Source organism: Populus trichocarpa, chromosome 15, assembly GCF_000002775.5.
Source record: "Populus trichocarpa isolate Nisqually-1 chromosome 15, P.trichocarpa_v4.1, whole genome shotgun sequence".
NCBI lineage: Eukaryota > Viridiplantae > Streptophyta > Magnoliopsida > Malpighiales > Salicaceae > Populus > Populus trichocarpa.
The window spans coordinates 7,609,554-7,680,666 of NC_037299.2; the positions used below are offsets into that span (position 1 = coordinate 7,609,554).

The window sequence follows — 71,113 nt, forward strand, 5'->3', positions numbered from 1 at the left end:
TCCAACATCCGATTTCGACGTGGTTTTTACCAGTGGCTTCGTCTCTTCCTCCTCTACACAGTGGTATGGTCAAAACACAATTTTGACAACTTTAATTTTTAAGCAAAAATCAAACATCACTTTAAACCATGTGCTCTGATACCAATTGTTAGGAGATTCCGGCTCCCCCTTAGTCGGACCGGTGGTGTTCTGATAGTTGCCCATTGGAGGCTAAGCACACTGACACAATATTTTACGTGGTTCGGCAAAACGCCTACATCCACGGGAGAGGTTCATTTTATTAGAGATAGAGAAAGGATACAATAAATACATGGAGGAGGAGGATCACATCCACTCAAACTCAACTCCCAGCTCACACACTCTGCTGCATATGGCAGCAGGGGGCAGCAGCTCCTCTTTCTCTTTTCTTCTCGTCACTTCACTCTCACACACTCTCACTTTGCTCTCAAAAACATGCCTCTTTTATAGGCAAACATGGTGAGCCCCTCCAGCACATTTGTCAACATGGAAGGGCCAATAAAGCCTTAAACCATGCCACCAAATGTGGCACTAATGTTGCTTCCACTTGCTTGGTGGGGTATTGCCACAAATGGCAATATCCTAACAAGCAATACATGAGAAAAATTTCATTACTTGATGATGTAAACAGGCACTTGGTTTCCATGAGAATCAACTACGAATCCCCAAACTTTGATTTTATAAAATTTTAGATTTAATTGAGCTGAAATTTGTTTAATTTCTAGAAAGCTTTTGTTTAGAGATCAAAGGTAGGCGAGACAGAAAAAGTGGGATAGGGTTGTATGTTTTGTTTGTTGTGTTTGTGAATATAATTTATATAAGGTTTGTTTGTCATTTCATGTGATGTGAAATTTTTTATTGAGCAATGATATTTTTCAGTAATTTATAAAAAAAAAACAATGTAAGGTGTAAAATAGGTAATTTTCCCTAATAAAAATCTTGCACCAGCAAACTTGTAAAATCTTGCAGAATAATCTCGGCTACAAGATCTTCCAAGCACAAAAGAGCAGAATTAACATCCATCATCCTTTGTCAGAATTGTTTTCTTCAAGTATTGGTCGTCAGCTGTCAGTTCTTCATGCGATAACTTGTGCCCGCATATCCATGGCATCAACACAAGTGAAGTAGGAGGAGGTATAGTGGTTACTGTAAGCAAACAAGAAGGGAGGTAGTATCAGAAAACGTGTAATATCAAGTAGCTGCAAGAGGTTGTTCTGTATCGTGTGGTTGACATGTTTCAGGTGAACTGCAAGTAAGCTTTTAAGGTTCTTCGTGCGTCTCTCTCTTTGTTACTTTTTGGAATCTTTTTGCACACCAAAGAAAAGAGTGCTTACTCAACTGGCCAGGCAAATCCTACACCTCGTATCTAACTGGCTCTCCGATGACAGTTAAGGTTTTTGTTTGCAGTTTAACATGGTGCAAAAGGGATGACTGTTTTACAATTTTCATCTTGCATATTATGGAATGACCTTCGAAGGTAATTATTCTCCTGGTAGAAAAAGCGCTGAGCTGCTGTCAGCTAGCTTCAACCTTCTTCTCTCTTACCGCATTCACTCTCTTTAGGTTGGTTCTGAAACTGACTTGGCTAGTGGGCTAGGAACTCATGATACAGCGGTCCGGTCCGGGTAGAAAAAACTAACCGAACCAGGAGTTGGTATTCTTTGAAAATATAACCTGGGTTGAACCGAAAACCTATTAAATGAACTTTAGCTGGTGGAGAAAAGGTGAAGAAAGTTGTCTTCAAGAAACTTCGATGGCTACATTAAAGAAAACCAACAGATCAATTTGCAAAGGTTTTATTCAAGTTATAATTTACAGGATAAAGGGTATTGTGTTCTTCGAAACTCTCTTCAAGAAAGGCTGGTTGCTCTTTAAAAAGCCTTAGTCTCTTCCTTGTCAAACCGTTCTCTTCATCATCACTTCCTCTTGAAGCCTCTATAACCTCCTTTTTGTGAATGAAAAAGACTACTCCCTTGCTGGCTGCTGCTTCCTAGCTTAGCCTGAGCAAAACCGATCAAGCCTTGAGATATCCCAAGATTTTGTTTTTGGTTTTTTTCAAGATGGTATCCCAAGAAAGATACGCTTTGTTGAATAGGCTTATATATATTTGATGATGATCTTGAAAGCCAGATAAGCTAGGATTTGTTTACTTCATCCATGCTCTGTCACCATTTATTATCCTTGAACTAAACCATTGAATATTTGTGAGCAACAGACAATCCAGTTCCGTAAATTACAGATTGTAAAACTAAATACAACTGTGACAACGATGTACTAAAATTAAGCCACTGCACAACTGACAAAACTATTGCCAAAAAAAGGAAATCATCTCTCTGTAACCGTTTGAACAAACTGCTGCTACTTTGTTCCGCTTCAGTATTTTGAACATCCACCATCGCGGGTGTATAGGAAGTTGCTGAGCTGCACAATCATCCGCTGCATTCCCAATGTAATATTTCTTTTGTTCTATATTATTATCTCAATTTGAAAACTTTGAGATCAGCTTGTCAACATGAATTATGATATCATCAATGCGAGGACGAACTGCTGCCTGAGGTTGAAGCATCCATGTCACAAACTGATGAAGAGCTTCTGGGTATGGAGGTTTGGGTCCAGCTGGCCACTTTATCTGTGCATTTACAATGGCCAATTGAAGGCTTCCTCCAGACTCTCCAAGTGCGTATTCAAATGGAGATACTCCATACCTGTGGAATCAGCCATAAGAAAAGTCAGAAACATGTAGCTGCAAGTTGAGACATAAATGAGATCTTGCTTCACCTTAGAGGGAGGCAACAGATTTTGAAATTATAAACAACAGTTAAAAGGAAATGTGAATGTACAAGAATATGAAGTTTCAGAAAACATGATGCACCCAGGAACATGCTTGCAGAAAACACATCGATACAACACAGACACGCGCACACGCACACAAAGCATGCATGTGCTCACACTCACACACATGATAACGCATCTATGAGTTATATATGCAACCATATAAACTAATTTCAATACCATTGTAAATAAGAATTAAGAGAGAGAAAAAAAAGTCAATAAATACTAAACCTAAAATTATACAAAACAGCAGATGGACTCCATGTTCCTCAATAGTGGGTAAGCACAGGCATATATAAAATCAAACAGTTTTCACTGCAGAAAGTAAGAAGTACACAACACAAAACTAGTTACAAATGATTTCTGATAATAGAATAAAAATTATGACTGAAGCAAACGATTCTTACATTATTGCATATAGTGTGCATCCTAGTGACCAAATATCAGTTCTCTCATCAATGTCTGCATGGCTGGGGCAATCCCACAACTCAGGAGCTCTGAAAGGTGCTGAACAATGCTCAGACGCCCATTCCTACATTATAGCCATCAAAATCTAGTCATGATACAGTGGTGGAAGCTAATATCTTACAGAAATCCACATATGCTAAACAAACTAAAAAGTAAAGGTAAAGGCTCCCTTGTGTGGTGATAAATTCATAATCAAATAAACTTCAAGAACATTTTAACTTTTATTATGAAAAATAGATGAAGAAATTGAACAAAACATTCAATCGAATGAAGCTTTAAAGATCACACAAGTATGCACCAAGAAAAAATTGTACAAGTACATAACAAAAACCCATAAAAATATATATTGGTACATGGATGCACTAAGAAGGCTGCTGATAATGATACTGATGAAGAATGAACATAGAAGAGTAAAAGATTACAGGTATTAGCATAAAAATGAGAATAAAAATGATTACCTGCAACTGTAGTGCCTCTGAGCGAGATCGAATTTGCCTTTTTGCAGGTCGAGCACTCCCAAAATCCATCAATATAGCAAGAGGTGATTTCCCTTGCCTATGTGTTAGGAGAACATTACCAGGTTTGACATCATTGTGTGCATATGAAGGGTCAAAATTGTGCATATGTTTCAGCCCTGCACAAAGCTGCAGCGGCATTTTTCATAAGTGGGCATAGGACACAATACATTTGATGCATATCGAAGTATGATATTAACCCACATGTAAAGATACTACTGCATAACAATCCTGCTTCGAGATCAGAATGTATTGAATTAACAAGAAAATTATATATCATTTCTATTCACCTGTCGAAATATTTGAAGAACATCTGTGGTAGAAAAGAATTCCTTTTTAGCTTTCATAGCAGTGGAGTTGTCCAGTAAGGTTCCATCCAAGTGAACCGGAAATAACAAATAGGCTTCATGGTTCCAAGATCCTTCTTGAGTAGCCTATCCAGTAAAACATAACAGGACAAAAGAATGTTTAAGTAAAAGGTATGAAAGAAAAGACTTGAAAATAAGTTATTTTCAAGTCTCCTTGTCACTAATTTTGAAGCACAGAATAAAAATCAACCCTAATCTGATCGAATGACACTAAAGGATCTTGGCCTCGTGTTTGGAAAATGGTTAGTGGCTGGAATTTCCCATTTGTTAAAGCAATATAGAAAGTCCAACCCGCATGACATTTGTACATAAATTATTTTCAATTCAACATACAAGTTCCTATTCTTCTGTTAAACAACGTGCTATTACTTCTACACATAGGTTACTAGCTATGAACATGAAGGGGATTCTGCAGTGATAGTTTCACAAATAGAGGGTTCTATGCCTCTGATTGGATAGGAAAACATTGTTGGATTAGAAATCCATGTAGGAGATGCGCACACAGATACAGACACATAGGCATTAAGAAACTTCAACAAAACCCAGAAGCGAAGAAGAGAACATGGGTCCAAGTTCCTTAAAAATCTGACTTGTTACCCAATGAATGCTCTACTCTCAAAAGCTTCCCAACCATGATGCAGATAGACAGAATATGTCCATCCAAGAGCCTCAGATGAATTAATGACAAACACAACATCAATTTTATAAGAAATCTATCTACAATAATTTGAAAAGGAAGAACTTGCAGTTATTACCTTGACTGCAATAATAGCATGATCAAGAAGCGGAAGCAGATTGGGGTGATTGAATAGTGAAGAAACATGAATCTCTTCCCGCACCAACTCCAACTGCTCATTATTCTGAATAAGAACTTTCTTCATAGCATAAGTTCCATCACCTGCACAGTATTTAAAGTCAGACCAATGGTGTAACTGAATTCATTTCTTTTCCCCAAATGCTAAAAAAAGTTATATGCGCGCGCACACATATTCATCATACACATATTCATCATTTTACAGCAAAAGGAGGAAAAAAGCTGAGATGGTACATTTTGAAAGTGTGATAGAGGTTGCTTTTCAAAGTGTTTTTTTTACTCTCGAACGCATCAAAATAATGTTTTTTTTTAATTTTTTAAAATTCATTTTTGACATTAGCACATTAAAACAATCCAAAAACACTCAAAAAAAATTTAAAAGCATGATTGAGCTGCAATGCCAAACAAGGTCTAATTTAAGAGATCTGATTGAGTTTCAAGATTCAATGTTTTTGCCCCAGATACAAGTAAACTGAAAACTTTTCAAGGTGCTTACCTCATACAAATTCAAAAACATCATAATTTTAGGATCAGCTAAATAACCTGACCAATGAAACACCGTAAGATTAAATTCAACAACAAAACATTCTAGCTTCCCTCATAAAATCAAGACCATATAATGCATATCCAAATGGCATAATTTACAACAGAAATGTTGTAGATCAGGGATCAATTACAAAACATTACAGCACTAATCACTCAAACACCAAATGATGATGTCCACATAAATGACATCCCATATGCTTTAAGATCCATATTTCAGCAACCACAAGAGAACACGTAAGGAAATATTTAAGAGAAAGGAAATAGATGTCAGTAATAAGATATCGAATCTTTTTTAATTAAGATTTGGGAATGAGAAGGTACCAGAGAGATGGGATTTGTCCTTGACTTTTTTAGAGAGGCCACCAGCAACAGCACCACCACCAGAAGCAGGAGCGGAGGCGTTGACCACCTCCTTGACCAAAAACACATAGGCAAATCCACCTTCACCAAGCTGCCTCACGATCCTGAATCTGTTCTCATTGATCCACACATCTCCCCCTCCGTTAACGGCGTCGTATAATGCATTCAGCCCCGAAAAAGAGCACCCCATCTATCTCTGAACTCTCTCTCTTTCTCTCTTCTGTCTTTCTGTGTGTGTGGAAGAGCGAAGGGGAGCGGATCTTGGACTCTCTCTCTCTCTCTCTCTCTGGTTTCTTGTTCCCTGTTTGGAGAACGAAATTAATTAATTTTACTTGCTTAAATGTCTATTTTTTATTTGATTTGATTTCCAAAAATATGAATTTGTCCTCAAACATTTTTTTTTAAAATTTCAACCAAGTTTTTTTTATCAATATTTTCTTCGAATTGACGTTATTTTATAATAATAATTATAAGAAGTACGCAAAGAAAATTTTTCTCCCAGGTTAAATAAGAACTTTTTATTAAAAAAATATATAAAATTTTCTAACATGTATTTTATAAAAAACAAAATTCTTAATTATAAACAATAATATTTATATATATTTAATTAAATAAATTAATATTTAATCAAGAAATAGCTAGTATTAAAATATTTGATCTCACAATACAGATCAAGTATTCAATTATATATATGGTAAAAAATAAATTCAATAAAATGATTATACCCAATAAAAAAATCCATCAATAAAAAAGAATTAAATAAATATATAAAGACCAATTATCAAGTAATCCAATATGGAATGACAAAACTTTAAAAAAAAACAAGTGGAAAAAAAAAAAGATATAGGTCAATTTGGTTAACCCACTAAACTTATTACCATGGGCATAAATTAACGTGGACTCATGGAGAGGAAAGTGAAGAAAAAAAACAAAGATCACTAACCAAAAAATTATATCTTGAATGATGAAATTAGAAAAAAAAAATGATCTAGAAAAGACCAAAGTTAACTAGTGTATACTTTCGAAACTCATGACCGTGGTAATGAGGCCGAGACCAACCGCATAGAAGGTAAACCCAAAAATAATGAAGAAAAATTATCAATAAAAAAATGGTTAGCAAAGAAACTAAAAAAATAAAAATAATGAAAAAAATCGAGTCAACTTGGGATTGAGATAACACCACATAAAGGAAAGTGAAAGAAAAAAAAAAGCATGAATAACAATTAAAAAAATTAATGTCGAATGATAAAATTAAAGATAAATTAATTTTATAAAAAAAAACCAAGGAAAAAACTAAATGTAACTCGAGTTAACTTTTGAAATTTGTGATCTTGACTATAAAGCTGTGAATAACCTCGTAAAAGAGGGAAATTAAAAAAAAATTATCAACTAAAAAAATGATAAGGGATTAAATTGTAAAGAAAAAAAAAGAAGAGAAAAGGCATTCAAAACAAAAACAAAACAAACAACAATAAAAAAGTAGAAACCAAATTCAACATAAAAATAAATTAAAATCAAATACTTAGGCATTAAATTGAAAACAAATTATAATTAATAAAAGGGTAAAATGAAATTAAAAGAATAAGGATCAAATTTGATATGAAAATCAAATTAAACTTAATGTTATGGATGAAATTGTAAAAAAAATCAATTTTAAAAATTATCTCAAACTAAACAAATAGCAATGAAAAGAATAAAGACCAAGTTTGAAAGATTAAAAAGTTGAAAAGGGTGAAATTGAAAAGGATTTCTAATTTTATAAATTATTGCAAATAAAATAAATAATAACCAAAACAACAGGGACCAAATCTGAAGGGATTAACAATTAAAGGGCCTCTTTAAAATCTTGAAGGTACATGCGTGTAAATTGAGTAGGAGAGAGAGAAGAAGGGGTGAAAGGTCGTTGATGTCAAACTAAATGACCTTTGGCCACATACACCTACTCCTCGTAGATGCGCGTCGAGAAGATTCAAATATCATTGTGGAAGGTGATGTTTGATCACCAAGTGTCCCCGCACACACTGTCCAAATAATGATGGGCTTCCCACGCACTAACAAGTCATCAACAACTTTTTTTAATAATATTTGTATATATTAAATTACATAGTTGCCCTAAACTAACCTGAACCAACCTGACAATTACAAAAAAGTCTAAGCACAAATTAAAAAATGCCCTTGAACATAAATTATAGAAAATCCAAACCCATGGGCATGCAAGCCATTTTACTATTCATTAAAAATAGCAAAGATAAAAACACCCTTAAACGTAAGCTTTAAATAATTTTGAATATATAGGCATAAAGATCATTTTTCTATGTATCATAAAATGAAAAGATGTCTTTACCCCATTTAAATTTTAGAATGACAAATAGACCATTGTGAAATTACTAAATTACCCCAATATCATCCTTTCTTGGTTATGTTTTCAATGGAAAAATAGGATTTTCACCCTAAAATTCTAAAAAGCCACCAGTTTCATCTATTTTTTTCACTTGAGTACCCTACCTTTTAATTTCATCCTCCCTAACAAATTAACCTAAATTGACCTATAATTTGGTCCAATAAAAACTAAATGAAAAAAAAAACATTGTGAATAGTGTGTCCGCAATGTTTTGTAAAGGGATCCACAATGCTTTTTGCACAGTTGATTTCGCATACCTTTTAATATTACTTATAATACTAGATTGGTTCACGTGCTATGTCACGGGCTTATCTGATTTTTATATATAAAAAAATATGTTTTGGTGTTGTTACTTGTAAAAAAGTAAGAAAAATCTGCAATTCGGATCATAAACCTGTTTTGATCCAATAAGTTGGTTTTATTTAATTGTATGATAAAAAAAAATACAACAATAATAAATGAACTAGATTAAAAAATAAAGTGATGATGATGATCTGCACACCAAAATATGCTTACCAAAATAAAATAAAATTATAAAGCTCATTTTTCAAGTAACTCAATGTTGAAGGACTGAATTAAAAAAATCAAGAAATGACAAAATAAAAGACTTGATTCAACTCAACTTAACATGTAAAACCTACAACCTGGGTCGCAAGTCCAGGATAAGCCAATAAAAAGCAAATAAAAAAAATTACAAAGTCAAGTTCCCAACAAACCCAATATAGAAAGATAAAATGAAAGGAAAAATCAATTAAAAAAATCATCAACAAACCACCCACCAAACCCTGTGGCATTAGACATCCAAATGGGATAGCCTAATAAAAGGCAAAATGAAAAAACAACATGAACCTTGATTCTAAAAAAACAAACTTAATGTTAAAAGACAAAACCAAAAAAATATGAGTCGATCCAAGCTAACACACTGAACTCGTGACCCAGGTCACGAGATCATAATAGCCTTGTAAAAAGAAAACTGAAGAAAATCATGAAACTCAATCTCTAACAAATTCAATGTTGATGGATGGAATTGAAAAAGAAAATCAGTGTTGAAAAAGGACCTAAGAAAGAAATATATTAACTCGGGTTAGTTTTTCAAACCTCTGACCTAGATCATGATATCCAAATTACCCCATAAAAGAATCATAAAGCCCAATACTCAACCAATTCAATGTTGAATGATTAATTCGATAGTAAAAATCAATTTTAAAAACGACCCACAACAAAAAAATAAAAAAAAGACCCAATCTAAAAAAAAATGAGAGGAGTACTTTGTTGATATAGCAATGTGAAGTTCAAGGATAATAGAGAGAAACTAGGGATGAGAAGGAAAAAAATAAAAATGGTCCTCCATGTAGAACCAATCGCCACACACGTAGCGCTGCTGGAAATGTCTTACCGAGATGAATTGAATGCCATCAAAGATGGCGGCGTTCTAACATCGAAAGAAGCCACACACACCGTCAGAGTGTGGAGGCTTTCTTTACTCACTAGTACGTGCAATGCACGACCAACCCATTTTCCATTACCTATCAACTTTAGTCCCTCCAATTATTTTCAGTCTCAAACTTGGTCCCTCAAGCCTTAGTTCTTTTAGATAAATAAAATTGAATTTTATTTTGCAAAATAAGCATCAACCAAGCATTGGAAGTTTTTCTTAATATCATAGAATCCTCATATTTAGGCAACTAATAAACTTTATTAAGTCCAATCCTAAAAAAAAATCATTTTAAAGGATCAAATAGAAAAAAAATAAAAATTAAGTGACCAAAATGTTTTTAGGGTTGATCTTTCCCTTGCCTATATGGATTTCAGTCCCTGATTCTTCCAAGAAAAAGGGCTTAATATTTTTGTATTGTTCAAATTTGGTCCTCATAGCTTAAATTATTTTATATTAATACAATTTCATTTAATTTAGCCAAACTAAACATCAATCGAGCGTTGTTTTCCCCCTGACATTGTGAGAACCTTACCCAAAGTCAACTAAATAAAAATATTAAGTCTAATACCAACCCAACCTGAATTGAAATGAATGAAATTGAAGAACAAAAAAAACTAAAGTGGTAAAAAAAATTGATACTATTGCAATCCATAATAATTTTGTGTCTGGGTGAACAATAATTTTCCTTAGCGTTTTATTTTTTTATACAACAAGCATAACAGATTTAAAATGTTAATAATATTCATTAATTTCTTCATCAAATTTTATTCATCATCAAATTTTATTCAAATATACATAGATAAGACTTATAATATTAATTGATAGAGAAAGAAAGGGGGGGAATTCTTGAAATATTGAGAACCTAATGGATATAATTTATAGATTTAGGATATAATTGATAAGAGATATAAATAGTTTTGGAACTAAATTGAGTGTTTCACTTTCTTTTCTTTTTCTTTTTTTGCTAATTTTATTTTTTTATGTCTTCTTGTTTATCTTAGTTTAAGTTTTGGTCTCTCATGCATCTCTCATAAACAGACAAATGACTTTTGTTATTTGTTGCTTCCAATGAGTATATTTAAAGACAAGAGTGGGAATAAATAATGCTTAGTTGTTCATCAGAAATTGATACTAATATTAATGATGATAACCATAACAAATTAGATTTTATAATATTAATCTACCAAAGAAACAAAAAAAAAATTCTATTATAATTATAATAACTATATGGTTAAAAAATAGTTTTATTTTAATTCAATTATAATTATGTTTAATTGTTTTTCTTGTGATATAAGAGTAAAATAGAATGTGAAACTCATAAACTCTTATATATAGAAATAGATTCTCATGATAGTGATAAGAAACATTAATATTTGAAGCAAGGAAGATTGAAAATAAGATTTTTAGTGGTTAAAAATCTCATGTTGATGCTTGAAAACCAATTCAAAAATACCTTAATTAATATAATTTAAAAAATTTATGATTAGAAGAAAATTATTTTAATATTATAGTATTATTAATGGAGGCTCAAACTTATAAATTTTGTCAATTTTACTTCAATGTTAAACAATGTCACTCTTAAGAAATTTCATCCAATTTACCCATGCTTAGTAAGTGTTTATATCCTATGTGTGAAATTAAATCATGATATGGCTCAAAACACAAATTTAATGTTAAATAATAACAAATTTCACTTTACTAGACTAGCTTGAATAAAAGAAAGGTTTACAAAATTTAGTATGATTATGTACTAAAATAATTTTTCAAGCATGTAAAGACAACATGCAAATTGGATAAATTCCTTCAACTATAACTAAGATTGAATGGAGCGAAGTATGACCATTTAAAACAAAATTTATAAAATTAAAAGATTTGTAAACATGCGATTAAGGGTTAAATTAATATTTTCTCAAAATAAATTTATGTTAATTTATAGTATAAATTGCTTGCAAAAGATCTCTCCAAAAATATATTTAAACATCTCTTACCATTGAAATAAAAACAAAAGATTTTGGATAAACCTCTATATATATATAAAAGATTTTGGGAAGGGAGAACTTCACGTCATATACACTCTCTTGGACATCATAAGTAAATAATAAATAAAAAGACAATGTGTCAGTTGTAAATGCTAATTTATAAAAAATTAAAATCCATCACGAAAACACTTTGAAATATAAGTGTTTTCACTGTTAACTTAAGCAATTTAACAATTTTTCAATTTGAGAAAATTCTTAATTCATTAAAAATCAATCACCATTACAAATAATAACATTAATCATCTATAAATCATTATTCACATCAATCATGACATAATTATAGCATAATTTTATAAAAGTTATCATAAACCTATCACTATTTATCTTCTCTGCACATGGCCAACCACCTAAGGCCTCTTTAGCCCTATAAGTTTTTCATCAATTCATCATAATGTCCTTCTTTCCATAATCTATAATGTTTCTAAAGACTCAATTTCAAAGAAATTTTCTTTTCCCTTAAATTCATATTAAGAGCCCTAAATCAATTTGCTAGAATCTGAATGGGAATCAAGCAAATTTCATTCAAATCAACATAAACAAGCTCTAAACATCCTATTGAATTGTAAATTGAGTTTTGAAAGCTCATTAGCTTAAGTTTTTTCAAATCTCTTTTTAACTCCCCTCCTTTCTTTTCTTCTTTCTCTCTTTAAATCTTTCTTAATGTTAGTATTTTTGTGTTTAATCCTTCTCCAAAACCCACTCTATCACTTAATTTTACCCTTTCTTAAGCATTTAGCATGAGAAAATTGAAAAAAACTTCAAACTTTCCTCCCCTCTCTATCATGGTTATCCTACCAGTCCCTTAGGGATTTAAGGGAGAGTGAAGATTTTTTTTAATTATAATTTTACCCCACAATTCTTCTAAATTTTCATTTTGGATTTTCTCTTAAACTTCCTTTATTATTTAATACCATTATTTGAACTAACTTAGTCCAAATCCCCCCTTTTCTTCTTCTTCTTTTTTTTTAAAAAAACTTTCAAAACAATCCTTCTTATCATTTATTATTATTATTATTATTATTATTATTATTATTATTATTATTATTATTATTATTAAATTCTTGGGGTTTACATCCTTCCATTCTTATGAAATTTCATCCCTGAAATTTAAATTTCATACCTATATTAGAAAATAAAGTCAGATACTTCATTTTTTTTAATCTCCGACTCCCTTTCCCATGTTTGTTCTTCTACCTAGGAGTTTCTCCATAATACTTTCAGCAAGAGAACCCTTTTATTTTGCAACTCTTTTTTGCTCTGGCCTAAAATCTTAACTGGTCTCGTTTCTAGAGTTAAATCCTCCTTGACTTTTATTGGAACTTGAGGCAATACTCGTGAAGGATCTATCTTTGTTTTTTGGAGCAATGACACGTGAAACACATTATGTATTTTGGCCAAATGTGAAGGTAATTCCAATTAATAAGCGACCGGCCCAATTCTTTTCATGATCTCAAAGGGGCTCATATATCCTAGAGCTAACTTTCCTTTTATTCTGAAGCGAATAGTGTCCTTCCAATGTGTCATTTTCAAAAATACTTTATCCCCCCACTTGAAATTCCAAAGGCCTTCTTCGGTTGTCTTCATAACTTTTCTGTCTGTCCTGAGCTTCTTTCATCCTCTCTCTAATTATCCTCACTTTATCAGTAATCATTTATACCATTTCTGATCCCTACAACTTCCTTTCACTCACTTCATCCCAGCAGACAATGGTATAATATTTTCTCTCATATAGTGCTTTATATGGGGCCATACCAATAGTAGTTAAAAATCTATTATTGTATGTGAATTCTACTAGTGGTAAAGATCCTCTCAATTTCCTCTAAATTCTAGTATATATGTCCTCAGAAGATCTTCAAGTGTCTGAATGGTCCTTTCAAACTAACCATCTGTTTAAGGATGAAATATAGTACTTAAGTTTAATTTAGTTCCTAAAGCTCGTTATAGACTCGACCATAATCTCGATGTGAACCTTGGATCCCAATCTGATACAATTGACACTAGCACCCTTATGCAATCTAATCACTTCATTTACATATAACCTGGCTAGTTTATCCACTAAATCTGTTATTTTTATTAGTAAAAACAAGGCAGATTTTGTGAGTCTATCCATAATTACCCATGTAGCATCATTACCCTTCTTACCTTTAGCCAATCTTGACATAAAATTCATATTGATATCTTCCCATTTTCATTCTAGAATTGACAACGACTGTAGTTTCTCACACAATTAATGTTTGTTATGTGTGTGGAAACTTAGGGGATCATGGAAGTATGGAAACTCCTAGGCTTGAAAGTATAATTGAAAGTAGGAACATTCATAAATATATTGTGTTATATTTGAACCCAAATTAGTAATATGAAGATGCTAAATTGTTTGTTTAAATGTAAAATTTGTAATAAGGAATTTTTGAATTGGGTGTTTGAATGTGAAATTATAATATTGAAATGTTGAATTATGTGTTGAATGCAAAATAATGTTATGGTAAAATTCAAAAGTGAAAAAAATGGATTCATTGTGTCCATGTTTCTAATGCCCAAAATAGACTAAGATTATGCAAATGTATGCAGTGACTTATATATTTATGTGTTTAGGCTGAATTGGTTGTTAAACGAATAATTGATTGTGTATTTGGCTAAACAAAAGTTAATTGTTTGGGAGTTGTAAAAGAAACGTCTAGGGTGGAACTCGACTTCTCAAGAGCATATGCTGCAGAAACTTCAGGTAAGGGTCGCCTTTACCTCTTTGATTAATTAAGTTGTTTATGTAAATGTTGAAATACAAATTGTATATTTATATGTATTATTGGAAACAAATGTTCATCATCAAAATTATGGTATTATGAAAGATAATATTACAAGATCAATGTCGGGTGGAAAATAAATATCATTAGATATTATACCTTTAGGGTGGAAAAATGATGTTTTCAAGCAGAATAATGACATTAAATAAGAATACACCCACATGACAATAACAATGTAAACATATAAAATGACCACAATAACAAGATTCGATAACGTATGACTACAATGATAGAGATTATCTAGTTAATACTTGTATTAGCCTCAATGGTGAAAATTGATAATGTAAATAGTAAGTCGGTTGCAACGACAAAGACTAGTTAGTTTAATTCTCAAAATGGGCACAACAATGAAACTTGATGATGTTAGAAATAAGTGTTGACTGCACCGATAGAAACTAACTAGTTTAATACTTGTTTTAGCTCAATAGAAAAAATCAATAATGTAATTGGTAAGTCAGGTACAACGACAGAGACTAATTAGTTTAATCCTCTAAATAGGTGCAATAGTGAAATTTGATAATGTTAAAAATAAGTTGACTACAATGACAAAGACTAATTAATTATTTGTTAAAGTTGCTTATTTGGATAGAGACTTACTAAAGTCGGCTAATTAGATAGAGATTTGTCTATTTTATATCTTACTCGGCTATTTAAATAGAGACTAATTAATTATTAGTTACAGTTAATTGTTTGGATGAAGACTTATTGATTATACGTTAAAGTCGGTCATTTGGATAAAGACTTACAAATTATATGCTAAAATCGATTGTTTGGACAAAGACTTGTCTATTTTATATCCTAGTCGGCTGTTTGGATGGAGACTAATTACTTATATATTAAAGTTGGCTCTATAAATGGACATTAAATGTGTTAAATTAAAATTGGCCATCTTGACGGAGGTTAAGAAAGTTAAGTTAAATGGGCTGTGTCAGCTAGGATCTTGTAGAAAATATAGAGTTATCCTTAATAGATGAAACAAGGTTAAGGACTAATTTTAGCAAAATGGGAGTGTTATGGTTGTGTTTATGACTAAAGTTTGACATAGCATATATGTGTAAAGTATGTCTAGATTTTTATATTCATTGTCTCCATTACTATATATTTCAGGTCCATCGTAGCTACACCGTCTCAGAGATTACACGGGTTTGATTGTTTAGTCTTTCTTTTAGATAGATAGATTTTTTTTTAATTTCAATTTTCATGTTATGTAGTTTAACGTTGAGTATTTATAAAGTGTTAGTATTTTGAAATTTAAGATTAAATAGTAGGATGTATTTCTAATTATTAAAGTTTTCATTGTTCAATATATATATATAATCATTTATATGGTAAATCCACCATAATTATTAAAATCGGACCGGCCCGACAGGTTGACCCGATGGCTGGTTTGGTCCGGGTAAGCTACAAGACCGGGGCAAGCAAAAACCCGTCAAAACCCGCCGAATTGACTCGTGACCCGGGCGACCCGACAGAACCTAGTTGAGACCTATTTTTTTCTCTTTCAAATGTATTTTTTCACCTAGCTAGAGACCTTTTTTTTTTTAATTTTTTAGTTGGTTATTAACCCTTTTCAAAGTTCACTATATAAATACTAAAAAACAATTTTATTTTTTCAATGTGGGATTTGAAGCCCTTTAGTATATATATACTCTATGTTCACGAGAAAAAAAAATTATTTTTTCATTGTGAGATTTGAAACCCTATAGTATATATACTCTATATTCATAAGAAAAATGTTATATTTTTTTAATGTGAAATAAAAAAACCTTATTGGTTTAAATATTTCAACTTAAAAGATATACTAATATAGTATCTTTTTAAAGTGGGATACAAAACTTTTTGAAATAATCTTGTAAACTTCATTATTTATAACATATATTCACATGAATTGTTTCTTAATTTTTTTATATAAAATATTAAAATTTCAATTTTTATTTTATTTTTTCAGATTAATTCGGGTTGACCTGGGTTCTTGGCTGGGTCATCTTCGGGTCGGATCTGATAACTATGAAATCCACTAGGGGTATTGATGGTATAAATAAATTGCAATGTCAACTTTAGTTGTTTTTACAGATAATAAAGTGGATTAAAATTTTGGGTACAATCCCGTGCAAGAAAAACCCTATCAAAATCTTAATTGAAATGTATATTATGATTCCTTACATGTTAACTACGTATGCGATAAATACTACAAGTTTTATAAATCGAGATGGAATTGTTTGAATGATTCAAGAGGAAGGAAATTATGAATTAAGCCAGTTCAAAAAAAAATACCCCAAAATTTATGGGGGTGTTACAGTTATCTTCACCGAGATCTTTTTCCATTCCCATGATTACGTGTTTATGCAACTAAAACATTGCGCAGCTAAAAAACTTTGGTCCTCACGGCGTAATAACTAGTATTATTTAACCAAGGCATTTAAAAATAAAAAAACAAAAACCAATTTGCTGGCAATGCATAGATGGTTCTTGATCGTCCATTTTCATATACATTGCAAGGTCACTAATGTTGGCAGTATCTTAACCCCAAAATTGTCGGCAAATGTTGCACAAGTGCAGATTTTGTGGGGGAAAAAACAGAGTGAATCATGCGTGTGCTAACACTATGGCCTGGACCAGGAATGGATTCATCTGTTCACATGGCTTGTTCAAAAACCGAGTTCAGAGAACTTACACCTGCTAATTTGCACATCTCACATGAATGACAAGATTTATCAACCAACAAGAAGAATGGCGTAGAAATGCAAATTCAACATCTTAATTAGGTAATAATATGATGATTCAAGAAGTCGATTTCTATTTTGTGAATCAAGGTCAAGGCATGCTGTTCTAGGGCATGCATTGCATTAACATCTCTGCCAGATAAATGCCACACGGATCAAATGGAAGATATAAGTTTACCTTTATGGTACATAATTTAATTGTTAGTCTAAGACTATTACCAGCGCAACTCATGCCGGCATTTATGCATAATCAACCATGTTTAACAGTTCGAGGTAGAGAGAGCAGCTGGCTGTTGCTGAGTAATGCAATGTATATTCCCCCCAGCCAACACAATTTCCCTCGCACCTTCGATTCTCACCACCTGAGTTAAGATCATTCAGATTCGCTATGTTAAACATAGGAAACAAAACATATTATAAGTAACCAATGAACACAAAACTGTCTCCTGTGAGTTTCTGTACAACGTTAGCTGTATCAAGTATAGCTTGCTAGTTTAAGATTTTTCTTTATACATGCTTGGTCTTAGGACTGCAGCTTATAAGCATCATTAAATAGTTTTTTACATTGCAGGTTATAATCAGACTCATGTTCCAGGACCATCATACAAGGTAGTAGATTATTTTACCCAAAAATAAAGATCCCCTACCGAGGGGGGGGGGGGGGGCAGAAGAAAATAAAATCCAGTTCTTGCTATTGTGAGCATTGAAACTTTGTTTTCTTGCAATCAACTACCTGAATTCTACATTAAGATTTTAATACGACCTAGGTGAGACTCACATATCAAGTCATCATGTCTTTGGAAGTCAATCCGCATGCACTTAGATCACATATCTTGCATATGAAGCTTATAAATATTGATAAATTGAACAGAAGTATTCCTTACTTCATGATTTGGAAAAGCTTGAGAGAGGACACGAACAGCTTCATCATCCCACTTCTGGTCCCCAAACTGTGGAGTGATGATCCCACCATTGGCAATATAGAAGTTTACATAAGATGCAGCAAGTCTGGTACCTGGAAGTCTTGGTTTAGCATTGCCATCCTGTGGCCAAAAACCATTTAAGACCGTGATCCAATAAGACCATGCAATTTTTATTTATATGTTGCTGCATGAGGGCTGGATATCATAAAGGCTGAAGGGTGATTGTAACAACTTTAGGTCTCCAAAAATTTTAGTATGATTACACAGTTGGGGGACCTAGATTTGTGGATAATTATTGCTCCAACTAGGTAAACAGCATCAAAGAAGATTAAAATATCATATATTCAACTCCGTTCCATCATTCAGTTTGAAATTTAAACATATCAACAACAAACAAAGAGTTGTCCACAAAATAAGGACTTAAATAAAAAAAAGAGAAACTAAGATGACATGCACGAAAAGTAAACTAAACCAGTACCAGAAATAAAGGTGCAATCAACCATTTTTCACTATTTTAACCTTTTGGACAATGAAGGAGCGTAAAAGTCCAGCAGGTAATTGTTTTAATGCTTTTCCTCTTTCACCTTTTTTGGAATTGTTTTTTTTTTCTTTTGAGTTAATTCCGGCAGTTTCTTGTAAATAAAATTGTGTCTAACCTATTACAAATTTGTTAACAATTTACCCTACAAACATCACAAATTAATGAATAATTCAGAGCAATGTCTGTGTGGATGGATTCTTTCATTGTTATGTTTTCAGCAGACATTTGGGTTGCTGGAAAAGTAACAGCTGAGACAGATGAATATACTCATAAAAGCCTCACATGTGGAACATTCAGAAGCAAAGGAACAAGTACGTAATTTCCTTTGAATCTAATTCCTCAATTTAGAAATGAACTGTTTGATGTGGTTCAGGACCTATTTGAAAAGCATTTGCGTGTTAGATAAAACACATAGGAAAGAAAGTATTTCAGTGTTTTACTTGAATATTCTCTAAAAAAAATGTAAAGTAAGAACACTGGCATGAAAATCAAATTTTAGGGCGGTATTCTTACTTGAACAACTCCAGCAGCTTCTTCATCTGTCATATAAAGTGGTCCTGGCACATGAAGTTTAATTATTTCTAATCTCCTACCATTAGCATCACTAGTATTGGAGAGGATTGATAAAGCTTCCATTGATCGTTTGAACTGGGGATCCTTTTCATCTTCAGTCCAAGACAACAAAACAACACCAGGCCTCACAAAGCAGCACATATTGTCAATATGACCATTAGTATCATCATCACCTGTTACATCCCATGGTGTTTAGTGTCACCTTTTGCAATTTTCGCTACCTTCAGGTACAAATTTATAATTGTAATTATAGTAACATCGATGTTGCAAAATAATCAGAAGAAACTGAAGAAAAGAAACAATATGACATGAAAAGAACAAAAAGGTGTATAAGTGATTATAATGCAAAATAACAACACCACAACAGAGATCATAGACTGTATATTAAAATCTAATCTATCAGAGTCTCATCTGGTAGTTGATGCAGGCTAAAATCAGCCTTCATTATAAGAATATCAGAGGAAAAGAAAGTGCAGGCATGCAGTAGAGACACAAGCTACAGACTGTTTGGTTACAAGGGCATCATTATGTTTGTTATGTTTTATTGGTTTCATTGTGAGCATCTCATGGAGTTTAGATGATATAAAGTAAAAATGTGTGGATTTTTTTTATCTATTATAAAGGGGTTTTGGAGAACTCAGGTTCATGTGAAGCCAAGGATTCTTCCTCTTCTATTGCTACTGCAGCTTGATCTCTCTGATCGACTCAGTTCAAGGTATTTGTTTTTCAATCTGAATTATAGCACGTTTACTTGTTCTTGAATTCTGTATATCAGTTTTTCAGCAGTTTATTAGTTGTTTAAATTACTTGTTCTGATTATCCTTATTGCAATAGGCGAGGTTCTAAGTAATTGTTAAGGTCAGCCCTTTACAATTTTTTGACAAAATGAAAGCAGAAATGCACATCACATGCACTCAAATGTAGGGGCACAGCAAAATATGGTTTTGCAAGGTTATATATTCAAAAGGGAATGCCAATAGATTGCAGGATATGAATTATCATGAAAATCTTCTTTATTTTTATGAAAAAAAACAAGAATATGAATTATAGAATAAAACTAAAAATTCAGAAGTATTCAGAGTAAAGAGAGAATATCTGAAGTGGCGTTCATATAATTACATACCATATAATCCATAAGGCAACCAAATAACCTTCTGAACTCCAAGATATGCCTTGAGTTGATCTTCTATCTGTTCTTTGGTCAAATTTGGGTTCCTGTTTTTGTTCAAGAGGCACTCCTCAGTGGTAAGGCATGTCCCTGAAACCACAAAAAAAAGACATACATTAGCAAGACCAAAAGAAAATAAAACTCTACTGATAATTTTGGTTAAAGAGATCCCAAAGCTACTGGAGAAGAGGTCTTTTCCATAATTTTTAAGGCAAACTGCTTTACTGTGAAAATTACTATTAGCTAGATCCACCCCTGGCAATGCAGTGTTGAACTTCTTAATAACGCAAGTTAACTAGACAATATATGATACAACCAAATGATATCCACTCCACAATCAGAGCTGTCAACAGAATTGAATAGAGAAAATCAAATGAAGCTGTAGCATTATTATATTGCATATCCATGACCCGATACTTCCAACACGAGCGGATTCTAGGTCTACACAAGAACGCACCAGAAACAGTCTTACAGAAGAATAGGATATCTTCTTCTAGTGCTGAATCTCCCAAATGATGAAATGGAGAGAGATCAGGTTAGAAAGTAAAGGGCACCTTTCCATTTCTATCCTGGTTGCAGTACCCTGCCTCCCTCATAGACACACATCAATATATTTCTCACACAATTAAATCTCATGCATATTTATAGAGTCCACGGATCAGTACCATCTCCATCTACATGGATGCTTCCACCTTCAAGAATCATAAAGTGGGGAAACCTTGGAAGTTTTTCCGTTCCTATGATCTGAAAAAACAACATTAATTCAGATCAAAACCCAGAAAACTAATACATGCAAGGTAATTAAAGAAAATAAGATGCACAGAAAGTTTATGCAATCTGTTTTACTACACCACCTTCCTTGCCACGAGAAGGTCAAGACTCCAATCCTGGTAACAACCATCATCAACCCCTATAAGTTTCAAGGCCAAATCCTTTCAGAGACGGTACTCAATAAAGAGTAAAACTTTACCAACAAACAAACATAATAACACCAGGGTGGTTTCTTGATATATGCAATTAAATGATGCTCTGGCACATATTCACATATCTTATCTCAAGGATTTGAAAGCAATGATGAACATGTTCTACAATTTCACATTTGATTCCTAATTCAATTCCTAAAACTATCATGAAATTAGTCATCATTTTCTCAACAAAGGGCTCCAGAAATATCAGTAATCGCTAAGGAAGGAAAACCTGTAAGAATTTTGAAGTCAAGATTTTAGAATTGCAATCATCGACAGTAACCTGAATAGCAGTATAACGCATTCATATATAGCAAAACAAGGCATCAGGTTGTTGCACTGTAAAGCACCAACGTTTAAGGATCATGTTGCATCATCTATGAGACGGAATACCCATGATATGTTAATATTTAACATCAAACTTGAATGTTTTAAAATCTTACCTCCCCAACCATTAAAATTCCAATCAATCCCTGCAATGCGTTGCTCGAGGTTACCATGATTTGATCCATTTTTCCTTACAACAAACTTGATAAAGAAACCGAAATTATTCAGGATAAGGAAAAAAAAAGGAACTGAAATATCAAAATAAACATTAATTGAGCAAAACATCATAGAAATGCTAAAAGAGAGAAGCAGAAAAACTCACAGTCGGACCAATATCACGAAACCAAGAATCATTCATGCTCATCTCAAGAACTCTCACATGTTCTGGTAGCTGACTTCGTGCATTTTCCCACTAAAAGTACAGTCAATTGAAAAAAAAATTAACTCAGTTGAGAACAAATTCAAATCCCATAACAAAAACGTAAGACTTCAATTTGTTAAAATGTCGAACAACCTGAGCAGAGCTTGCACAGACAGTTACAGGCTCAAACTTTGAAATTGCAATTGCCACTTTGGTGAAAACAAGTTGTGCATGTAATGCATTGTCTCGCCAGTTATCCGGGCGCTCCTGCAAAGCAAAACATCAATACTTGATTCTATAACAGGCTTTAGGAGCTTTTCTCTTTTTTTCAAAAAAAAAAAGAAAGAAAGAAAGAAAGAAAGAAAGAAGAGAAGAGAAAAGAAAAAATATCCACAATTACTGCATGAAAAGTGAGAACCCCATCTGCATTACAACCACAAAAGGTAGGGAAAATCCCAACAAGTAATGGTATGGATCAACAGATTCTCGAATTTCTACAGGAATAAGTACGAAAATTAACACAGTTTATCAAATGATATAAATAAACCTATTCCTCTGCTAAAAGAAAAGAAGACCTTTCTTTCTTTCTTTCTTTCTTTCTTTCTTTTTGTTTTTTTGTAAAAGGGGTCTCAAGAAGAAGCTCAACAACACACTCTGGATGTGAGCATGTCCCAAAAACACGAAACAAAAGAAAACAAACAGTCACTTTACTTAGAATCATGAAGTCGTCCTGCGGGACAGTTGGTTTTCCTATACTGAAGAAAGCCTAGTAATTAGAAAAGAACCTACTTTCAGTCACTGTTAAAAAAAATGATTGATCACATCACAGTGAACAACACAATATAAAGTGGCAATTAACAAGTAAAGGTTCTATATGTATGTATACTTACAGGCCAGCCCATCCAAGTCTGTGAGTGGGGCTCCCACTCTGCAGGCATGCTGTATCCATGAACAGCCGGTGCCTCTCCTGTCACTACCATCTCCCTCTGTTGCATAGAGAGAGAATTCCGATTTCAGTTAAGTTGAAACAGATTGTAAAACAAAGAATTCTTGGATTTGAAAAAAAAAAAAAAGAGTACAAAATCCAAAGAGAACTTGAGTGAATTCTTCTCGCTTCAGTTTAAGGAAAGGCAAAGGACAGAGAGAGACTGCACTGTGTTGATGTTTTGTTATTGGCTGGCAAGTGAAAACAAAAACTACCACAGAAACATTAATAATTTAGAAAGATGCCCAATGGGCTGCTCCCACTACTTACAATTAATAATTGTGGTGCTTCAGCTTCTTCTTCTTTTTTAATTAATCTAATTTGGAAAGAAAGAAAAAACCAAAAGTGAGAGTATCAAAGTGTTAAACACGAGAAAACTGCATTGTTAATCTCAAATACGTGAAAAAAGTGGTTTTGAGTTCACCTAATTTTTTTTACTCCATTTCTATCCTCTCTTTTTTTAACATTTTTCTTTTGGTTTAAAAATTTATTTGAGAGATGAGAGAGAAACTCGGGGAAAAATAACAAATAAAAAAAGTTATTAGTTAGTTACAATTTCACCATGAAAAAACACAATCTTTGCATTAATAGGTTTCTCTTCTCTATAGAAGTTCAATGAAGTTGGTATTTCTCTCTAAATAAACATATGAAAATAGTTCAAGGTTCATTTAGTTTTTTATGATTTGGTTGTTTTTTTAAAAAAAAAATAATTTTGCGGTGTTTTGGGCTTGGTAAGTGGTTTTTAAAGGTTTATATTGTGTTTTAATAGTGTTTTCAGATAAAAATAAGTTAAAATAAGTTTTTAAGATCTAAAAACTCATATCTCAATTTTTCAATCACTCGAGATGATAAGAAAACAAGCTAGTCAATTTTTTTTAATTAATTTTTTCTATTTAAATATTGATTTATGCCCTCCCTCTTGTTTTTTTAAACAAATTGAATTAGTTTTGCTTTTTAAATAGTGATTGGTGTTTTATATTTTTTTAGTTACATGATTCTTCAAAAGATTGGTTTGATTTGTCTAAATTTATTTCTCTTATATTCTATATAAATTGGTTGTATTTATATTAAGTCTTTATAAAAACAAAAAATATTTGTTATTAGCAACAACATTAGTCGCTAAGATAAAATAAATAAAAACATTTAAAATAAAAAAAAATAGTTGGTGTAAGACATTTGCGTAGACATATATTTTTTATTTTTACTATAATGATTAGTTGCCTGCTTTCATATTTAATTAGTGTTAAAAACTTTTATTTAATTTATTTGTCCATATATTCTTTAATTTATTTTATAAAGCATAAACAATATCTTTTTTTCAATTAAAAAATAGGGATAATTACAAAAATCTTCTCTAGCTTACTTATTTTTTCACTTTGTCTCTGTTCTTTCAAAAAATACACTTTATATCTAGAGTTTATAAGACATTTTATACTCTCATTTTGAAGTGCCAAGAAATATAAAAAATATATATTGAATTATTTACAGGATTGTCATTATATTTCAACTAATAACTAAAAAGCTCTTATATTAAATATTACAATTTTGCTATTATTTAAAAAAAAAACCTGGACATCAAATCTTAAATGGACCATTAACTTCAGCTTAGCAAACCTTCCCCATGAAAACCTTGCATTTCCTAGATGCACCCAAACCAGATCACCTTCTTTGAACTCTAAATAATTATAATTCTTATTTGATGTGAACTTTGTAGATATAAAGATTTAGAATCTCACAGTCAAATTGATCATTTTCAAGAAAGTTAAATTTAGGTTTGTGATTAAGTATGACACAACGATAACCTCTACGAAAGCATCAAGACTATAAAAAAATGTACCTCCACCTAATGCCCTTGAAGATATATGAACGAGTAGTATAAAAGATCTATGAAACTTGGTTAATTATTCGATAAGTCAAAATAAATTCACGAGGAACCAAGGGTAAAAGCAAATTCGCACGCACAAGTTTTATTTCTGAATAATCAATTCATCTTGTTATAATTCAATTTTAACACTATTTGCTTTTGTTTTATTTTTTAGGGGGTGGTAAATTTGAAACTAAAAGATTGAGAACTAATTTTGATTGAGTGATTTGTCAAGTTATAGAAAAATTAAAGACTATAATGTATTTTTATTCTTTTCTCGTAATCTTCTGTTTAAAAATGATCATCATGATAATTTTAGTTATTTATTTTCAAATTTGATTTTAAAATCATAATCAAACTTAAATTTCAGAAGGATAATGAATTTATTTTGAACTTTAAGTTTTATATGCTCTAAACTCCTGTATTATAAATACAAAATCTCAAAGCATAGAAACGAGGGAGGATTCTAGATCAGGTACAAAAAAGAAAAATCTATGTACATAGAAGATCTAGATACAAAAAAAAAAAAAAAACAGTCCTCCTTTTCTAAAAAAATAGAGACTTAATAGTTGCCACCACTAAGGAGAGCTTTTTCTTCTACTCTTTTTTTTTTCTTTTTCAAACCCAACATTGCATCTCAAAGTCTCCAACATACCCATTAGCAAAAAAGAAAAAGAAAAACTATTACCATTGAAAAACCAGAAGAGAAACCCACATAGACCCATCTTCATCTCTCTTTCACTTGAACCATCAACAACATCAGCCAAGCAGGTCCTTCATTTCCCTTTCTTCCACTAGACTTCTAAGTCATTGTGTCATCAACAACATCTGCCTCACGACTAGCTCATCCACACCAACCTCCCTTCACCCATAACAACATCATTATCAACCATCGTGAGACACCATTAGCATACACCATTAGTATTGACAACCTCAACCTAGCTACCGAAGACTCCATCATCAATAGCAAGACCCATCTTTCTTCTCAAACTGCCATCCATAATCTTTCCTCTCCTATCCATGAAGCAACAGATGACTACCATCAAAGACAATAGCATTTAGCCACCTGAAGAAGAATAAAAATGAGAAGAAAAAGATCTAGTAGAGAGAGTGAAACAAAAAAAAATCAGATCTAGAGAAGAGATAAAATCATTTGCTTAGTGATTTTCTGGTTTTACAGGTAATAGTGAAGCTCACCACCAGTAGGATAAGGAAGAGGAGGAGAAGAGCTGCCTGATCCAATGATTCTCCCTTTTGGCTGGCAGCAGCGCATGGATCCACATGCCAGTAATGATGGTAGCACGTGGGTTTTGCTACTGTTTTCGAACATCCAGAGCATCCTAGCAGGTTCTCTGACTATTTAGACCTTGTTTAGAATGTGATATGCAAGTTTTGGATAATTTTGTGTATATGAAATAAATTGTAAATATGTGTAATTGTTATGTGTGTGTTTGTGAATTAGAAAGTGTATGGAAATGTGGTAACTTTTGTTTAAAAATACATGAAAGTAATATTTTTTTAAAATTATTTTTGATATCTGCATATTAAAACGATATAAAAACAAAAAATAATAATTTCAAGTAAAATGTTTTTTTTTTAAATCACGAAACACAATTTTAACCGTAAAAAAAAACAGCCTTTTAGTAAAATAGATGTGTGCTGCATGATTTTTATTTTTTACATGCGTTAAAACAAATAACATAAAAATAATAATTAAAAAGAAAATAATTTTAAAATTTTTGCATATGTGTGTTGCAGGATTTTTAATTTTTTGCAGGTGTTAAAACAAATAACATAAAAAAAAATAAAAATACTATAAAATTAAAATAAAATAATATCTCTTTGAATAATTTAGCATAAAAAAATACTATGGTTAGCATAAATAAATAAATAAAAAACAAAACAAAGAAGTTATTTTGTGTTTTTAGCATTAAAAAATGTATTGTTTTTTCATGTATTTTTTTTAGTTTGATAAAGTTTATTAAGCATATTAAAAACTTAGCCTAAAATAAATAGCCATTGGGCCTACCTAATAAAAACAATCAAAATCCATTACTTTTTATTCTTTAAACAATAACAAGGTTTTTGAATAAAAGGGTCCAAGCTTATTTTTGCTATTCTCGCGGGTCTAATAATTATTTTAGAACTTAAACCTGAGATTGTTAAAGTAAGCAGATTCACAATGAATATTTACCTCGTTATTTACTAACGCTAAAGTCAGAAATATCGATCCTGATATTTATTGACGCTACAGTCATAAATGTCAACCCTTGTATTTACTGACACTAAAGTAAGAAATATCAATCCTGCTATTTATTGATATCAGAGTCAAGAATATTAATATCAATATTACTGATACTAGAGTCAAGAATATTATAAACAAAGCACAACAAACCTTAGCAATTTAAGACAAAATTAACAGTGCAGTCTGCTTAAGGTAAAATATTTTAAGGGTGATAGTATCTACTCTCTAGTATAACCATTCTCTTGCCATAGAATTTCTGAAAACTAGTTAAGGTTCCTTTAGTTTTACAGTGATTTTCTTTTTTAATTTCATCATTTGGCATTGAGTTTGTTGACAATTAGGCTTTGTGATTTTCTTTGTATTCCTTTATGTGGGGTCATTCTGGCATCATGACCTAGATTGCGAGTTTGACAATTTAACTCGGGTTAATTCGAGTCTTCTTTTCGGGTTGTTTTTTAAGATTGAATTTTTTTCCCGTTTCCCCCCTTTAACATTTGGTTTGTTTGAGAATTAAGCTTCATAATTTTTCCTGTTTTGTCTTCTATTAGGTGATACTTTTTGCATGATTCAACTCATGGAGTTTGACGAACTTGCTCGAGTTTGTTGATATTTTTTTTATTCAACTGGCTAATTGATTTTTTTTTAATTTTATCCTTTTATATCTGAATTGTTGGGAATTAAGCGTCCTAATTTTTCTCAATTTGCTTATTAGAGGTTGTCTTGACCTCACAACTCGAGTTGCAGGCTATTAAATTGGGTTGATTTATATTGTTTTTTTTGTTATTTTTTTAATTTTATTGTTTATGTTGGATTGTTTAAAAATTAATTTTTATAATTTATTTTAACAAAAGTTTTATTTTTTCAGGTTGTCACGGTGGCTTTATTATAAAATAATTCGGTTCATTTAACATCATTAATTTTCTTACAAAGAAAAAAACTTTAGTCTAATTGTTGCATGGCATAGACCATCTAGTAACACGCTGTAAAGGACAACATCCATGGAAAAGGAGGTAACTTGAGAGATACATAGAGAGAGACCAGGAGAGGGACGTCTCTTTTTGTTTTCTTTTGTTTTGTTTTTTTTATTTTTTTTACGTTAAACAAAAAGTTGGGAACTGAAAACGGTACGCTCCACTTGTAGAGAAAGAAAGGGAGAGAAGAGAAGAGAAGATATCTTTGTGGTTATGATATCAGCAGCAGGACGTTTTATGGTCCACGTCCCATCACTTGCTGGAATCCATCCTCCTAATGAATGAACTAACGATCTCTGTTAATCTCGTCCTTGTTGCCAGCCAGTATAGAACAAGTCCACCACATGACACTTCCTCCCACCTTCTCTGGTAATCACTCCACTCTTTAACCTAATAGTCCAGAAAAAAGAAGCCCAACAGCTTTCAAGTCCCTGTTTATAGCTCTGAATATCCAATAATCAAGGAATAAAGAAAGAGAGAGACGAAAGCAATATAAAGGTATATACATATATATTGTATTCAGTATTATTTTTACTGATTTTATGTTCACTGCTTACAATGTTTATTCCTTAGAGTTGTAGTTGAAGTTTGATTGCAAATTTAAGCGGATTGTTACCCTGTCAAAAAAACTTTTTATTCAGCATGATCATGACCCTGAAAATGATTTCTTGCAAAGAAGAACGATTTTGCTAAATAAGGGAATTCGGGGCTGCTTCAGAAACTTCTTGTTGTTGATAATGATATTTCTCTGTAGAAATTAGGATGGATGGTATTTTTATTTATTTATGTTTTAAAAGATAATTCGGTTAAATCTAAAATACTGCAACGTTGTTTGTACAACAGAGTAAATGGCTCAAGATACTGCTTCTCCGGGTGTTGATTCACCTAGGCGGCGTTCCGGTCTCTTGAGAGATCAGGTCCAAGCGGTTAAAAAGGACTCTGATCGCTATGAGATTGTTCCAATTGGAGAAACATTGTCGTTTGAGAAAGGTTTCTTTATAGTAATCCGTGCATGCCAGTTGCTGGCCCAAAAGAATGATGGATTGATATTAGTTGGAGTAGCAGGTCCTTCTGGCGCCGGAAAGACTGTATTCACTGAGAAGGTGCTCAACTTTATGCCCAGTATTGCTGTCATAACCATGGATAACTACAATGATTCAAGTCGAATCATTGATGGAAACTTTGATGGTAAAAATCATTTCTGTCCTTTAGCCTCATTTCAATAACTTCTTCTGGTGGCTCCGTCTATTTTCACTAATTGAATTTTTAAGGGGGATAGAATGAGTGACTTCCGTTTTGATTACCGACATGCATGGCTGTGTTTGAAAATGTTGTTAGGTGACCTCTGCTTCTACGCAAAGATGGTTGCAAATGCTCATGTAATTTCAAACATGGTAAAAGAACTGAAAGAGGATAAACTCTTTGTAGAATTTCTCATTGTTAAAATGAGTAATGTCACAGTTCGTATGTGTGACCAATAGAGCTAGCATATGTCAGTTGCTAAAATTGATTGATGCCCTGGTAGATGAGTTCTTGGAGAGTCATTACTTGGCTTATACATAGCTGGTCCGATAGCCAAAGAAGCAGGATTATGGTTAGCAAAAAAGAAGAAATGTTGTAAAAAGGGCTTGTAGAAGAGTCAAAGCTTTCGCTATTGTAGATTTGGTTCTACCACCAAGCGATAGGGGATAGTGATTGGTATTGGTCGTGATTAAAATAAGAAAGAGAAAAGTACATGAGTGGTTATTAGGACACGAGGAGCTCTAGAGGATAGTTGTTGAATCTAATATAAGATTGGCAAAGTTTAGGACCTTAAGCTTGAAGTACCAGGTGTTTCAAGTGAACATTTGAGAGCTCAATGAAGAAGTAAATTGAGGTAATTCAGGTAACAGCGTAAATGATCTTATATATAAATTCCAAATGGTGGTGGCTGCATATTGTAGCAAATATGGAATGGCTTTGGCCATATGAGATCGTGGACAATTATGGAAATTAAATTATAAGCTCTAGAAAAACTGATTAGAAATTTAACTATGGTAATCTATTTATGGTGAATATGAAAATGCTCTTGAAATTGATTTCTGGTGATGTAGTTTGTGTGTTAACTCAGTTTTGAGTGTTTGTAACCAGAAATAAAAAATAGAACTTAATTTTCAGTGAAAAGTGCTGAAGCTGTTTCCCAACTATTGCAGTCATGATTATGGCTCACAGTATCACCCCTATGTGACATGTGGTTTTGGCATTTAGGACTTCTGACAATAGTGAATTTTCTTAGAAGTTCGCAGCAAACTAAGTGCATTGTCCTACAGTGCTTTCAAACAAGTGTCCTTCATTTATTCTCTGTTGCCTGACATCCTTTTACTTAAACATCTCGAGGCAGATATCATGCAAGATATCTTTGACGAAGATTTCTTGGTCTAGGTCTCCTACACTTAGAGGAAGCATCATTCTAGTTTGAGTTTAAGGTGTGGAAATATAGTTTTAATCTCATTTAGCTGGTGGAAAATGTAATTTAAGCATCTTGTATCTATGACAATAAACTGCCGGTGCACCAAACACACAATAGAAGGATTTAGTGGGTAGTCTATGAGGTGAATATCCTGCCAATAATAAGGTTAGTTTTGAGTTGTTCATGCAGTTCAAATTCTTATGGTCCTTGCAAATTATAATGAGAAAATTATTTGTGCATATTTTGTTCATCAGTTTAGGGCTGTTTTTAATCACTGATCCATCAACATAGTGATTAGAGAATGGGGATTCACAGAATTCTAATGATTGTAATTTTTTGAAACAGACCCACGGTTGACGGATTATAATACACTTCTCGATAATATACATGGTTTAAAAGCAGGGAAACCTGTTCAGGTTCCCATATACGACTTCAAGACTAGCTCTCGCATAGGTTACAGGTTCTGGTTCTCTCTGGCCTAATTTTGAATATATGAATTTTTTTTCCTGCATGTCATGCTATCTCTACTTGTTTTACCAACACAAGGAGAGGAGCCCGGGGATGAAATGAATTATGATGCATTCATGGAGGCCCACATTTTTTTATGATACGCCATCAAGAATGCCAGAACTGCTCATGGGACTTCTAGTTCATGCTTTCCTGCTATGTTCATGAGATCATCATCTCTGTTTTTTCTAATCTTCGCCACTTTTTCAGAAATCTATTTGTTCCTAGTAATAATTTCTCAGCTATGCTTCTAACAGGACTGTGGAAGTCCCTAGCTCCCGCATTGTGATTATTGAAGGCATCTATGCCTTAAGCGAAAGACTGCGACCTTTGTTAGATCTTCGTGTGTCTGTCACTGGTGGTGTTCATTTTGACCTTGTCAAAAGGGTTTTGCGAGATATTCAACGCGCTGGCCAAGAGCCTGAAGAAATAATTCATCAAATCTCAGAAACGGTGATTTGCTGATCCAAGCTAATATATTATCTTGTAGCCTAACTGTGTACTTTTTATCAGGCATTTCCTTGATGTGTTTCCTTTGATATCCAAATTCTTTAGATTTTATGGTAATTCTTCTGCACTTATTTATTGTTGGCTCAACAGGTTTATCCCATGTATAAGGCTTTTATTGAGCCAGATCTCCAAACTGCACACATTAAAATCATCAACAAGTTTAATCCTTTCTCGGGGTTTCAGAACCCAACTTACATTTTAAAGGTAAATCTCCGTGTACTTCTTCCTGCCAAATTTATAATGGTTTCTCACGTTAAGAGCCATGGTTACATTCTTGTTTCAACTCTATATCTACTCTCTTTCGCTGCAGTCAACAAGGTCAGTGACAGTTGAACAGATTAAGACCATTCTTTCTGAAGAATACAAGGAAACAAAGGAGGAAACTTATGACATATATCTTCTACCACCTGGTGAAGATCCTGAAGCATGTCAATCGTATCTAAGAATGAGAAACAGGGATGGAAAATACAATCTCATGTTTGAGGTTTGGATGATTGCAGATTAGCACCTTCTTAGACAAGTTTTGCAGTTGGAAATTATTTTTATGAAATAGGTCTTTTCACCCCTTCTACACATACAATTAGTTGTCCTACTGCCCATAATTAATTAATTAATCGTGCAGGATATAAACTCCAATCATAGGTCTAGAATCAAGTAATTGTAGGGTATGATTTCAGATTTATACTGTCATTTTCAAAAAATTGACATTTTTCACTTCTAAGCTTTTGCTCTCTTTGCTTTTCTAGTAATGCCACACCTTATATACTTTGTTGACCATGCTGTTTTCTTGCTATTTCTTTACCCAGCTAGTGCTGATGTGTGAGCTGACCTTTTAGCCCGTGAAAAAAAATTCTGTTATGCTCTTTGAGATTATAGATCCTAGAATTTCTTTGGTTGTCCATCATACAATGTTTCTATAATTTAAGAGAGCTGATGCTTTTATTTGGAGTCGTGGAATCTTGTTGTATTTGTCATCTCTCTCTCTCTTGTTCTACGGACTCGTATAGACATCATGAAAATAAGGTATACTCTTTTGACTTGGGCCATTCGTCTTAACAAATGTAATTTGAGAGAATATGGTGCTGTCTTCCATAATATAACTTTTGCAAATAAAGGAAAATTAATACTCTTCATACAATCAATGATTAGGCGATTGTGTATGTTTTGACTGATATACATCAAGAAGAAAATGGAGAAACACTTTCACTTAGGAAGTAGTAATATGAAGAAAAAGTTTCAACAAATCTTAGACAGCCCATGTGGCTGTTTCAAAACTAAAATTAAATAACAAGTGCAGATACACCTCTGAAAAGAGATATACCTGTATATGATAGAAATGCTTTGCTTTTTTATTGCTCAATTAAACTTGTTCACTTGCCTAATTTCATTATTAAGATTTTTGCTGAATAGTTTGTGGATACTAAGGGTGCTAAGAAGTTTGGGTTTCTAACCTTTATGCTTCTGTTTCAGGAATGGGTTACAGATAGTCCATTTATAATCTCACCTAGGATAACCTTTGAGGTTAGCGTACGTCTTCTTGGAGGGTTGATGGCATTGGGGTACACAATTGCAACCATCCTGAAAAGAAGCAGTCATATCTTCTGTGATGATAGGGTTTCCATCAAAACTGACTGGCTAGAACAACTTAATCGCCATTATGTTCAGGTACTACATGCTGTTCTCCTTTTATTGCATTCTGTTCTATATTTCCACTTTTTGACATGGATGAACACTCTGTCTATTTGTGCTGTGATTCAATTATTAGCTTTTCTATAGTTGTTTTGCTTTCATGATCTTGCCTGCGTTTCAGTTAGTATCTCTTTTCTCAATAGTTTTCTGTTCTAATCTCTCCAACTTATCTCATAACTTGGCTTAACTATGCTTTTTAACATAATTCGCTCATTTGAGTTTCAACTTTCTAGCCAGTTGAAAATCCAAGCCAACTGCCGCTATTAAAATAGTTGTGTTGATCAACTGACCGCATTACCCCATCGCCTAACTATTACCAGGGTATTTGTGTAATTGCTTACATACTCTATATATGTCTATATTGTGGGTCTACACAGTAAGGACACACAACACTTTTATCTCTTTCCTCTTCTATCATTTCTTTCTCCTCATCCTTTCTTCTTCCTCTTCTCCTCCTTTCTCCATTTTCAGTTATTTCAATATAAGAAAACCAACGTGGTGGTATCAGAGCACTAAGAACACTAACAAAAGTCAACCTTATGCTGACATTAGTGATGACATCGTGTTGATGTCAGATGATGTGCCTTTTCCTGTTTTTGAAAGCTCTTTTACCCAGCAACAAAAGCCATATGGTTCCTTTTCCTGTTTTTGAAAGCTCTTTTACCCAGCAACAAAAGCCATATGGTTTCAACAAAAATGATGTCATTTACTTTGCTAACTTGTAGAGAGATTGCTTGATAGAAAGGTATCCACTTTTAAGGATTGTTTTGATCAAGATATTTGGCATTTTTGAAGATATGCTTTGTTATGGAGATAATTTAGGGATTTGATTTGTACTATTTTAGGGATGTTTACTTACCTTGTATAGCATTTAGGTGCTGGAAATCTGCCATTAATTATGTAAAACTTCTCTTTATAATGAACGGAAACCCTATGGAAAGGGCATTCAGACCAATTTTGTCATGCTTAACTGAGTTTGTCTTGGTTTTTAAGGATTAGCAAAAGTCAAGTAGTCTCTTGTAGAGTTGAGATTGATTTTGGTTCAATTGTACTAGTTTTAAACATGATAGAAGTAAGTTCAGGGGGAACTTGAAAAATGATATTAGCAAGAGTAATGGAAGTCGAGTTAGAGCTTTTGGTGATAATCCCTCATTTCATATCAGTCCTGTTAAATTAGATGGAATCAATTATCTTGTGTTTGGTCGCATTCATGCCTATTATTTATCAAAGCCCGAGGATTGTATGATTATATCACAGAAGAACAAGTAAGGCTAGCAACAACTGACCCATCACTTAATCGATGGTATTCGGAAAGCTCATTAGTTATGTCTTGGCACATTAACTCCATGGAGCCTTCTATTGCTTGTGGTTATCTACTCCTTGATTCTGCGTAGAAAATGTAGAGTGTTGCTAATCAGACATACTCTTAACTTGGTAATGATACCTAAGTTTTTGAGCTACGTAATAAGATACATGAGACCAAACAGGGTGGGATGATTATAGCTTAATATTTTGCAGAACTCAACAGTTTATGGCAGAAGTTGAATTTCTATCAAGATTTTCAAGTTGATTGTCCAAATGATGCAGCTAAATTTCAGAAGTTAGTGGATAAAGAAAGAGTTTATGACTTCTTTGCTGGACTCAATATGGAGTATGATCAAATTAGGGTTTAGGTTCTTGGTAAGATAAGGATCATTTTCCTTCATTAAGACAAACATACTCATATGTTTAAAATAAAGAGAGTAGGAGGAATGTTATGTTACAACATGTAATTCCACATGGATCAACCATGATTGTTCATTTTCCCCAATGGGATAATAAAGGACAAACTCGATTTAGTGATCAAGGAATATCAGACAAAGAGCAATTGAAATGTGATTATTGTAGGCGTACTAAACACACTAGAGAAACCTACTGGAAACTTTATGGACGTTCTACCAGGGGACATGGAGGAGAAAGGGTTGGCCTATCCGATCACAAGCTCACATGTTAGTGGTGACTGAAATTACAGCTTCGGGTGGAGACTAAAATTCTTCCACTCTTTCTAAGGAGGATTAGACATCTGATGACCAAGCTTGAATCTCCCTCCAATTTCTCATCCAACTTTGCTCATACAAGTATAAATGTCATAGCTCTAAATAATTCCACTAGCTGATTCTAGTTCATGTTATAGATTCAGGAGCAAATGATCACGTGACTAGATCTTCCGAACATTTTTTATCTTATTATCTTATTCAGGAGCAAATAATTCCACTCTATGTTTTGTTTCCGAGAAAGGTTTAGTTTAATGCACTCTTACTTTTCTCGTCTTCAATTCTTCATGTTGCCCATTTTTCTAATAATTTGTTTTCTTTTAGTAAAATAACAAAAGATTTAAATTGTAAAGTCTCATTCTTTTCAAATTAATTTGTGTTTAAGGACTTAGAAGACGAGGAAGGTGATTAGCTATGGTAAAGTGGAAGATGACTTGTATCTATTGAATGTGGATTTTGTTAATCTGGTTGGGACAAGTATAGCTAGATATACTCTGAAACTTGATTCTTCAATGACTGCTCAACAACAGTTATATCAGTGGGCATAATTGTTTAGGGCATTGTTCTTTTATAGCCTTAAATAGGATCTTTCCAACCATGTCCAAACACTATAATGTGAAAGAACTTATTATATGATGTATGTGAATTTGCAAAGCATACACGTGTTACATATTCATCTATTAATAAGAGAAGCATTACGCCTTTGGCATTGATTATCTAGAGACATTTGCTCTTTTGTAGTTCCTCCTAATGTGTTTGGTTGTGTATGTTTTGTTCGAGATCATCGACAAACAGTTGGAAAATTAGAATCTAAAGCTCTAAAATGTGTATTTATTGGTTAATCTGCCACTTAAAAAAGTTATAAATGTTATCATCCTCCTAGCAGAAAAACATTTGTTAATATGAATTTGACATTTTATGAAAGTGAGGCCTATTTCACTGAGTCATCTCTTCAGGGGGGAGTGGTATAAAGGAAAATCTGACTTTGTCCTTGTCTTCTTCATAGACTTCTAAATTTGATTTAGAAAATGGAAGTGAGGGGGGAGAAAGAAAAAGATAATTCTATAGATGAGGAGAAAGAGGTGGGGACTAGAAGTAAAGAAGGAGAAGAAAGATATAATATCTCAAAAGATGGGGAGAAGAAGATTTTGACTTACTCTCGGAGGAAGCCAATAGATAAAGCTATTTTGCATACTCGACCAAGTCAATAGCCAACCTTCGATTCAATGTCGCAATCTTCTCATTTTGGTATACCTCCTATCACCATTTCTGAGTTTTTTGTTCATAGTTTTGATGCTGATGATCTTCCTTCAAAATTGTATTAAGTATCCTATATGTAATTTTATTTTTTATGACTCTTTTATCTTCTTCGTTTAGAGCCTTTAAATGTTCTTTGTTTTCTACATTAGTTAGACATGCTTGGAAGGAAGCTTTAGGGGAACCAAATTGAAAAACATCTATGGTGGAGGAAATGAATGTGTTGGCAAAGAATGACACATGGAAGCCTACCACTTTTCCTACTGAGAAGAAACATTAGGATGTAAGTAGGTTTTTGTTGTTAAACAAAAACTTGATGGGCTCAAAGCAAGACTGGTGGTAAAAGGCTTCACTCAAACCTTTGGCATTGATTATCCGGAAACATTTGCTCCAATAGCAAAAATGATCACTATACGGGTCCTTTTATCTTATGCTGTAAATTTGGGTTGGGATTTACAACAATTAGATGTAAGGAGTGCCTTTTTTGCATGAAGATTTGGAAGAAGAAGTTTACATGGAGGTACCCTTGGTTTTGCTTGCAAAAGGACAGAGAAAAGTTTGTAAATTGAAGAAAGCCTTTTATGGGTTAAAACAACCTCCACGAGCTTGGTTTGATAAATTTAGCAAAATTGTAGTTAGTTTTGGGACAAACAAAGTAACGCAGATCACACTTGGTTCATTAAACATTGCAATGGTAAGACCACGACTCTCATTGTATATGTTTGATGATATTGTGGTGACAAGAAATGATTATGAAGAAATCACCTTGTTGAAGGTTTATCTTGCCCAGAGGTTTGAGATTAAGGGAAAATTATGATAGTTCTTGAGAATTGAACTTGCTTGATCAAATAAGGGCTTCTTCATTTCTCAAAGAAAGTATATCCTTTATTTACTTACATACTTACAGAGACTAAAATGTTGGGATGCAGACCTATTGATTCTCTTATGGAAACCAACCATCACCACAAAGGTTGTATAGGTGTGCTAGTGGACAGAGGGAGATATCAAAGATTAGTTGGGAGGTTGATTTCTCTCTCCCATACTCGTCCAAACATAGCTATTTAGTCAATGTGGTTAGTCAATTTATGCATAATCCTCGCTCACCTCATCTAAATATTGAATATCGCATTCTTAGATATTTGAAGTCAGCTCCTGGAAAAGGATTGTTATTTTCTAATAATGGTCATTTGATGATGGAAGTCCTTATTGAAGTTTACTAGACTAGATTTCCAAATGATAAAAAGTCTACATCTAGATATTACATTTTTATTGGTGGTAATCTAGTTTCATGGAGAAGTAAGAAACAAACAACGGTGGCAAGGTTTAGTGCAGAGGCTGAATATAGGGCTATGACACATGGAGTCTGTGAATTGTTTTAGCTTAAAAATCTGATGGAGAAACTGAGAATAACAAGTGATAATCTTGTTTCTTTGTTTTGTGATAACAAAGCTGCCATTAATATTGCTCATAATCTAGTTGAACATGACAAGACAAAGCATATTGAGATTTATAAGTACTTTATCAAGAAGAAAATAAATGATGATGGGACAATTTGTATACCTTTTGTAAACTTTGAAATCAAATAGCTTATATTTTTACTAAGGGTTTTTGTAGTAGGATGTTTCACTCAATTTCCTGCAAGATGGGCATCAAAGACATTTATGCACCATCTTGATGGGGGTATTATCAAGGTATTTATGTAATTGCTTACATACTCTATAGTGTGTGTGGGTCTACACAGTAAGACATACAACATGTCTATCTCTTTCCTCTTCTTTCATCTTTCTCTCTTTCTTTTCTCCTTCTCCTTTCTCTATTTTCAGTTATTTCAATCTAAGATAACCAACGCTTACTCATCACGTTTTCTTTGGCAATAAAATGCTGTAGATTTTGTGCATCGGATAGACAATAACAACTCATTTGTTATGTTTCTTTAGAGATGGAGGTTTTACCTTTCTAGTATACAATCCATTATTATTAGCTTATTGGCTAAATTTTGCAAAGCTTGGATCTAATTAAATCCATGTTGTTCATGGGAAGGTGCAAGGTAAAGAGCGTTTGTACGTTAAATATGTTGCGGAGCAGCTAGGCTTGGATGGCTCATATGTTCCTCGCACATACATAGAACAGATTCAGCTAGAGAAGCTTGTGAATGATGTCATGGTATGATTCTTTCAGCTGGAAATATATTCCCGAGTTGCGCACAATCCTTATCTGATCAATCTGCAGGCATTGCCAGATGATTTGAAGACAAAGCTCAGCATCGACGATGATTTGGTTTCAAGCCCTAAAGAAGCCCTTTCCAGAGCTTCTGCAGACAGGAGAAATAAGTATCTGGGCCGGTATTCTCTACTTCTAGCACATGGTTTGATTTATCTTCCCTCCTAAACAAGAAGACAGTTAAAGGAACAAAATAAATAAATAAACCAAAAGGAAAGATAGGAATATCAAATAGGTAGGCGTCTATTTGGGTATTAATCTTGTTCCTTGATCGGATGATTGCTTGAGAATGAAATATCACTCGACTTTCAATTGAACTGTACATGTTTGGAAATTCAACTGTTTATTTCACACACTCTCACTCACAGAGTAATCAAGAGTCCTAATTTCAAAATTGTGGAAATGGAAGCCATATCTGCAATGCTTTTATTAGGCTAATACTAGCAATCTATGAAACTAACATGGTTCATCTGACAATACATAATGTGCAGCAGTTTGTCACTCACATATTCAAATCAACGGGAGAAGAATCTGTCCAAGCTGACAAGACTTGCTGTTAATAATAGAAGATTTGATGGAAGAACTGTAGAGTCACCTGCTGCAGTTGCCAACCAGGTGAGTATATTCCTGGCATCAGAGGCATCTAGATAAAAGGCATTATAATGGTCTATTTCCTCGGCATTCTCAGCAGTTATTCAGCTGTTGACATAATTGAGAAAATATCAGTGTTGAACTTTCTGTTATTCATTATCTAGAACATAGGAAGATGATTGTTTTAAGTTCTTAAACTTCTTTTAGGTAGTATGTTCCCTAGTTCTAGTTAATTGTTCTTCCTCTTATATGGGTTTGTGATGGTTCGTGGAAAAACAATTCTTGCCAGTCAGATCCAACTTGCTAGAGAATGCACTCTTGTTCGTTCTTTTGATTTTTTCTGACTAGAATGGTTGCCTTTTTTCTCTCATAGTTTTTCTGTTTTCATTACCTGCATCCCTTCTGAATGTAACTTTTATTTTTATTTTAATCATAATTTTATCTTCTGGAATGTTTCAGGGTGTCATTACTCAACTCTCTGAGCAAATTTCCACACTGAATGAGAGGATGGATGAGTTTACATCTCGCATCGAGGAGCTCAATTCCAAGTTTTCCACCAGAAAAGTTTCAGCTAGCCAACAAAATTTGGCTTTGCAGGGCGAACCCTGCAATGGATCTGGACCAACTTCTCTATTTGTTACTGGCTTGGGAAATGGCTCGCTAACTGGATCGATACTGCCAAATTCTTCATCTTCTTCCCAGTTAAGTAGGGAGTCTCCACTAATGGAAGAGGTACCGCAACTTTATCTCTTAGAGTTTTTGGCATGAAAAAGAGAGTAAAATCACGAGGTTAACCATAATATGGTGGATGTGTGCAAGGCTAATTTCTACATGATATTCATGAATATGGAACAACCTTGTTCAATAGAACTACAGTAGATATTTCTCCATCTTTTCTTTTGAGCAAAATATGCTACAATAGTAAGTTTTTTATGTTTTACTTTTGGGTTCAAGTTCTTGAAATTTGTTGAAACAACAAAGAAAATAGGTGTAAAATTCTCACTTGTTAGAAATAGTGGAACAACTTAGCAAAGTGACATTATTTTCATTTGAACAGGATAGGCTAGAATAGTAGTGTTTGTATCGTATACTGTTGGAATCAAGTTTTGTAAACCGTCTTAAACATAACAGAAAACGTGTAATTTTTTTGTTAGGAGTAGTGAGGAGGAACTATCCTTGTGTGCTCGGAAAACTACATCAAGGAAATAGTGAAGTGAAACAATCCTTGTGTGCTAGGACGACTAGTTGATGATTTACATGGATTTAACTGGATATAAATTATACCTTCTGGCAATTTTCGAGATTAAAACTCAATATGTTTTCGATTTTCTAATTACCATGTTAACAACACTCTTTGCTAAAGAAATTGATAGACAAAATTCCTTGGATTAGAGGTGTATTAAGCGTCTTTAGCTCTCCCTCTTCATGCTTGAGAATTGGAATAGCAGTTGACATAATGGGGAGTAGGTTTATAAGGATTTGATCTGTTTGGGATTATGTTGTCAAAGTGACTTACAATCGATCAGCAGTAGCGTGTTCAGAAATGGTGCGAGTCAACCTCAGCATTGCTTCCATCTGAATCTGCTTTGATTGCCACCACACATTTAACTCCCTGTTCTATTTTCCTTTGAAAACTGTTTTGTTTGATTGTTGAAGCCATGGCCTGAACAGGTTCTTCTAATTGCACGGGGACAGCGTCAAATAATGCACCAATTAGATAATCTAACCAATCTTCTGCATGAACACCGGGGAGAGAGGTCTCGTGCAGATACTATAAACAGTACAGTCGACATTGATTCCATCGCCTTTCCGCTTATTTTAACTTTAGCAATTGGGGGCTTAGGTGTGCTTCTGTTCAGCAGTATGACCTCCAGAAAATGATTTTTTAGGCAAAGCAGATGTTAGTCTCACCACATGTACTCTTTGTTCACTCCAGTTCTCACCGCTATATAATACTGTATAGGCTGCTTGTTCATAAGTTCATGGCGCTCTACTATTTGTGCTCCTAAGAAGGAGGGTTACAGTTCAGAAAGAAGTAATATTCATATTATTTGTGGGTGTTAGCGAATGCTCGATTATCTCTCATGTTTAGTTTTTATTTGAAACGATGCAAAAGGGGCTTGAAGCCATGCCATCTGAAATTGAGTTAATCAAATAATCTCCCCTCAAACAACTCCATTCCACGTTGTGAGTAGCAGCACTAAAAATTGTCGGGGATTTGAAACGGGAAACCACAAGTGTTTTGCACTGAGATTGTGCCACAAAATCTTGTTCTCAAGGTGGCTTGAAAGAAATCAAGATCAACAAAGTAAGCTAAAACCCCTCTTGTCTAAATATAAAAGAAGGATCATATGCTAATCACCGATTCCTTCAACCAGTAGCTAAAGAAACTGAAACAAGTAGAGGAAAGAAATACATAGTAAAGGAAAGACACAGCCTATTGGCCAGATGATCACACCCACCCTCCAGGACCCCTTCCAGTTTCCCTTCGCCTCTCCAGTTCCGACAAGCTTAAACTTACAGTCATTAATAATGGAACTCCAACTCCAAAAAAGCTACAAATTAAGAACAAAACGCAAAGAAGACAAAGTTAGGGGGCCAAGTTGCCTGTGCCTTCCTCCGCCTATTGATGACACTAATAATAGTAATACTATGGACGGAACATACGGTCTGCACTCAACAATGGTTTAACTCTTGGACCCGAAGAGTTGCTTTCAGGGGAAGATATTTTCAAAATAAAGTGTAAAGTTAAGGAAACTATCGAAGTAATTTTTCCTAATTGAGAAATCAAATAGTCGTTATTGGTATATATTATAACGTCTAATTGAGAAATCAAATAGAAAAGGCTCGAGTTGATAGTTCACAAATCAGATCCCCAACTTGGGACGTTGGATTGTACGAATTGGAATCTTCATATCATTGAATTACTGACAGACAACAAACTGGTTGTAGTGGGGTGGGGGCTTGGTTGAAGGCATTACAGTCTCTGGCTAAGACATTTCCACTACCAATTTCCATTCAGAGACAAACACAAGGCCTCCTTGATCCCATTTTGTCTAAATCTAATTAGAGCACATCTCCAGGCCAGCCGAGTAGATACATGGGAAGAGAAATAACTACAGGTTATTATTGAGGATCGGATCATGTTAGCATCACCGGTACACAGCACAGTTGCAAGACTGATTGACATCATATGAAGCTCGGATCACATATGCTTTAAATCAGCCATAAATTCTTGAATATCCTCCACTGTTGCATTTGGGAGACCTAGAAAACAAAAGGAAGTATCAGGAAACGCAAACTTTTAATTCATAATGCAATCATATCAAGCTTGCCAAGCACCAAACAACAAATTGTTGCTAGTTAAGTTTACCCTTCCTGTAATTTGATGCCAATAAATCTCTGTTCGGATCGTTAATCCTCTTTGCTCTAATGCATTCTAAGTTTTCCACCTTTCTGGTCCTCAGCTTCTCCATTTTTTCATGAAGTTCGGACATGGTTGACAGCATATCTGCGAGAAGCAATTGTCAATAGCAAATTGCAGAACTAATAAAAATTACAAAATAATTTGTCCTATGAGGAATTTCAGGGATATAAACAGCTAAATGAGCTGAGTTTAAAAATAATTATATGATCAACTAAGAGCTGTCATAAATCCTTGCATCCATATACGAAGTTCTTCATTAGTGGCTTTGAAGTTGCTGATAGCACAAGATAAAGCACATTCACAAGGTCTAGCCTCCTAGCACGTTGCAATACACTACAAGGGAAAGGGGAAAAAAGAAGAAAAAAGAGGCATTTATTCTAAAGAGCACTATATCAGGGAAAACTTCTTCACAAGCCAGAGTTGCAGAACTACATAAACTTTCAAGGATTTACAAGCAAAACCCCTCTGCAACCAATTCTGTGTTGGTTCCAAATACATTTTTAAAAGACTTCAAGCTGGTTAAACATAATTTACAGGAAAAAATAAAATCAAGGGAAAAATAAAACAGCAGTACTGAATATTCTAAAGACTCAAAAAGTTAGAAAGTGTGTGCATAACACTAAACCTCCTAGAACATGAAGCACAGCTCATGATATTCGGAATATCAGTGTGCTATTTAAGGGCTTTGGTTTACGTAAAATGTTGGAAGCAACAGTACCTTAGGCATACATGGAGGTGACACAGAAATGGGAAACAAAATTGACAACAGTGTTCTGTTACAAAACAGTGGAGATTGTTGCCAACAATAACGACTGCTATGAGCAAACAAAACCAAGTAACAGAAAACTGGAAAGGTCCACCTCAAACAAAAACTTGCTTTCTGAAAATGTCAAAGCATTGTAAACATGTAATCACCCACATAGTTAAGGCTTCAACAGTTACCTTGATACATGTCTTGCGTGGAGGCTTGGTCATATAATAGCAGGGCCTCACTGACAAGTTCTGCACAATGATCACTTGAAGCGGATTGCCTTTCCAAGGCTTGGAGCTCATGATTCAGCTCAGAAGACTCCTTTCCTACCTGTAGAATATATTTACATAACAAAAACAATCTAGAAAATAAACAGAACAGGAAACCACGCACGGATGGAAGTTTTTGCTCTACAACAAGTTGTTCTTACCATAGTAAGCCTGTTCCTCAAGATATCCAACTGTGCATCCAGATCAGGATCAGAAAGCAAATCTTGACACGTGAAAGTTTCAGCTGGTGATTCCTTCCAGAAACAACATTACAACAGATGTCAGATCCAACTAGATCACCAGGTAAACGCGATTATCATTGCCCTAAACAAGAGAAAGAGATTATGACAAGGAAATACAAGAAGAAACGCAGAAGCGGATCGTTAAAAAACTGATCAATAGCACCTTCCATCTTTCTGAAAATATGCATCCCATTCCTTGTCATTGTTCCTCATCATGTCCAGTTGATGAACATTCCCCTGTGCCTTTTAAGACTATGTACACTAGGCTAAATTCTATTCAGCCAATTAAGCTGTTGACCAAGTATCTATTTAACCGCGCCTTACCCGACAATATCCTTTGGAACTGACAAGTGTTGAAATGGGGTATATGACTAGAAACCTTGCAGCGCAATCCAATAAATGGAAAGTTGACACAACAGAAACTTAAAATCCATGAAAGGTTGGCGATCGTGGAAAGCGAAAAAAGAAACCAAGACAAATATTATGAGGAATGAAGAGCTGCAAGGATTGGTTAAGAGAGAACATACAGTTTGAGGTAAAGAGAAACCCGCAGGAACCGCAAAAACATGGTGAAGACAGTACTTCTCCCACATACCCAACCGCGTATCCAAGTCCGATTGTATCATATCGCGGACGTAAGCAATTCCCTTTTTTATGAAATTCAAATAACATCAGGCTAATAATTAACCTCAGATCCAATAAATTAAGAGAGGAAAAAAAACAAGAAAAAAATACCTCGCTTATAAATTGGGATCTACTAGTGCCGTCAGTTTTCAAAAGGGTTGATGCTTCCCTGTGGGGTGGCAAAAAAACAAGAATAATTAGTAACATGATTAGAGAAAAGAAAGAGAAACGGAAATGGTACTGACTGGTGGAAGAAATGGAAAGCGTCGTCCAGCAAATCGTCGACGGTGTTTAGGGTTTCGTTGATGAAAAGTTGGGGGTTCAGATTTAGGGATTCGAACACTGCCTCGCTTTCACTGCCTTCCATCTTTCAAATTCTATTTTTTTTTAATAAAAAAAAAATCCCTTCTCCAGGATGACAACTACAAGTATCCTTACTCTGATACTGTCTCCATTTCCAGGACCTTTATATATATATATATATAGAAACTAGCTGAAGATGGGCAAAAACACTCAATTAATTTGAATATAGAAGTGGAGGGGAAGCCGATGGAGCTTCATTCTCTTACTTTTATTTTACTTTTACCATTAATTACTTCATAGAAATTGATCATGGAAAAGATCACATTAGAGGTCCCCACTTCTTCTTCTATTAGAGGTCACTGCCTATTAAAAAAGAGACGAGTATTAAGATCAGGAGGCCTCAATGGATGTGGAGATGGAGGATATGCATTATCCGCCTTTATAAGCCTCTGAAATATTTCATCTTTATTTATTGTAATAGAGGTTACTAGCTGGAATATGTTAGGGATAATTTCTACATGGTCACCTCAAAGTTAGACATGAAATTAGGTTAGAAAATTTAAAAATTGATTTGATGATTCATTCTTAATAACAACACCAAAAATTTCCTGACATTTTCTTTACATTTAAATTTTTTTTATTTAAAACTAATATAATAAAAACAATTATAATATTTTGATGGAAATTCTTAATTTTACATGATTAGTTGTCCATTTAAATTTTTTTTTTTATTGTATCGAAGGGCTAATATAATGTTAAAATTTAGATATATATTAAAATGGAGAAATTTGGCATATACACTAACCAATCTTCAATTAAAATTTATTTGAGTATGTCACTTTTAATTCTATATGTTTGGATTTCTCACCTTTTATTTCTTTTTAATGATATAGTGATGAGTTCTATTAATTAAGGATGGGGTTATTATTATCATAACCTAATTTTGAGTTTCCCTCAAAATTTTCATTTTTTTTAAATAAAAAGAAACAAAAATGAAAAGTGAAAAGTGAAAAAAACCGGCAACTTGACAAGAATAGGTTGAGAGAAATTCCAAATACATGGAGGAACCAAACTAGAGTTTTGGACAAAACTGGAAGCCCAATTGTACCTCCATTATACCCAAGCTTGAAGGACAATGCAGATTCAAGATCAAACTAAAGGATTATTGGATGAATCTGCATAAAAATTAAGATTGAGGACTTAATTAGACTTTCAACAGACCAATTTGATTTAATCATTGGCCCAATTAAAGAATTAATTAAGTTTAAGAATTAATTTGAGTCAAATTAAAAGAATTAATTAAGTGCAAGGACTTAATCAGACTTTTAATGGGTCAAATTCATTTTAATAGGGATTTAATTGGTGAAACAAAATAAGTTTGGAAGCTTAATTAAAAATATTAGAATTTTAAATGACCAAATTTAATTTTTCCAAACTCAATTGGGTGAAATCAAGGATGAAATTGCAAGAAAATCAAAGTTTGAGGATCAATTAAGAGCCAAATTAAAGAAATTTAGAATCAAGGACCAACTTGTAAAACACATAAAACTCTAGAGATTGAATTCGGTGAAATCGAGGGGCTGAATTGAAGAAAATTAAAAGTTAAATGGTCAATTAGGGATCAATTTGCATAAATCATAAACCAAGGACCAAAATGAAAAAGACATTGAACTTCAGCGTCGGAGTTTGAGTTTGGCAAGGGTGAAATTACACAAAATTGAAAGTTATAAAGTAATTACGAGTGCAATTAAAAGAAGTCAAGAGATCAGGAACTAATTTGACTTTTGATCAAATCCTAATTTTAGAAATTTAATTGACCAAGGGCTATTAAAACGGTGTCGTTTCATTTAAATGAAACGGTGTGTGTTGGCCAAAATGTTTGATTTTGGTTAAAATCAATGTTGTCTTGATAAGTTCAAAAATAAAAAAATAAAAAAGGTGTTAGACAATCTACTATAGATTTTCTTCCTCCCTAAAAGCCCAAAGAAGGCTGGCTTTGTTACCATCTTCTAAGTCCAAAATCACCATCATCTCTTCCTCGAACAAGACAACGAACATGCCCCTCACACCTTGCATGTTGTACTCTTACATAGACAAAATAAAAGCTTTTTCACAACCTTGAAGGCATTACTATAAGAAGCCAAAACCCATGCCTCAACCTTAATGGATTGCCGAGATTGATTCTTGCACATTAATGAAAGAGAATGGTCCAGGTGATATCCCCAAAAAAGGATCCCAATGAAGTTTAAAAAGTAGAGGCAAAAAGCCATATAAAAAAAGAGAGGAAAGAAAAAAAAAAGCAAAAAAATGGTTACCCTTTGAACCCACACATCCTCACTATTGTCACCAAGCTCTTCACTTACCCTCAGACATACAACTACATGGCCACACTCACCATCACTTAAGGAAAGATTCCTAGGAGGCAACATCTTTAGATAAGGTAAGTTTTCAACTTTTATGAGGGGATGTAGCTTAATGAGCATAGCCCTTCCCTTTCCATTATGTTTTCATTGTTATCTTCTGCATTGGGTGTCCTTTATGCCTTTTCTTAAAGCTTTTTGTTAGTTTAAATGCAAATGGGTGTTTGCTTTTTATGTTTAACCATATCATGTTTTATTATGCATATGTGTGTTTAAGTGTTGTTCAAAGTTTAGTTTAGATATTTAGTTTTGTCTTTGAGGTGATGAATATTAGGTTGAGATACATTTTTAGCATGTTTTAATTGTTCAAGGCAATCAATGAAGTTTTTATAGCAGTACATGTTGAAGGTTTGGTTGTTGTTTGTTTATGATATTCTTAGACCATTGTTAGTGGTTAGTTAGGTTTGCCTAAGCCAAATGAATGTTTGTTTATGGTTAACAATGTGAAAAACAACCTATGAAACACTATTGGAATATGTTTTTGGCTTACTATAGGACATAGGCTATGCTTGTTGTTTTGCCTTTGATTCCTTGTTTCTTGTTGTGTTTAATGGTTAAAATAAGTTGTTTTGAGCATGCTTAAGCTTTGGTTGCTAAGTTTAGTATGTTCTTTGGGCTCTTAGTGCATTTTATAGGGGTCTAGTTACATATATGTCATATTGAGTTTTCTGGGTTTCTGCATTTGTTTTTTAGGCAATGTTCATGGGAAAAACAATGTCTTAGCTACATGATTTGGATCAGTTTTGATCAATTTCTTGGCACTAGCCACTTCACATAACCTCATTATCCAGTAATCTAAGTTTCTTTTGCCTCAATAACATGTTGTTCATGATTATAATCTTAGAGTTTTGGTTTTAAACCGAAACCCTCCCTAACCAAGTCATGATGTCTAAGTAATAATCGAAGTGAATAAGTGCTAGATTATTAACCCTTGCATGATCTATAATCTCTTTGTACCCCTGGTTTTGCTATATTTGGTCAATGGTGAGAATTATGTTTTCTGGGTTCACGAAAAACATTCATTGTGTTCATTTTGTGTGTATATGATCTGTTTTTGTCAAGAAATTTTATATTTTTTCATTTTTTTTAGTTGAATATGTTTTTGGATATTTACTTTGTTTTGGAATTGTTTTCGGGTTAAACCAAAATTTTAGGTTTGCTTCTTGGTCAAACCATTGATTTTAGGTCAACTCGATTGGTTTGGTTTCGGGTCAATGAAGTTAGGTCTTGTTTGTTTGGCAAGTATTTTGATAAAGTTTTTTTGGTTTAAGGACGTGTTTGACAAACACACCTTTAGACCTATTTTGGCAACTTCATTTAAAAGGAAAATGATTTTTTTTTGTCAAACATACCCCAAATAAATTTCCAAAAATTCTAAAAACTTTTAAGGGTCATTTTAAAATTATTTGTGGGTTCCTTGCATATTTTTCCAATAATTTCACTTAATATCGGGGCTAGAGACTTATACTGTAAGATATTGATCTTGTATTAAAAATAGTCGTTTTTGGCTAAAATTTAAAAACAATAAAAAAATTTCTAAAATATTTCCTCATTTAAAAAACACAAAAAATATATATTTTATTTTGAGTGCATATGACCAAATTCTAAAATTTTCATGCATATTTTATATAAAAAATAAAAATTTCATTTTCATCATACTTTAAAAAATACAAAAAAAATCAGTTAATGAGTATCACAAAAAGTTTGCAATTAGCCATTAGCATTTGACCAAAATATCAAATAATTTTTTTTTATTTCTTGGGCTTTAGAATAGTTAGGTTTTAATCTAATAATATAAGAATCTCTTTATTGAGGATGGCTTTTCTTAAACTTTGGACAGACTTTTTTAAGCTTTAGAATGACTAGGTTTTAACCTAATGAGATAAGGATCTCCTTACTGAGGTGGACTTTCTCAAACCTTAAATAAATTAACGAATATAAACACGACTTAGAATAAACAACAAAGCAGCTTACCATAGGTAGAGTGCACTAGGGGTGCTATGTCTTTTTCTTGCACAACTAATCCCCCTACCCAAACTCTCGCAAACCATAAGGTTTTCTAGTGATCATAATACTAGGTGACAACTCTTATTCCCCTTGTTTTACTGATAAAGGAAAAGAATTCATTGTCATTTACACCCACATCATTCCTGACAATCCCAACCTAAAAGGATGATTGTCGCTATGCGACACACGTATGACAGTTATTGCACCTAACATCGAGACAATCTAGCCATCTTTCCTATGAAAGGGGAAAATAGTCTTTTTATGAGAGAGGGGAAAGGTCTAAAACTTTATGTAAAGGAGTTGTTACCTAGTATTATGGTCACTGGAAAATCCTAACTGGTCAACAAAGTTCTAATGTAAGAGACAAGTTATGCTAAAGAAAAGATACTATCACCCAAAAGCACCCTACATGAGGTAAGTTACATTGCTAGTCTTGCCTTTTATTCCTAATATTTTATATAGTTACACACTCTTCAATTCAATCCATTTTTTTTTATTTTTATCATATCAACTAAATCTAATTTAATTTAATTAGATAGAAATATTAGAAAATTCCTATAAAAATGGAGATATATCATATATGATGAAGTTTTTCCAATGGAATGTTCTAAAATACATAGTATTGATTATATAGTTGCCTCTTCTTAGCTGGTCATTTAAAATCTTTGGATTTTTATTTTCCTTTTATTTTTTTTTTGTGACCTATATAGTTCATAAAATATATCTTTCAAAGTAAGTTTTTATTTTCATTTTATTTTTGCTAAATAACTATAAGTTAAAGTTATCTTTTATCTTGACTTTTAACTATTTAGAAATGTTTTAAATTTTAAAATTATGTTTAGATGCTTGAAATTGTTTTTGTATTGCATAATTTAAAGTTAATTTATCTTTAGATTTGAATTGGAATAATATATGTTAAATTAATAATTTGAATTATATGTATGGATGTATGTATGTATATATGTACAGTACAAGACCCCGTAACGAAACACCAAAATGCCTTGGTACAGAAATTTATCGTTCCAATAAGAAAAATAAAACACCAACTAGAACAAAATTGAAGGCTTACAAGAACAATAATTGTTTTTTTATACTGGATCTATCATTAGCCTAAATATAGCTCCATATAGGTCAAAATACTTCTCTAAACCATAGTTATTAAACCCGGCCCGGGGGTTGACCCAGCCAAGGGGCCGGGTCACGAGTTTCATGGGTCAACCCGGAAAAACTTAAAAAAATATTTAAAACTTTAATATTTCATATGAAAAAATTAAGAAAAAATCCATGAAAATATAGGCTATACATATTGTAAATAATAAAGTTTAAAAGAATATTTCAAAAAAAATTTATCCCATATTAAAAAAATACTATGTTAAGCTTTTAAGTTGAAGTATTTAAATCAAAAAAGTTTTTTTATCCCATATTGAAAAAATAACTTTTTTCTTGGGAACATAGAGTATATATACTAATAGGTTTCAAATCTCACATTGAAAAAACAGAACTTTTTTCTTGGGAACATAGAGTGTATATATGAAAAGGCTTCAAATCCCACATTGAAAAGATACCACGTTATCCTTTTAAGTTGTAGTATTTAAACCAAAAAGTTTTTATCCCACATTGAAAAAGCATAACTTTTTTTCTTGGGAACATAGAGTATATATATGAAAGGATTTCAAATCCCACATTGAAAAAACATAACTTTTTTTTGAGAATATAGAGTATATATACTAATGGGTTTCAAATCCCACATTTGAAAAAAAAAACCAGGTCTCATCCGGGTTCGCTTGGGTCGCCCGAGTCATGGGTTGACTCGCCGGGTCAACCGGGTTTTGTCGGGTTGTTGCCCTGGCCTGTCTTTTATTAAACCCAGACCGGTCCAGCCACCGGGTCGACTCGTCGGGCCGGGCCGAGTTTAATAACAGTGCTCTAAACTACACAATTCTCTGATTTCTTAGCATCGGTCCTTTTAATACCAAAAAAATAACAACCACATAAGACTTGTTTTTATGAATACCAAAGTGACCATAGATTGATCACTTCTTCTTACCATGGCTAGAAAGGTCAATAAGTATCTCTTAAATAAATAAATAAAAAACTATGAAAAAAGGGTTTTTAATAACTCTCCCTTATATAAATTACTTGGGGGTTTATGGTTGACTAAATTATTTTAAACTTATGAAAGTAGATAGTTACGTATGTATGAATCCATCATAATGCTAAATAAATATTCCCCTTTATTATTAAAGGGTGATCCTCACTTTTCACTTGGCACTCTCCTAATGTTCTATATGTTTGACTAAGCATAAAAGGTCCTAAAGTTGTTATCCTATCCTTAACCAAGGTCATTGTCATATTTAAATAATCTCTTGTCAGACTCTTAGAACTAGAATGTCTAAGATATCCACACACCCAATAAAGAAAAAAAAGATTTATGTTCTTATTGGGTAGGAAATGTCACATGTTTCTTCTCATTCCTTAACATAACACTATATTTAGGAGTATCCACTAGCAAGTTTTCAAATTGACCTGTGACAATTTATATAGAGATACAAGATTCTTCACCTCTTAGATATAAGACTCTTATTAAGGCCAAATCATATAAAAGATGGTTTGCATCTTGTACCTAATAAAAAAATATTATTTGACTTTAACTCAAAATAAAAAGGGCAGTTGACAACTCTTCATGCTCTAGACAACTAAATTGCATCAAAACTCAATAACATTTATATTCTCGCCAAAGTGTTGTGTTTTATTTAACCAACTTATATAATCCATAGTGGTAACATTAGGCCACTTAGGCATAGATTTCTTTTATTTGTGTGTGGTTCATGTGATTCTCCTATATAGAAAGTATCCTTTTCTCTCTCTATGCCTAAAATAAACCGATTGTCTTTTTCTTTCATAATTTATTCTTGGTATAGACTAAGGCATTCTCCAGTCATGTTTTCTAGAGCATCGCTGATTATTGACCAGTGTGCATGGGGGACATAGTCTAGTAGTTTTGGAAGCATGTGATAAAAGAAAGTTTTTATTGTGTAGAGCTCGAAGATGTCATTTCAGTGTATTGAAGGGAGAAGTAAGCTTAGAGTTCCTTTTTCTTTCTAGAAATCTTTATTATTTATTGAAGAAGAATTGTGGACTTATTAAAGAAGAAGAAGAAGAAGAAATGGGTATTAACTAATGAATCGATGCATTAATTGCATCCGAAGCTACAATTCTTGAAATCCTAAGCATCGAGTTCGAGCCTGAAAGCCATAAAACATTTTAGTTTAAAATTACTTAATTAGCTAACATGTTAGACAATGAAACATGGTTATTTGTCATGTCATTCATGGTCAATTTCTTGATTGATTTTAGCATAAATGACAAGTAAATATTCCTTTATTTATTTTAAAATAAAGAAAATAAGGGGTATTGTTTATACAAAAAAACTAAACCATCCACGTGTCAATTGTTTAAGAACAATAATTTTTCAAACAAATTAATGAAAAAAATTAAAGTCAACAATTGATTAAGAGATCAGGACTCACATTAAATAATTGATCAATCAAGCCCAATACAAAAAAATAATCTTTAGCAAAATAACTTATGGATATTATAGTTTGATATGAATATATAAAACTGTTAGAATGATGTGTGCAAATAAAGAAGTACAAATTGTACTAGGATTAATATTATATAGTCCTTATCTGTAAATAATTTGTGAAAGATTATGATTTTATAATAACATTATAAATATGACACTCAATAATTGAAAATGATTTTCAGACCCATAACACAATTTTTTGCTATTTATTGTAGTTTTAGTTTATTATTGTTTATTTCTTTATAGTTTTTATTAACCATCCTTTTTTTTTTTATAGTTTTTATAGGTTTTTTTCTTTAAAAGTTTTCTAGTTTATAGTTTTTGCATTGCCCCTCTCTTATTTAAAACCTATTAAAGACAAGTTTAGAACTTTATATTTTGTTCAATTAGGAAAACTGTTATTTTTCTTTTTTCTTCGATATTAATTTTTTAATTATAGTTTCTTCTTTTAAAAGAAAATAATAAATAACAATTAACATATTAATCAATGATTGATAATTGGTCGATTGATTATTTGTTCATGAAATTATTTGACATTGAACAATTAATAACTTGTTTTACGAAAAAAACTGAAGTAGAAGTATGTGTATATATAAAATGATGCCACGTAGAATATATAAATTATTTTTTAGTGGATAATATTAAGGTTATCCAAATTAATAATTAATTAAAAATCAAAATAATTACACTAGTATTATTCTTAAACACAAACTTCTAAATTAGTGTTAATAAAACTTTAATGTCAAAGAAAATCATCTTATAAAAAATTTTGGTTACTATCTATACTTGTTCGTATTTTATCAAACATTATTTCTATCTTTTTTTTCTTCTTTATGAATTCTATTTAATATTCAATTACATAAAAGATTTTCTTGTCAGCGTTTATATCCACCCTTTCCATCATTATACTATATTTTGTTTTGTTAAATTAAATGCATGAGTTAGAATTTTTTTTTATCTGTCTAGGATACGTTGAAGAGAACCAGATCATGATTAAAGACCATATAAATAGTTCATCTCTAGGAAAAAAAAGAAAAAGAAAAAAAAGCTGTCACTCTCCAGTTAAAAAAAGAAATTGACGACCAAAAATGTTCTCAAAATTCCGAAACGCAACTGATAAGGCAAGAAAGCTTGCAATAGAACACGAAAATTGCTTACTACCTTTCATTCCCTGTTTCAGAAACCTCATAAACATGGTAGAGCAGCAGAATTCATCTTCTAAAGTTCAAGCTTCATATGAGCTCTGCAGAAAGACCTTTACACCCTCGGGGGCACCTCCTTCTTCTAGTGCCATCCAGAAACTCTGCTCTCTTTTGGGTATTCCTCCTTTTCTTCCTTTTTATCTTTTATGTATTTTTTTTCTCCTGTTTAGTTGAGTTCTGAAGTGGGTTTTGTGAATTTGTTTTGAAGCTGAACGTGAAAAGGTCAAGCCTTGTACAATATTTTTTCTTCTTTATTAGTTATCCCTTAAATCTTTATTTGGAATTAGAAAAATCTAACAAATTTGTGGTGTCATGATATAAGGATGAAAGTATGAAATGGCAAACAATAGCAATAGAATTGGAGGAGCCAATGCATTATTTTTGCTGTTTGTCACGTCAATATATTGATTCCCAAATTTCCATTATAATCAGAGGAACGAATTGTGATTCATTATTTAGATTATTACAAAATCTCCTCGCCTGTTGTGCAGACACATTTGGCCCTGCTGATGTAGGGCTTAAAGAGGAAAATCGAGATGATCGAGGGCATGGCATGCTTGGACTTAATCGGTTGAGTAGCGTTGCTCGATGGGCTCAACCAATGACATATGTAGATGTTTATGAATGTGATAGTTTTACAGTGAGCTTTACTTCTTCTCTCTCGATTAGAATTTGTTCTTGTTGGGATAGCTGTGTGCTTCGTTGTTTTTCATTTCGGTTATATATATATATATCAATTCCTCGGCAAAATTTGAAAAGTGTAGTTAAATTAATTTAGGAACATTTCAGTTCTTATAATTGCTTCCTGGCATGTGTTTGTGCTTGCCGATTATCACAATATTAATGCAGATGTTCTCCTTAATATTGTTTGAGCCTGCATTTTTATTTTAATTATATATTCTGGATTTTAAATCTGAAAGCAGGCAGGAAGTACAGATCAATGTTTAAAGTTTTTGACTTGATGATTCTTTGTACGCAGATGTGTATATTCTGCTTTCCTACTTCTTCTGTTATCCCACTCCATGACCATCCTAGCATGACTGTTTTCAGCAAAGTTCTATATGGTTCATTGCATGTCAAAGCTTATGATTGGGTTGAGCCTGCGTGTTACCCAAAAAGCAAGGGGCCTGGTTATCCTGCAGGTTTGCCTTTTGAGAACCTTTTTATCATCTGCCCTGACAGTTTTAGAACTCACAAACTAACATTTAATTTTTTTTTTCTTGATTATTCCATAGCCTTCCTCCACTAACCATCAAGAATTGGAATAGTTTGTGCGCTCAAATGGGCTTCAATTCCAAATCATCAACAGTTATTGGAGTACTTTTTTCTTATAACTCTTAGTTTAGGTCCAGCTTTAATCAATAACTTCATTATTGAAAGCAAGATCAAATAGAAATGAAAATCCGTGGATTCAAATGCGTTTTCTGTTAGTTGTCCCCTCAATTTATGGAACATACGTAAAAGTTCCTCTATTTCCTTTTATAACCATTGGTTGAAACCTGTTGATCTTTTAACCCTATAATCTGACCTCATTTTCTCCTGATTTAGATAGAACATTATCCATCATGCATCACCAATACATGCTCAGATATGTTCATGGTGGTTGGAGTTAGCGTTTTTTCTATTTAACCAAATGCTGAGCAGACTAGTAATGAAATTGTTTGCCCAATATATAGATAATTCTCACTTGTTCCATGCTCATAATAGAGACAGTTTTATTCAGAACTACTCTATTTTTCAGACACAACATGCCTTATTATGTGTATTTGTATGTGTGCAGATATGTAAATATGTATGAATGCATGCATATATGAATCAATGCGTGTATGTATCTATGAGCATATGTGTGTATCTAAGAATTTCTTGGTGTAAGTATTTTGGAGAAACCCACTGATGATGTCACTGCTAAGACGGCTGGCCTGTTTGCTAGAATATTCTAGTTTTCCCTTTGAATCAGCCCCTTTATCAGCTAAATTATATGCCATCATTTAGCTGTGTTTGGAATTGAAGCTGGTCTGCTGGATTATACTTTCAAATTCAAACCAATTATGAACTACCCACCAAATATATTTAGGCCTTTTAAAATTGCATGATCATGGCTTTGATTATGGGACTGACTGAACATTGTGGACTACTGTCCCTGCAGTTGTAGCATTCAGTAAAATTTGATGGTAGCCATGTCTTATGCTGTTGTCTGGTTTGTTTTGCTTTAGTTTGGTATAAAAAGAGTAAAATAGGTGTCAGTGGCTATAGGGTCTCTATTTTATGGGTTTCAGTGTTCGAAATGAATATAAATAGGTGCAGACTAATGGATGCGTATCTTTGGCAGTAAGGTTGGCAAAGTTGACAGTGGATAAAACTTTAACAGCTCCATGTGAGACGTCAGTATTGTACCCAAAACGTGGTGGGAATCTGCATTGTTTCACTGCAGTCACCCCTTGTGCTGTGCTTGACATTCTTACACCTCCATACAGAGAAGATGCAGGCAGAAAATGTACTTATTACCATGACTATCCTTTTTCCACCTTCTGTAAGTAACCTTTATTTGTTTTCATTATTATCATTACTATCATCCATGCTTTTTCTTTTTTGTCCCTTGCTGCTCTTCTACTATTCTTGCTGCATATATAGGTTGAAGCATGTAACATTCATATTGAATACTTGTTTAACCATGCAACAAAGCTGAATAACTTTTTAACACATTGCAGCTAGAGGAAATGGAGCTGAGATAGATGATGAAAAAATAGATGATCTTGCATGGCTTGCAGAGATAGACACACCTGATGATCTTTATATGCGTCAAGGAGCTTACACAGGACCCGCTGTTCAGGTTTAACTCTCATCATGTTTGATCAATAGACATTACCTGTAATTCTCTTCTCATTTCTGTTTTATATCTCGACCCAGTATCATGTAATTGCTGAGTCTAAGTGCAATTTTTCAAACTGGAGAGGCGATAGAAATGCTAAAGTTTGATCTTAATAGATAATTATCTTAATTCCATGGATGAGGATATGTTTCTGTTCTCTCCTTTTCAAGTGCTGCAAACGAGGTGCTTAAACCAATCATTTCATGTAAAGCACTATCTTAAATGTTGATGAAAGGAAGCCCGGAAATGGATATGATTAGCTGGTAGATGGCGTTTTCTAGCATGACATCTTGCCGAAAACTCTCCCTCTTTTGAACCGATTATTGGTCAATTTTATCAGCATTCTGGTGGTTGGTTCACCAGCATTCTATTGATATTGTGATATTCAGTACATCCAATAAAAGAAAAAACCGTCTGAACATTACAGAATGTATAAAAATCTATCTTGAAATAAAAATCTCATCCCAGAAAGAATAATAATAAAAATAATAAACTTTTGCTCGGAGGGTGCCGTTGGTATATTATGATTTAGAGGCCGTTTGTCTTTGCGGTAGCTGCTGTGTTTTTTTTCAAACGCAGATAATATGATGTTTGGTTAAAAAAAGAAGCTGCGATTTGGTTCATGGGACCCACTAAAAATGAGGTTCAACCTCAGGTTTTGGCGAAGCAATTTTTTCATGCTTCTCATCCAGCGTTCTGTATTTTTACGTTTCACTCTCCACTGTCAACACCAAGCCCTTCCCTTCAACTCACGGCAAGCAACTCCTCACCACCAACACCACAAAAAGCTCCCATCCTCCGGCCGACAGCCAACAACTCCTCCCCTCTTCACTGTGGTCAGCAACAACAGCCACTACGTATGTAATAGCAGAACCAACTCCACCTTCAACCAAACCCGATCTGTCCAAGCCGTGACAAAATCTCCTTCAGCAGCTCCTGCACGCCGACCTCCTCCTTTTTGCTAGTTGCTCCTCTTGGTCACAGCCCCTTAAGCTATTGATAGAACCCATCTAAATATAATAGATGCAGGGAAGAAAAATAATATCAAATCTTTATGCTGAGTTTTTTTTTTTTTTTTTTTGCAGGTTTCGGCTAGCTCTCACTGATGGGATAAAAAAATATCTTCCATTATAATTGATTTCGCACTTTCAAAACAGATATTTTAAGTTATTATGTTTTAAAAAATGTTTTTAAAATATAATATTTAAAATTGTTGTATTTTAAAAGCGTGATGTTTAAATATATCATTTTTTTAATAATAATAATATTTATTAAATTTCATGCTTATAAAATAATAAAAAATATAGTTCTTGTCGGATGAATTTTGTATGTGATAAAATTATAAATAGTTTAATGGAACAATAAAAAATATTTTTTATAAAATATTATTTATTTCATGATGTAATAACAGTAGTTAAATCGATAATATTTCAATGAAAAACTATCAATATTAATATATGTTTTTTTTAATTATTTTATAACTTCAGTTTGAAAAGCATTTTTTAACTAAACACATTAAACTAGTTTTTGTTCAACCTCAATTTCAACCACAGTTTTAACCAAACATATATTTTTTCAAATTAACCTCAACTAAAAATACTTTTTATAAAACAACTTTTTTAAAACCACAACCATAACAGCTACCACAATACCAAACACACTCTTATTGGAGAAGGTGCAATACGGTTCTTTGGCGAGGCCGAAATTTTCATCCTCTATGTTGGAACATAACTTTGGAAGGAAATCTCCCAGGATCTCCAGAAAATGAAGAGAGAGGACAACTACACATGGTTTTCACTTTCTTAAAAACAAAAGGGGTATAATTTGATGCAATCGTGTAAAAATTCTAAAAATCTGTACGCAAGAAAAAATAACTTGAAAAAGCTAAAATTATATTATACCACCTGAACTAAGACATTAAAGTTATTAGATACAAAAAATTCAAATCTTATAAATATAATAAATTATGAACTGAAAGTATAGGAAAAACACCATGAAATGAAGTAAAAGTATATGAATGCTACAAAGACAAGATCTTTGATAAGTCCAAAATAAGTTTAATGAAGACCTTAAAGTATAAGTAACTTTTCACACACAATACAAACTAAATAATATTATTTATAATAGGTAAAAACATCCTAAACAAGACTGATAAAATAGTAAAAAAATATTTTTTGTTGAATTCTGAAAGCTTGACTTGGTCTAAATATTCTGAATAAGCTCATCGAGTGCCTTTTTAATCTTCCTTATTATTAGCCAAATTAGAATCTCTAATGGATAATTTGATGATGCTTGATGATTCTCATTATTCCCCCTCCTCAAAGGATCCGATCTCAAATATTCACCTACATCAAACAAAGAAAGATCATAAACATTAAAAGTAGCACTAACATCATACTCACATGAAAGATCCACTTTATATGTATTGTCATTGATTTGCTCAAGAACTTGGAATAAACCATCTTCTCTAGGCTGCAACTTAGATCTCATATGGGCTAGAAATCTTTTTTTCATCATATGCACCCAAACCCAATAAACTAGTTAAGAAATAACACGTCTACGATCTTTGTTAGCTTTAAATGCTTATTATTTATTTTTTTCCCGCTATATGTTATCGAACACTTTCATGAAGTGTAGTCATCATCTGTTATTTCTTATTACAATCAATATTACTTTCATCAACAAGTAGATTAAAACCAGAAACAACCTCAAATGGTGAATGATCAGTAGTAAAATACATGCTTGTATTATATACAAATTCAATAAATGACAAACAATCCTCCCACTTTTTTAGATTCTTTTGAATGAAAATAAAAAAAATAAACTAGTTAAAGTTCTATTTACTACTTTTATTTGACTATCCGTTTATGGATGACACGTAATAAAAAATAATAACTTAGTTCCTAACTTCTCCACAACCTTTCAAAAGTAGCTAAAAAATTTAATATCACGATAAAAAACAGTGCGTATATGAACACCATAAAGTCACACCATCTCTCTAAAGAATAAATCAATAATGTTGGTTGCATCATTATTTTTATAATATGATATGAAATGTACCATCTTATAAAACTTATCTACAACTATAAAAATAGAATCCTTTAACCTTTTTAACCTAGGTAAATCTAAAACAAAATCTATGAAAATATCTACCCATGGTTTCTTAGGTACATTTTAGTGAGTATATAAACCATGTGGTAAGACCTTAGATTTAGCTTGTCTACATGAAATGCATCTATAGCACACTCTTTGCACATCATGTTTAATTCTAGGCCAATAAAAGTGTTTATACAAAACATCTAAAGTCTTCTTGACACCAAAATATCCTATTAAACCACCTTTATGATCTTTATAAACAAGCAATTCATGCATAAAATTATCAGACATATAATTTATTCTCTTTAAATAAATAACCATCAAGTCTATAAAATTATTAATAGATCGACATTTCACAAGCATCATACACATTAGCAAAACCACTATCATCAGTATATAAATTTTTCACATGCTCAAATTCCAATAATTCCACATTCAAAGTTGAAAGAAAAACATATATACCTCCTAAATAGTGCATTAACCACTACGTTATCCTTACCTTACTTGTACTTAATCACACATGAAAAAGTCTCAATAAATTCAACCCACTTGACATGCGTTACATTGTCTTTTCAAATGCTTCAATGACTCGTGATTTGAATGTATGACAAGCTCTTTCAACCATAAATAATGATGTCAAGTCTCCAGAGTCCTTAGTAATACATAAAGCTTATTTTTGTAAGTTGGGTAATTCAAGGCGGCTCTATTAAAGTTTTTGCTAAAATAGACAATTGACTGCTTCTCTTACATTAAAACAACTCAAATTTTTATTCCTGAGGCATTAAATCCAATCTCAAAAGCTTTATAAAAGTCAAGTTATGCTAATAAATGTGCCAAACTTAACCTTTCTTTAAGAAGATAGAATGCATTATCTTGTTCAATACCCTATTTAAAGGCAACTGACTTTTTGATAATTTCATCAAGTGGCGTGGCTAGTGTGTTAAAATCCTTAACAAATCTCCTATAAAAACTAGCCAAACCATGAAAACTCATTACCCTAGTTATTGACTTAGGTGTTGACCATTCTTGGATAACTTTCACATTTTTCTCATCTATTCCAATACCTTTTGCATTAATAACATTATAAAGAAACACAACTTTTTCAATGCAAAAAGTATATTTTTTTTTTCCAAATTAGCATATAATGTTTCTTTCTTGAAAAACATTAAGCATAAAATGCAAATGCTTAATATGTTCATTCAAACTTTTGCTATAAACTAAGATATCATCAAAATACACAACAATGAATATGCCAATAAATGCATGCAAACTATGATTCATCAATCTCATAAAAATACTAGGTGTAGTAGTAAGATTAAACGACATGACTAACCTTATACAATCCATATTTAGTCTTAAAAACAGTTTTCCATTCATAGCCTTCTTTCATCCTAATATGATGATATCCACATTTTAAATCAATCTTAGTAAAAATACAAGAACCATGCAATTCGTCTAATATATCATCTAGCTTAGGAATGAGATGTCTATATTTCATTGTAATGTTATTGATAGCATGAAAATCAATACACATCCTCCAAGTTCCATCCTTTACAGGTACAAGTAACACCGGAACAACATATGGACTCATGCTTTCCCTTGTACCTTTAGACATCAACTTCTCAACTTGCCTTTGAAGTTCCTTTGTCTTATAAAGATTAGTTTGATAGGCTAGTTGGTTAGAAATCACACTTTGAAGTACGAGATCGATTTGATGTTTAATTTCCCTTATCAATGGTAAACCACTAGGAATTTCTTCGAGAAACACGTATTTGAATTCCTGTAATAAAGAAACAACAACATTAGGCATAGAAGGATCAAGTTTGTTAGTATTAAAATAGGCCTGTTTCTATAAAACTACAAACATAGGTTGGTTAGTATAAAAAACATTCTTGATTTCACTTTCTTTTTCATAAAAAACTCTTTTTTTCTTTATTTTCCCTTAACACTCTCTTTTCTCTTACTTTCTTTATTTTCTCATTGATTTTTCTCTCCACCCTTTGCTAAATCTCTAATTTTTTCCCTTTCGGCCGGATTTGACTTTTCTTTATTCTTATAGCTCATGATCAAATTTGTATTTTCATTCCTCTTGGCCTTACTTTCCCTTTTCAATATCAATTAGTCCTTGTAGACTTGTTTCGGTGATAATGGTATAAATATGATGGGTTTTCTATCTTTTATAAAATAATACATATTTCTAAACCCATTATGTACAACCTTCTTGTTAACTACCATGACCTTTCTAATAGCATATGACTCGCATGCATAGAAACTACATCATATAAAACTTTATTGTTATATCTCCCAATAAAAAAAAATGAAACTAAAAGCTATTTATTAACCTTCACTTCCTTACATTCATTCAACTAAAATTTATAAGGTATATAATGCTTTGTAATATTTAAATTCAACTTTCTAATAAGCATAAAACTTGTAATATTAGCACAACTCCCACCATATATAATCATACTACATAACTTATTGTTGACGTGGCATCTAGTATGTAAAATATTATCCCTTTGTTGCTTCAAATCATCCTCTTTGAGTTCAACATTCAATGTTCGTCTAACCATAAATGATTCTTCCTCAACCAGATACTCTACATCCTCATCACTAGTATTCTTAAATGGCATAATCTCATCATCAATGTTGTCAGTTTTAGTTTTAACCTCCCTATAATCTTATAAAATCATAGCTCTCTTATTTGGATATTTAGAAGCTATATGACCTATTCCCAAACATAAAAATCATTTGATATGATGGTTACGATGTGTTTGAGTATCAGATTTATCTCTAGTGTTGATGAAGACTTTTTTTTCCCTTTAAGTGGTTTGACCTTAACTCCTCTATTTGTTTTGGTTTGGGCAGCCCTATCCTTTCTATAACTCGACCTCCATGATTAAAAAAACATAAACCTTGGACTTATCGTGCACTGCCATTTCATTTAAGTTGTCGTTCCATCTTCGTAACCATAAACACCAATGTCTTTTAACTCTATATAGTGTTGCAACTTCACTCTGTTTGCTATGTCGTGGTTCAACCCATTCAAAAACCTAGCCATAATAGCTTTTCTATCCTCCACCATATTCGCTCAAATCATAGCGATTTCTATCTTTTTATGGTAATCTTATGCACTTTTAAACCACTAAGTTAGACTTTGTAACCTTTGAGAGACATCCTGGTATTAATGTTCCAGAAAAAATCTCTTCTTCATGATCGCTTTTATCTTATCTCAAGTGTCAATAATCCTCTCATGGTGTTTCCTTCTACTCAAAACAAGTTGATCCTACCAAATTATAGAATAATTGGTAAACTCAATAACATCAAGATTTACTTTTTTATCCTTTGAATAATGGTGACCAAGGTTGTCAAAAACGCTTTTTTGACACGACATGGAATATACAATATAAACTCGGATCATAAACTCGAATCGTATAATCATAAGAAAAATATTTTAACTAATTATATATTGACAATTTCAGTCAAGTAGTAAATAATAACATGACACAATTAAAATAAAAGTGAAATAAATAATACAAATGTCCAAACACCTTAAAATAAATAATTTAAATAAAAATTCATACATGATTTAAATAATTTAAAAATACAATATAATACAATTATGTCCATAGAATTTTATTAACTAAAAAATTAACAAATCTAAAACAAACAATCTGTTCAATAATCAATATATACATCAACAAGGATGTCTAGTGTAGAGAGTTGGACAAAATACAAAAAAAAAAGCATACATGTATATAGTTAAATTCCTGATTGAATCAAGTTGAGTGGAGTTAAATAAGCTACTAAAACCCTGATTGAATCAACCTGATTTTATTGTGTTAATATTTTATATGGTTAAATTAGAAATTCAATTCTAAATTAAACTTTCAAGTCATGACATAATGAAATGTAAAATTAAACTTTCAATCACATATTATGGAGTGGAGTGTCGGGGGACTCGGACAGGGAGGCAGTAAATTTTTAAACTTCTATCAAACTCGTAAAATCGGTTTGATTTTACCGAGTTTGGTCGATTTTGACCGAGTTTGACTGATTTTGACCGAGTTCGAGTTTCTAACCCGATTTTACATGTTATATACATGTTGACTCGTAAAATCGTATGATTTTACTAGTCAATTTGTGATTTTGACGACAATGATGGTGACCATTGGATATCAACTCAACCTTTTTCTCTTACTCACCCAAGCCTCTTGACTTAGCCCATTGAACTCCTCTTAGATCCACTTTATTTTAGGCCTTAGAATATACCCAATGGACACTTCTAATGGATCATTTGATGTCGTAGTCAGGATTACAATAGGAATGTACGACCAACTAACAATTCAGGTTTTTCATTGTCATGGAAGCTGAATTTCAAGGGACAGGGGGTTGCCCAATCAAAACCCTTTACTAGTACTAAAGCCAAACTACCCAAAACCAAGGTTGATGTCTCCACTGGTTCTAAAAATAAATTCGATACTCAACCTAAACATATTTGTGATATTAAATGTTTTAAGTGGTAGGGCTTGAGCATTATGCTTTAAAGTGTCCAAACAAGATAATAATGGTTACTAGAGACAATAGAGACATGTAGTTCAAAAGTCATAGATCTGATTATGAAGACATGCCACCATTAAAGGATTGTACTAATAAGGAGGTTGCATACCCAGTTGAGGGTGGGGTCTTGGTTATAAGGCATACAATTCAAGTTCAAGTCAAGGAGGATGATATTGATTAACAAAAGGAGAATATCTTTTATACACGTTGCCATGTATAAAACAAGATGTGTAGTTTGATTATATATACTGGAAGTTGTGCTAATGTAGCTATCACTACCCTTATTAATAAACTAAACTTGTGTACTATTAAACATCATAGACCTTATAGATTGCAATAGTTGAATAATTGTAGTGAGGTGAAAGTGACTAAGCAAGTCTTGGTTCTGTTTTTTATTGGGAAGTATGTTGATGAGGTTCCATGTGATGTGATTTCAATGTATGTAAATCACATCTTGTTGGGGAGACCATGACGGTTTGATAGGAAGGCAACAAGAAAGCAACACATGATGAGGTTATAGATAAATATATTATTGTAAAAGATAGTAAAACCATCCCTCGTGTACCTTTTACACCCAAATAGGTGTATAATGATCAAATAAACTTGAAACTGGAACATGATGATGTGGGTAAAGAAAATCAAAGTGAGGAACAAGGTGAGAGAAGACTATCAAATTTGGCCACAATTGAAAACACTTCTTCCACTGCCCAAAACCATTTGGCCAATAACTTATACCATTTAGCCACTTCTAAAACAAACCTAAATCTGGTCGAGAGTGGAGGTAAGACCTGGTGAGTGAAGAAAGTAAGTGAGCGAATGCGAATTGTGTGGAAAAACTAAAGAAACAACCTGATTTTTATGCTAAAAAGGATGAGGTTAAATTCACCTATTAATCAAACCAACTGATAATCCTACTTGTTTACAAGAAAGTTTATTTTAATACTAACAAACTTGACCCTTCTATTCCTAATATTGCTATATCTTTGTCACGGGATTTTGAGGATGGTATAAGACGATCAAATTCAGATTTTAGCTTAATTTGTTATGTTGTGTAGCTTTACACCAACAAACATAATTGTTGATCTGATTGTTAGATCAAGCTAAAGTTTTTGCAGAAGTTTTCAAAGATCTTTTTTTTTATTCTAGGTTAATTTCAGGACAATCAAATTTTTTAAGGCTTTCTAATAAAAGGTAGAAGTTATTGTTCATATTTTTCTATGTATTTCTTGATGAGATCCATAGTGGTTTGCCACTGATAAAAGATGCAATCAATAATAATATGGTAAATGTTAGACTTGATGGAAATAAAAAGCACTAGTGGTGAAAGCATTTTTTAAGAGGGTACGACAATATGTTGAGAAAAAAAAATGAGAAGTATGTATTCCAAGCAAGCAAATGATGAAAAAAGGTTTGTCTTTGAACCAAAAGATTGAGTTTGGGTGCATATGTTTAAAAAGAGGTTTCCTGGACGTAGAAAATCAAAGTTGATGATTAGAGAAGATGGTTCATTCCAATTCCTTGAAGGAGTCAATGCCAACAAAGTGAATTTACAAGGTGAGTATAATATTAGTGCTATATTCAAAGTTTCTAATTCTTATTTGTTTGATGTTAGTGATGATTCGAGGTTGAATGCTTTTGAGAATAGAGAAGATGATGCGATCCTGGTTACAACATCAAGGGATCCATTTGGAGTGTCCATTGGGTTTATTCTAAGACCTAAAATGAAGTGGATCAAAGAGAAGTTCAATGGGCTAAGTTAAGAGGCTTAAGTTAAAAAGGTTCAGATTTGCCAGTCTGGATCTTTGTATACTTTTTGGGTCATATCTGAAGCTATATGAGGGTTTTGGATGCGATTTTAATTGGGCTGAAGGCCATACATCTTTACCTTCCCAACGATAAATGGTAGTTCCGCTAATTCATCCAAACGAGAGAGAACAATGTGTTTAAAGTTGGGTCTAGAATCTGTCAACAAAGTGCGAAAACAAGAAAGACATTATTTCCTTAAGAGTTATTGATTCCATTCATTACAAGAAGTCCTTATTATTACTAAGAACATATGTCAACCTTTGAGTTACTTATTTTACAGGGATTCCATATCAAACACGAAGAATTAATTGGTCAGAAATTAATTCTTATTTTACAAGGCACCAAACTTTAGTTTAGCAAGGATTCTTCAACAATTATTTCTCTTGGGTATTTTTCACCATCATATGCGGTAAATGGTGAAAAATAATTTTAGACTATTGTTTTATTTATTTTATTATTTCTAGATCTTATTTTAATTTAATTAGTTTAGGCTTTATTTAAATTGGGTTCATGTCTGACCCATTAGCATTAGGTTTTTTATTTTATTTTTCAGAGTATAAATACTCTTTGTAAGGATAAAATATTAAAACTTGATAATACTATTGCTGCTGAATTTATTCAGCTTGTGTGAGAGAGATTCTCATATTTTTTGGTTCTCAAACGAACTAAATTGACTTATCAAAGATTAAGTGGCTTCATGACGTCTTCTTTATACTTCTCATTCACAATTTGGTATTAATAGAGTAGGGGTTTGTTTTTTGTTCACACTCTTATCAAAACTCTTTTGGTTTTTCAAGATTCATTGTCAATCTTGTAATGGGTTGCGTGACCAGTTATCATGAGGTTCGTATCATAAGACCTCTCATTCCTAGATTTAAGGATGTTATAAGTGGGTATGCTTGTATGATATTCAATGGTTGGGATTTGAGTCATAGGAATGCAGCCTTAATTACCGAGTTAGAGTTTAGACATACCTTTTAAATCAAGTTTGATTTAATTACTGCAGTTAAGCAATGTTATATAAAGATTTCATTACAATACAAGGTGCAACTTTCAATTACAACTTATGTACAATTACATTAAATGCATGAATCAACATGTTAATGGTATTTGTGTGGGGGATATCACAAGAATTCTAATTTATTTGAGATATAAAAATGGAAATAGCACCACGCAAGTATCAGGTCAATGGTTATTCAATCCCACTATTATATTGACTCATATTTTATCGATAATGTGATTTTGATAATTGTTAAAGCTGATATAAGTATTAAAATTGCAACCATTTAAGCTATTATATATAGTGATTTTTTGTATGATGTCTCATACAAAAAAGCGTGGGTAGCTAAACAGAAAGTATTGGAGTAGATGTTTGGTTCACATGAGAAATCCTTTCAAATGTTGTTTAGATTTCTATTAGCTCTGAAGGAATCAAATCCAAGTAAAATTGTCGAGCGCGATCACAAATTAAATTAATAATGGTAATAGAGCAATCAATATTTAGGAGAGTATTCTAAGCATTTAGAGCGTAATTCAGTGGTTTCAATATTGTCGTTTACTGATAAGTATTGATGACATTCACTTTTATAGGAATTACAAGGTAAATGTGTTGATTGGAGTTGTTTATAACAAGAATAATGGAGTTTTTTTTTCCCATTGTGTCATGCTCTGGTCAAAGAAGAGACGAACAATAACTGGATATGGTTCTTAGATTTGCTTAGCCGACATGTCATGGGTGGTCGTAGCAGATTGTGCATGATATTAGATAGACATGCAATAATTAAGAATGTTATGACATGAATATAGTTTGAGCCCATTAGTTGTCATCGTTATTGTTTGTGATACTTTATTAGTAACTTCAACAACAGGTTCAAAGTTGCGGCTTTGAAGAAAATGTTGAAAAAGATGTGTAACGAACCTTTAAAAAGGAAATTTGATACATTTTATGTTGATATGATTGAGAAAGATGAAAAAAATAATAAAGAATAGCTAAAAGTTGAACCTAAAAAATATAACACTCTCATATGATGGTGGTCATTAATTGTTATGACAATATAACAACTAATTTATTAGAGGTTTTTAGTATGAAATGTTTTCTTGGCTTGCCCATAATGGCTATATTGTAAATGATCTTTTATAGGTCAAACAAATATTTGTTGAGTGCATAAGCAAGGTTGAAGATTTCATAAGAAGTGGTGTAGTGGCATTCACAAGTACTTAATGAAGTAACTGTTGATGAAAAAAATAAAAAATATATTTCCTAAGCCTATTTAATCTTGAAATTAGCTTATTTCAAGTTAAGACTACTCTCATGTTGGTAGTTAAAAAGAGATGTGATAAACGATTAACTTAAAAAAATAAAGCTTCACTTTGGTAAATAACAACTATATCATTAACTATATTTACTTCTCATTGCATATTGCACCTAGGAAATACTTGAATTTGAATAATTTGTCAAACCCTTTATTTTGTAAATAGCTCATGTATGTTATGTATGTATGTATGTATGTATGTATGAGTAGTGCCACCCATCAAACTGAATTATTTTATATATTTTTTTCCTACTGTACTATTTAAAAAATAAAACATCGATGTTGTTTATGTACTAGGAATAAGTCAAGAAGTTACAATACACTTAAAAAAGAAGAAAAAAGCGCAAAATGTTGGTTTGAAGTAATCCTCGGATTACTGGAATTAATTCGAAATTCAAACTCATGACCTTAAACTCTAACCACTTGGAAGTTAATTAGGACTCTACTCCATTCCATCAAGGTTAACACTTGTAAGATTCCTAGTAGTAACTAACTCCTCTTTCCCAAGAAAGTATTATCTTAAAGTAACCGTTTTTCACGTACGCAAAGGATTAAAGTCCAAATCCCATACAATTTTAGAACCCTAATTAATTCCCTGCCTTGTTCCGTCTCTTCTATCCATATAAGTAAAGACTAGTCTGCATGCATAGCATTCTTCTCTTTTTGTTACATTGCCTTCTAGGTTTATATATTCATACATATATTTAAAAGTAAATCACAACAAATTGAAACCTCACCAAGAACAAGAGATTAACCACACAATGGCTCGCATTAGCAATGGTGTCTTTACATTTATAAACTCGTTGATCTTGATCCTAGGCCTTGTCTCTATCGCCGCTTCTGCTTATCTAATGATGCATCACTCTTCCTCCTTGTGTCAAAAAGCCCTACAACTCCCTTTATTTTTACTGGGTGTCTCTTTATTTGTGGTGTCATTGCTAGGGCTAATGGGATCACTCTGTGAGAAGACTTTTTGGATCAAGATTCATTCTTGCTTCAACTTTTTGTTGATTGTCGGGCTCATATGTTTCACTGTTTTTGCATTCATTGTCACAAATAAGGGTGCAGGCAAGGCCTTGTCAAGGATAGGGTACAGGGAGTACAGGCTCGGAGATTACTCAAATTGGTTGAAGAATCACTTTGTGAATCAGAATAATTGGGATGAGATCAGGAGTTGTTTGATGGACGCTCATGTTTGCCAGAGTCTTGATATTCATTCTGATGTTAATCAACAGGTTGCGGATTTTTACAAGACCAAATTGTCTCCTGTACAGGTATTATCTATTCTCTTTTGATCAATATTTTACATCTAAATATACATGAGATTCATGAATCGATAATATTCCAACTCTTACCGTTTTGAGTTTGAATATTGTTTAGTTGGTACATATGATTTTCTTCTCTTTCGCTAGCAGCTGCTTGTAAATCTTGATTTCGGTAGAAACGTCCGCTGTGTCTAATGCAACAATTCTTACGTTGGTAAAGACATCGTCGAGGCTGTTGCATGCAAAACATAATATGTTTGGTTTTTTATGTTTTTAGTCTGGTTGCTGCAAGCCCCCAGCAGACTGTGGATTCGAATATAAGAATGCAACATTCTGGATAGTGCCCGAGTCTGGCCCAGCAGTGCAAGACTCTGACTGTACCACATGGAGCAATAACCAAAACAAGCATTGCTACGACTGCAATTCATGTAAAGCTGGATTTCTCGCCAACATTAAGAAAGAATGGAGGATTTTGGCCATCGTCCTCATCTTTATCACCGTTTTTCTCATCATCTTATACTCCCTTGGTTGCTGTGCCATCAGGAGCATCCATCAATCCCATTCCAAATACTCCAAATTTGGTCCTTAAGCTTCTTTAGTCAGTACTCTAGTTTCTAACTAGATTTGTTTAGCTTTCTTGGAATCTAGTGCAACGATTTATGCGCTGATGGCTTAATTAAATTTTAACTAGTCCATGATGATGTAACTTGAATTATTCTTGTTTGGTGCATTGCATTTGACTTTCATCATTATGTATTCTGGATTCCTAGACTCAAATAATATTTCTTCCTAATTTAGAAAAATATTTGTTATTTTTCTCATGAATTTTATTCAGGTGAGTTTCTTTGAACATCCTCAGCATTGCTTGCATT

At 32.8% G+C, this 71,113-nt stretch overlaps 6 protein-coding genes across 11 annotated transcripts; 3 read left to right on the top strand and 3 right to left on the bottom strand.

The window, feature by feature from the left end:
* Nucleotides 1-2,159: 2,159 nt before the first annotated feature.
* LOC18105717 (uncharacterized) lies at nt 2,160-6,245 on the bottom strand. Its single transcript, XM_006374311.3, has 6 exons — nt 5,883-6,245; nt 4,957-5,099; nt 4,124-4,267; nt 3,777-3,962; nt 3,258-3,382; nt 2,160-2,723 (listed from the first exon to the last, which is right to left on the bottom strand). Exons 1-6 carry the CDS (start codon nt 6,109-6,111, stop codon nt 2,498-2,500), a joined length of 1,053 nt encoding a protein of 350 aa, XP_006374373.2. The 5' UTR covers nt 6,112-6,245; the 3' UTR covers nt 2,160-2,497.
* An 11,086-nt stretch (nt 6,246-17,331) lies between these two features.
* Nucleotides 17,332-23,433, bottom strand: LOC18105718 (agmatine deiminase). 3 transcript variants are annotated; one of them, XM_024585902.2, is made up of 11 exons: nt 23,277-23,433; nt 23,072-23,167; nt 22,335-22,448; nt 22,143-22,232; nt 21,937-22,021; nt 21,383-21,438; nt 21,194-21,272; nt 20,484-20,618; nt 19,301-19,533; nt 18,208-18,366; nt 17,332-17,685 (listed from the first exon to the last, which is right to left on the bottom strand). In XM_024585902.2, exons 2-11 carry the CDS (start codon nt 23,159-23,161, stop codon nt 17,584-17,586), a joined length of 1,143 nt encoding a protein of 380 aa, XP_024441670.1. In that variant the 5' UTR covers nt 23,162-23,167; nt 23,277-23,433; the 3' UTR covers nt 17,332-17,583. The 3 variants fall into 3 exon arrangements, with proteins under 3 accessions (XP_024441670.1, XP_006374374.1, XP_024441669.1); XM_006374312.3 differs by having other exon boundaries at nt 23,261-23,415; XM_024585901.1 differs by lacking the exon at nt 23,277-23,433 and having other exon boundaries at nt 23,072-23,254.
* A 4,707-nt stretch (nt 23,434-28,140) lies between these two features.
* On the top strand, nt 28,141-41,565 carry LOC18105719 (inorganic pyrophosphatase TTM1). 3 transcript variants are annotated; one of them, XM_024586008.2, is made up of 12 exons: nt 28,141-28,744; nt 29,090-29,434; nt 31,041-31,155; nt 31,460-31,655; nt 31,803-31,916; nt 32,023-32,196; nt 33,183-33,377; nt 38,732-38,854; nt 38,921-39,033; nt 39,403-39,526; nt 39,962-40,234; nt 41,174-41,565. In XM_024586008.2, exons 2-12 carry the CDS (start codon nt 29,095-29,097, stop codon nt 41,381-41,383), a joined length of 1,977 nt encoding a protein of 658 aa, XP_024441776.1. In that variant the 5' UTR covers nt 28,141-28,744; nt 29,090-29,094; the 3' UTR covers nt 41,384-41,565. The 3 variants fall into 3 exon arrangements, 2 of the variants coding, with proteins under 2 accessions (XP_024441776.1, XP_024441777.1); XM_024586009.2 differs by having other exon boundaries at nt 28,364-28,744; nt 39,406-39,526; XR_002978005.2 differs by lacking the exon at nt 41,174-41,565 and having other exon boundaries at nt 28,362-28,744; nt 38,921-39,056; nt 39,962-40,111.
* Nucleotides 41,566-42,281: 716 nt separating this feature from the next.
* LOC18105721 (protein MIS12 homolog) lies at nt 42,282-45,534 on the bottom strand. 2 transcript variants are annotated; one of them, XM_024586011.2, is made up of 7 exons: nt 45,061-45,534; nt 44,927-44,984; nt 44,719-44,838; nt 44,111-44,206; nt 43,872-44,010; nt 42,876-43,013; nt 42,282-42,769 (listed from the first exon to the last, which is right to left on the bottom strand). In XM_024586011.2, the coding sequence occupies exons 1-7, from the start codon at nt 45,180-45,182 to the stop codon at nt 42,708-42,710; spliced, it is 735 nt and encodes a 244-aa protein (XP_024441779.1). In that variant the 5' UTR covers nt 45,183-45,534; the 3' UTR covers nt 42,282-42,707. The 2 variants fall into 2 exon arrangements, with proteins under 2 accessions (XP_024441779.1, XP_006374377.2); XM_006374315.3 differs by having other exon boundaries at nt 44,111-44,203; nt 45,061-45,533.
* An 8,616-nt stretch (nt 45,535-54,150) lies between these two features.
* On the top strand, nt 54,151-57,340 carry LOC18105722 (plant cysteine oxidase 3). Its single transcript, XM_006374316.3, has 5 exons — nt 54,151-54,448; nt 54,825-54,973; nt 55,313-55,475; nt 56,663-56,863; nt 57,042-57,340. Exons 1-5 carry the CDS (start codon nt 54,220-54,222, stop codon nt 57,167-57,169), a joined length of 870 nt encoding a protein of 289 aa, XP_006374378.2. The 5' UTR covers nt 54,151-54,219; the 3' UTR covers nt 57,170-57,340.
* Nucleotides 57,341-69,507: 12,167 nt separating this feature from the next.
* On the top strand, nt 69,508-71,044 carry LOC7456631 (tetraspanin-8). Its single transcript, XM_002322248.4, has 2 exons — nt 69,508-70,250; nt 70,519-71,044. Exons 1-2 carry the CDS (start codon nt 69,738-69,740, stop codon nt 70,828-70,830), a joined length of 825 nt encoding a protein of 274 aa, XP_002322284.2. The 5' UTR covers nt 69,508-69,737; the 3' UTR covers nt 70,831-71,044.
* The last annotated feature ends 69 nt before the right edge of the window (nt 71,045-71,113 follow it).

Bases quoted from the DNA above. Each gene is read 5' to 3' on its own strand.
- LOC18105717 (XM_006374311.3), bottom strand. From the start codon at position 6,111: ATGGGGTGCTCTTTTTCGGGGCTGAATGCATTATACGACGCCGTTAAC. The intron at 5,100-5,882 runs GTACCTTCTCAT...AATACTGTGCAG, and splicing joins GGACAAATCCCATCTCTCTG to GTGATGGAACTTATGCTATG. The intron at 4,268-4,956 runs GTAATAACTGCA...TTTACTGGATAG, and splicing joins ATGCTATTATTGCAGTCAAG to GCTACTCAAGAAGGATCTTG.
- LOC18105718 (XM_024585901.1), bottom strand. From the start codon at position 23,176: ATGCAACAGAGGGAGATGGTAGTGACAGGAGAGGCACCGGCTGTTCAT. The intron at 21,439-21,936 runs GTAAGATTTTAA...TGAAACTTATAG, and splicing joins GAATTTTAATGGTTGGGGAG to GGGTTGATGATGGTTGTTAC. The intron at 20,619-21,193 runs GTACTGATCCGT...TTGTGGTTTCAG, and splicing joins CATCCATGTAGATGGAGATG to GGACATGCCTTACCACTGAG.
- LOC18105719 (XM_024586008.2), top strand. From the start codon at position 29,095: ATGGCTCAAGATACTGCTTCTCCGGGTGTTGATTCACCTAGGCGGCGT. The intron at 31,917-32,022 runs GTAAATCTCCGT...CTTTCGCTGCAG, and splicing joins ACCCAACTTACATTTTAAAG to TCAACAAGGTCAGTGACAGT. The intron at 39,527-39,961 runs GTGAGTATATTC...GGAATGTTTCAG, and splicing joins CTGCTGCAGTTGCCAACCAG to GGTGTCATTACTCAACTCTC.
- LOC18105721 (XM_024586011.2), bottom strand. From the start codon at position 45,182: ATGGAAGGCAGTGAAAGCGAGGCAGTGTTCGAATCCCTAAATCTGAAC. The intron at 44,839-44,926 runs GTATTTTTTTCT...TTCATAAAAAAG, and splicing joins GATCCCAATTTATAAGCGAG to GGAATTGCTTACGTCCGCGA. The intron at 43,014-43,871 runs GTAACTGTTGAA...TGCTTCTCGCAG, and splicing joins CACGCAAGACATGTATCAAG to ATATGCTGTCAACCATGTCC.
- LOC18105722 (XM_006374316.3), top strand. From the start codon at position 54,220: ATGTTCTCAAAATTCCGAAACGCAACTGATAAGGCAAGAAAGCTTGCA. The intron at 54,449-54,824 runs GTATTCCTCCTT...CCTGTTGTGCAG, and splicing joins GAAACTCTGCTCTCTTTTGG to ACACATTTGGCCCTGCTGAT. The intron at 55,476-56,662 runs GTTTGCCTTTTG...TATCTTTGGCAG, and splicing joins GGGGCCTGGTTATCCTGCAG to TAAGGTTGGCAAAGTTGACA.
- LOC7456631 (XM_002322248.4), top strand. From the start codon at position 69,738: ATGGCTCGCATTAGCAATGGTGTCTTTACATTTATAAACTCGTTGATC. The intron at 70,251-70,518 runs GTATTATCTATT...TTATGTTTTTAG, and splicing joins CCAAATTGTCTCCTGTACAG to TCTGGTTGCTGCAAGCCCCC.